The sequence below is a fragment of the Zingiber officinale genome, chromosome 9B, assembly GCF_018446385.1.
Source record: "Zingiber officinale cultivar Zhangliang chromosome 9B, Zo_v1.1, whole genome shotgun sequence".
Lineage (NCBI taxonomy): Eukaryota > Viridiplantae > Streptophyta > Magnoliopsida > Zingiberales > Zingiberaceae > Zingiber > Zingiber officinale.
Window position 1 is genome coordinate 95496362 of NC_056003.1, and position 72089 is coordinate 95568450.

A 72089-nucleotide genomic window follows, 5' to 3' on the forward strand; every position below is an offset into this window, starting at 1 on the left:
AACGATATGTTCTATTGTAGTGCACCTCTGATGAACAGACTCTACATTCTAGATTTAGAGAACCCCATCTATAACATAAGTACCAAAAGGTTCAAGTCAAATGAAATGAACCGAACCTATCTCTGGCATTGCCGCTTAGGTCATATAAATGAGAATCGCATATCCCAGCTCCATAAAGATGGTTTGCTGGACTCATTTGATTTTGAATCATATGAGACATGCGAGTCATGCCTACTGGGCAAGATGACCAAGACTCCCTTTAGTGGACACAGTGAAAGAGCAACTGACTTGTTAGGACTTATACATAGTGATGTATGTGGCCCTTTCAATGTCACTGCCAAAGGTGGTTATAAGTATTTTATTACATTTACTAATGACTTCAGTAGATATGGTTATGTGTATCTGATGGCACATAAGTCACAATCCTTTGAAAAGTTTAAAAAATTCAAAAATGAAGTACAAAACCAGCTAGGCAAGAGTATTAAAATACTTCGATCAGATCGAGGTGGTGAATACCTTAGCCATGAATTTCGTGACTATCTAACTGAGTGTGGGATTCTATCCCAACTCACTCCTCCTAGAACACCACAGTGGAATGGTGTATCCGAAAGGAGGAATCGTACCCTATTAGATATGGTACGATCTATGATGAGTCACACAGATCTTCTTAAAGGAGGAATTGTCCATCATATGAACCTAATCTCCATCTAATTGCCCTTTGTGTGTGACCCTATAGGTTCTTGTAACGTTGGCAATACTCCTAAACTTATTTAGAAACATAAGTAATGAGCGGTATCTAGCAACACATCATTACTACCCAAGTTACAAGAATATTGAGATCCAACATCACCTTTGTGACTACTAATTGTGACTCTCACAATATATGATAATGTCCTTCTATCATTGACATCTAAATTGATCAACTGAGGCATAGACCGTGTCATCCTCTAATCAATTTATATCTTGAACTCCAAGTAGACTCACCATAATCAAATGAACTCAATATCTCATATTGACTCATTTGGGCATGGTCATGCACTTAGTGGACTCACTCTATCAAGAATCATGATGTCACTCCCATCATATAAGAGGGATAGATCTCATCTACATCACTCACATCCCTCCGCATAATTTGTTACATACCCAGTAGTCGCCTTTATAGTCCACCCATTTACGGGTGACGTTTGACGAAGCCAAAGTATGTAACTCTTTATGTAGGGAACCATGGTGACTTCAGGTCCAAGGACTGATAGTCATACTAATATTCACATGAGAAAGTATATGACACTCATATAGCGATCCATGATACTTTCTCATGGCGGATCATTTAGTATACATTCTCCAATGCATACTCATGTGTCAACTTGATATCTCTATATTAATGACTTATGAGATCAAGTCATCGAGTTGACCTACATGCTAGTCTCATCGTATTAACATTGTCCCTGAATGTTAATACTTGACTAGGAATGATTAAGAGTAGTGTTCTCTATATCATCTCATTATCGATTCAACCAATCGATTGATATAGATAAGAACCTTCTACTCAAGGACGTTATTATACTTAGTTATTTGGCACCAATACAAGTAAATATAATAACCATAAAAAAATGTCTTTATAAATATATAGAAATATGATACATCGAGTCCATACAACAATCATCACATGATTGGCTCTAGGGCTCTCACTAACACCGCCGATCTCATTTCTCCCGATTCCCTTCTCTCTTGGGTTTCCTTCGTCGCCCCTCTCGCTAATCGTCGATGCCAACCTCCATGACAAGACGACCATCGTCGGTGCTGCCAACCATCCCACAACCATCGACCACCTCTCCCATCTTCCGAGCTCACAGAGTCGCTCGATCGTTGGTCGCCGTCATCCGATCGTCGACGTCCCAGTACCCTAGCTGTTCTTCTACCCTGTCTCTGTTCGTGAAGACTCGATTGGAGACACCCTAGCTGCCACCATCACGAGGGGGTGACGTTGCCAGCCACCAATAGCGCTGCCACCGCCTCTTCCACTTCGCAGGATCTTGGATCAGGGAGGTACATCGCCACCACCTATTCACCCTTCGTCTGGTCTCTTTGTTGTGTTTTCGATCTCCCCTCTTCATCACCGGCGTAAATCAACACCGAGTCGTGCCTTTCGTCACTGATCTCCTTCAACTTGTGCCCAAACGCCGACCATTAGTTTCGACAACAGCTGCCTTATGCCACCTTGGAGGTAATCTATTGACCTAGTAGATGATTTGAGGGATTGATCTTAGATCAGTGTTGATGTAGGGCTATTTGATTTGGAGGGCAGCACCTTGACCTTGCTCCGGTTATCACTGGGTGCGGATGATCCACAAGTTCGGCCACAATTTTCCAACAACAAGATCTCTAGTTGTGAGCCACCATCTTCTAATAGTTTGAGTAATTACCTAGATCTTGTTTACATTTTTCAGTTATGGAGATTAACAAGGAATTGAATGTTCTTCTGTTTTGGGTATATTGCAGATTTGGGAAAATTGGATATGCTGTCATTTCTTTTTCAGCCAATAAATGGGAAAGAAAGGATGTAATTAAGGCTAGAGTGCATGTTTAAGAATTAATTTGAGTATAGTGCTAGGCGTTGATTTTTGGGGGCATTTGATTTGCTGGATAGAAGCTTTATCTAGAGCTCTAGCCATTTTCTCCGACCGTGCATCACCTCCGGTCGTAAGCCACCAGCAGCTACCATTGACTTGGTGAGAAGTAAGGATGCATTTTAGTTAAAATTGATCTAACTGGTAGAGTGGATTAATTAGAGTTAATTGATGATTCGGATGATTCAATTAGGGTTTCTAATTGGATTTGAATTTATCTTAGCTCTTTGGGTGCGTGATAGGATTTCTAATGTGTATTATGTTATAGGACTTTGGTTGGAGACAAGCATCTCGACGTGGGAATTATTTGACACGGACTACACAGATTAAGGCGGGTACTTCCTGTTTTATCTCTTTAGTACATATCGATCTTAGTGCATGAGCTATCTTTGGATAGAAACTGTTTTTACCTTGACTCCACTCTTATTTTTCCTGCGTTTGATACTTCCACTCAATCTTTAAGCTACTCGTTTCTGTATCTATACAGACTCTCGTTGCTATCTAAGATATTTAGCAGATACCGGACACCAAATACTAGATACTAGTTACAGAATATATAGATACCAGATACCATGTTTACTTGCTTTGACTGTTATTTTTTCATATTTCTTATTGAGCATGCTGGCTTCATGTAGCATACATGTTTCTGTTTATATATATATATATATATATATTGACTGCTGCATTTTTCGCATCATGTCATTGCATGCATGCCGGCAACCATGTCTCCCTTGTGGTTGAGAGGGTCGTTAGTCAGGGTCGCACGCTCGACTACTCATGGGTAGCGGTAGCTGGAGCGTGCCGCTTGTCCTGACGTGCTTCCACTCGCTCACTCATGGGTAGTGATAGCTGGAGTTGCGAGCAGTAGAGACCCCTGTCGCAGATGTAGCTAGTTAGCTACTATGCAACTGCCCCCTCGGCCACTCGAGAGTAGTGGTAGCTGGAGTGGTGTACAGTCTGTCATTGTCCCGACCTCTCGACCATACAAGGGTCATGGTACAGAGGGGTGGACGAAAATGGTCATCCGTGCATACGCTGTTATTATTATTATACCTGTTGTTGTTGCTTACTTATGTTGTTGTTACTTACATATACTGCTATTGCTTACTTATGCTGCTGTTGCTTATTTATGCTGATATGCTCTCATAGGTTGAGATATATACCTGAGGTATGAGTTTAGACACTGATTTATTTACTGGTAATATGTATATATCTCACATGTTACTCATGTAGTTATGAGCAGTACTGTAGCAGGTCTTTGCTACACCTGACCTTCTATTACTAGCCTAGCATATGATTTCAAAAATGGATACTTATTATGATATCACTGTAGTATATGCTATTTTTCCATGTGAGACTGTATACCTTTGTATCTCTAGTTCTTTATTATGTTCATGCACTATCTGTCAATTACCCGTTGAGTATTAATACTCACCATCCCGTAAACTGATTTATTTCGCCAAATAGCAAATACAGGACTTATGGAATCGCTTGAAGAACCTGTCCGCAAGTCTCACGCCACATCTAAGGACGATCTTCTGGTTTTGGTTTCTTTGCTATTTGTATTTTGGTTTTATGATCTTTGTATTCTAATAATTCGATGTCGACTTGGAGTTTTGTCTTGTGGTATCTGGTATTGGTTTAGTAATGTTGTGTCAAGCCGAGCCGACTCGCAGTAAGTTATTTTGTTCGTTTCATGTTCGTTATTTTGTGATTTCCGCTGTTCTATGTTTCAGTCGAGTGAGCTGTATTATTAACTATGTGGTTATGCTATGTTTCAACCGTATGGGCTATATTATTAACTACGTGGTTGTATGTATATTATAGCCGTATGTGATTAATATATTTTGCATATATGTATGTTTCAAATTGTCACCGGTAGAGAGAAGATGTTACCGAAATTTTTGATATGAACTCTTCTGGAGGCATGAAAATTACTCACCATAGCAAAAATTAATCCCCTTCCTCCTGCTTCTGTGAAAGCAAGCGGCAGGAATTAATAGTCTTTCTTCAAGAGTGATTGAACAAGGCTAAGAATTGAGAGAAAAGGGAAAAATTGAAGAAAAACAGGAATAGCAAAGCATAACAACTTAAGTTAGGAATCAAGAGGAAAAAACAAAGGAACGAAGCATACTTCGAGGCGCTACTTACGAACCTCACGGAGAACTCTGATAAGAGCAACGGGATACGAGGGTGTCCCCCCTGGCGTTCTCGGCCTTGGTTGTCGAAGCCGTGGGCCCGTGGAGGAGGGTATCGAGCAGGAGAAGCTGGAGGCGAGAGCGACGGATCTGCGCCGCTTCCAGCCGGGATTGTCGAAGCTTCAAAGGGGAGAGGGCGTTGGGCGGCCGGGCTCGAAGGGGAGAGGAGCCGGCGGCGACGAGATCCCGTCGAGCAATCAGGAGGAGACGCGTGAGGAGCTACAAATTAGGGATTTCCATTAATTAGGATTTTTATTCCTTTTGAATTTTTTCGATTCGGGATCCTTTACCCATTTTGAAATTTATTTGGTTAAGAAAAAAAGTTTGATTTAGTCGATAAATCAATTTTTAATTTCTAAAATCAAAATGTAACCAATTAAACTGATATAATTAATATTTTTTTGGAAATAAAATTAAATTTTTAATTAACTGAACTCAATTTTTAAATTTAATCAATTAATTTGATTTAATTAAATTTTCCCTTCAGTAAAATGAATGAAGAATATAAATCCTTAAATATCTAAACTTTTCTAAATTCTCGTGGTAGAAGTTACTTAATTCAATTTTATATCGGTGAAATTTAAATACTACGGACTGCGGTTGCATAAGAGCCATATAACCAACCATAAATAAGATTACTTGTAAGAGCGGTGGCAACGTGAGATGCACCGCACTGCACTTCATCCAAACGCCTCCAGCTGTCGCCATCTTATTTCTCATTAAACTTAAAAACAGGAAACAAAAAACAAAAAAAACAAATCAGAAGACGAAGCCCGTATCAACTAAGCAAGTTAATTCATGGCCTCCACGTCGAAATCCCCACTTTTCTTTGCTTTTTTTTTTTTTTCTTTTTCTTAAGAAAAAACGGCAATAACAAGCAATTTACTGGACTCACAACAACGCGTACGTATGATGAGCAAGTAGAGCATGTTCTTGCGTAGGCTCGAATTATGAGAATAGTCAGCAGCCAGGCTTGAGACAACAAGTAGCGTTCGGATTGCAGCTCAAAAAACGCCGGTTGCGACGGCGCCGGAGCGTTGCGTTAGTCAAAGTAAACTCCACGACCGACCTCGGGCGAGCTATATAAGCACCACCAGCCCCTCCCCCCTCTCTCGCCCTTCGTCCAACAGACCCAACCAACCATCCGATATGAATTCTCCGGCGACTTCGAAGGCGGCGGCAATGGCTTCGGCCCTCATCCTTCTCTCGCAGTTTCTCGTCCTCGTCCCCTCCGCTCAAGGTTCGTTCGACGTAGTTATCATGATCTTGTTCTGTTCTTGAATTGATGGATATATAAGCTAAGCGATATATATGTGTCTGTGTGGGTGTGACGGTGTGCAGGAGGCGTCGTATGCGAGAATCTGCCGCAAGATTTGTGTGCCTTCGCTGTCTCGTCGGAGTCGAAGCGGTGCGTGCTGGAGAGCAGCCAGCGGGGGGATGGACTGACGGAGTATCAGTGCCGGACATCGGAGGTGGAGGTGGAGGTGGAGCGGGAGATGAAGGACTGGATCGAGACGGACGAGTGCGTGGGGGCCTGCGGCGTCAGCCGTGGCGCCGTCGGGATTTCCTCCGACGCCCTGCTGGAGCCCGACTTCGCCGGCAAGCTCTGCTCCGCCGCCTGCTACCAGAACTGCCCCAACATCGTCGACCTCTACTTCAATCTCGCCGCCGGCGAAGGTAAATAAAGACGGATTCCAAAAAAAATAAAATAAAATAATAATAATAATAATAATAAACTGTGAGAAATTATCTAAAATCTTGAGTAAGGCATCCATCTCGTTACGAGCCAAATCGTACAAGATAAAAATATAAAAATCGATTTATCCACACAATTGTTTCCTGATTAATTGTAACGATTCCTTTACTTTAAATCTTTGGTTACAGGTGTCTTCCTACCTGAGCTTTGCAAGGTGCAAAAGGAGAACCCCCGGCGTGTCATGGCGGAGCTTCTCAGCTCCGGCGCAGCGCTGGGCGCTTCTTCTGCTCCTGTTCCTGCTCCTGCCCCGTACTACACTTAATTACTACTTGTAATTTATTTTGGATATTGTTTCTCCGCTCCTCTTAGTTTCTATGCGTACGTATACCATTTGGTGTTTTTATTACAGTTGTTTTTGTATGTGATTTCATGTGATTCTAAATCAATTCACAGTTGCGTATACCTCGTATTATACAGGTTTCTTTCTCAAACAATTATCTTTTACAGATATCGTACAATTTCATTCTAACAACATATTAAAAACCATACAGATTAGAGGGGTATTTTATAATTTCACCAATCCGGGGGGAAAATTGGAGAGGACTCGAGAGCTCAATTGTTCTACAAGCTGAGGTGAAAAATTTGGCAGCTTGGTTTGTAAGAACTCTCGCTGGAAGCTTGCTCAAACTTCTTTATAGCCATTTCATTCTCTTCTAAACCAGTCTGGATAAAATATCGTACCCACCAGGATGAACTCCTTAGTTTGGCCTATACATAAAAGTGAATATCTCAGAAGAGTATAAACAAGTTGTAATGGAACAACTATCCGCGGCCAGCTCTTTAGCTAGAACATTTTCTTATCTGAGAGAAGTGGAAATGATAAGCAAAGCATTGACTGATGCCTGAGATATCATACTGTTTAATCAGAAAACAAATTTGAGATTTGAATCTGTCATGGTTTGGCCAAAGAAGTCATTTCAGATGAATCATAACAAAGTTAAAACATCAAACTCTGAAACAAAAAAAAGGATAATACTAATAAAGCAATCCAAAATTATTTCATCCTATTACATAGAAAGTATAGAATAAAAAACAGCAATGGAGACAAAACCATTTTTCACTCTTTATTAATACTCTGTTATTGGCACCAAATAAAATAATATAACCCATCGATCAAGGAAAATAAATGGTCTAGCATCTATTAAGAACGATAACGTTAGCCGTGGGGGAAAACTAATGGTTGCATGCAGTATATAAGCACATTACTAGATTGACAGCAGAATGTCAAGGAAAGATGCCAATATGTGGAAGACGACCTCCTACAAAGAAAGAATGGCAACAAAAATGCATAATTAATTGCAGAACATACTAGTTTTCCAAATTTTGCTGGCTCTGAAACCTTGGCTCTCTGCTGACCAGGGAAACCTACAGAATTTATGAGCAGAAATGACAAAAAGAAGATAATTTTGAATGTTAAAGAAGCATACAAATATTGCAAAGCCTGAGAAGTTGACTTAGTTTATATTCATAAGATTAGCTGTATAAACTCATGGTGTAAGAAAAATGAAGTATATAAAATGATTTATAAGTATTTTCTGTAGTGAGATAACTGAGATCTTTATATAGTAATCCATAAATAATGGATCATTTCAGCTACACATCTGTTCCATTTTAGCAGTAAGGCATCTCATTTTATCATAGAAGAGTCAGAAAAGTCATGGGCACAATAAAAAATGTTTGGCCAAAAAATAAAAAACAAATCTAAGACAATTTCATGCAGATTTCAGGTCGCAGTTACCCATAAAAGGCAATAATCCTGGTTCTTCCTGAAAATGCATCTATTTCTTGAATGAAATAAAAAATAATTATAAAAAAAAAGATAGTCCGGTGCACGAAGCTCCCGTCATGCGGGGTCCCGGGGAAGGATCCATTGTACGCAGCCTTACCCTGCTTTTTGCAAGAGACTGTTTCCAGGATTCGAACCCGTGACCTTTTGGTAACATGGCAACAACTTTACCATTGCACCAAGGCTCCCCTTCAAATAAAAAATAATTATAATAATAAAAAAATAAATAAGGTACTGAAAAAATTGTAACATGAATATCACTAGAAACATAATGTCCAAATGTCAAATTAGTTGTTTATTGTAGTAGTTACTGGTCTGAATATGACTACAGCTCATGTGAATGGAAGACCAGACTCTCTATAACTATAGTTAATGGCAATGGTCAACTCTTCCAAAGAATGCATTCTAAAAAACATTGCGGCTATACGATGCAATTAACTTCTTACTAATAGTCAGAATTGTTGTTTATTACTCTTGTAGTTAGATGCTCAAAATAACTAATTAGTAGTCTGTTTCTACAGTGAAACAATATGAAAACCATGTTTCCAATGAATAGGAAGTCATGAAAAAGAATTATTACCAGCAAATATAACAAGACCATCTGATGACACTCTTGCAATATCTGGTAGAGTTTTGTTAAGGTACTTGAGGGACAAGTAATCCAATGAATCAGAGACAACGACAAGGGAAAATGATTTAGGTCTGTATGGTAGGGGAAACTTGATGTCAACCGAGCGGACAAAACCTTTGCGCACAAGGCTTTTGCAACTACTGTCGGCATCTTCCAAATCAAATGGTTCCACGCCCCAAGCTTCAGTATCTTTTTCTTTTAACAAATTTGAAACGACTGCACAAGAGTCAAGGCCTACATGCAAAACCTTCCTCAAGCTATCTCCATAAGCTTTCTTTAGAATAGGTATAGCTCGTATTGCATCTGCTGAGCAGGAAACACCTATCAAAATGGAAGAAGAAATATTAAACAATATAATGAGCAATCAAATAGATCTGTATGCTTCCCTAAAAATTAGATATATAACAAGCACCTGTATACCATCACAAATGGACTAAAAAATTCCAAAAGGATTAATTGATAAATTACACAATATTTATTTACATAAAACAGTCAAACAATACTACAATTAAATATAATAATTAATAACTAGTGGAAGTCATCATAATTCACCAATGTTTTCCAGAATGATATTTAGACATTCCTGTTTCCCATTGGCATACTCATTACATGATCATTAGTCCAGTAATAGGATATGCCACATCTTCAAAAAGTTATGAGAACTAGAAAGTTTCCCTTTGGTTAATTGAGTGCCCTTTTAATTATTTTCTATCAATTACTTCTTTATTAGACATAACTACATAACTTGCATTATTTACAAATCTGTGTCCAACTTTAGGGGGCGTTTGGTTCTTTCCTAGAAATAGGAATCGGAATGGGAATCATTGTATTGTGGAATGAGAATGGGTATGAGCATGGATATCACTCTTAAAAGCAATGTTTGGTTAGTTGTATATCTTCTATCGGAATAAATCGAAGTTTCCTTTTTTACCCTTAAAGGAAAATAAGAGAAAAAATTAGATGTGAGAGAAAGATGAATGTGAGAGAAAAATATGATGAAAGCGAATTATGAGAGAGAAAGTGTGATAAGAAAGAATGAAGAGAGAGAAAGTGTGATGAGAGAAAATGAAAAAAGAGAGTGTGATTGGAGAGAGCATGATGAGAGACAATATGATGTGAGAGAAAGTATGATAGGAGAGGATGAAGAGAGAGAAAATATAGTGAGAAAAAATGAGAGAGTGTGATGAGAGAGATTGAGGAGAGAGAAAGTATGGTGAGAGAAAAAAGAACAGTGAATATGATGGGAGAGATTGAGGAGAGAGAAAGTATGATGAGAGAGAAAGTGTGTTCAGGGAAAAAGGAGGAAGTGTGATAAGAGAGATTGAGGAGAGAGAAAGTATGATGAGAGAGAAAGTGTGATGAGAAAAAAGAGAAAAGAGAGTGTGATGGGAGAGATTGAGGAGAGAGAAAGTGTGATGAGAGAGAAAGTGTGATGAGGAACAAAAGAAGGAAGAAAGTGCGATGGAAGAGATTGAGAAGAGAGAAAGTATGATGAGAGAGAAAATGTAATGAGAAAAAAAGAGGAAAGAGAGTGTGATAGGAGAGATTAAGGAGAGAGAAAGTGTGTGATAAAATGATGAGAGAGAAACTATGATGAGAGAGAAAATATAATGAGAGAGAATAAGGAGAGATAAGTGATATGAAAGAAAAAATAAATAAATATATTTTGATATTTGATATTAATGGAGAAAATTTTAGTTTTAAGTCAAGGGTATTTTTGGAATAAGTGAATATTTTGATTGATGAAAATAGGGTAATGACTCATTGAAGGGGAGGTACATGGGAATGAGTCATTACCCAATTTCAAGGATTCATTCCCTTATTTGTATTCCTCTTCCTATAATCCAAACATTAACAATGGGAATCAATGATTCTCATTCTCATTCCCCACTCCTATTACCCTAAACCAAACGCCCCCTTAGTATGTTGATGTCAGATCCATTTATGTTTAATTGAAATTAATTTTTTTTCCAAAGGAAGTTTTCAATCTTTTGTGGTCTCGTCAGCCTTTTATAAGACACTTGAATAAATATTTCATACTCAATTCAACTCTGCATGCTTACTGTGAGAATTATAGATATAAATAATCAATAAAAAAGAGAGAACTCATTCAACAAGGTTATCCACATTCAAGGGTCCACATATATTGGATCCAACACCCCTTCAAACTGAAGATGTAACATGTATCTAAAGTTTACACAAATCACGATGAAAGGAGACACAAGATGTCCAAGTGATGTAACTTCTGTAAGGTTATCGGGATTAATACGTAATGCTAGATTGGATGGCTTACTTGTCGATCAAAATGTTCTTATGGGAGTACAGCATTGCCACAATTCCAGGTACCTAGTGCTCAATTGGATTATTCGTCTAGATCAAAGGATGATTTTTTTGGTATGAAATTATGGATATATAATAGGTTTTCCAACAAAAAGGTAGCCAACCAATGCCAGCTTGAACGAGCCACCTGAACCTGCAGATTATTTCTATTACAATTACGACAGGTTGCTTGCAATAGCTGAAGATCGATGTGTTTAAACATGATGCATTGGACGGGGACTAGAGCACAATGATCATGACATTAGAGGATGAAGATCACAATCAAGGTTTTGTAAGCCTTGATGACAAAAGAAGTAGACACTTTCAAAGAGAAAATTTAGGAGATGGATTATATTGGATTTCGTCCATGCCGACCGAGACAAAGCAAGTGCCATCGGCACTATTTCAACACAAGTGACACTTGTGTCAGCCTATGCCATGTCTTGACCCTCCACAAGAACGACACCTGTCAGATACAATTGGTACTTAGATATTTTGACCATCTCATCCTCATAATGATACTGATTTTGACAACCAAGGTCATGAGAATGAGACTTAAGGAAGAAGAGACTTGGTGTACCATACTGGACAATAGCTTAGTGAATATTTCATATTCAATTCAGCTGGTCATGCTCTTCATTAACAAAATCATAGATAGAAAAAATCACATAAAAGAGAGAGTTCATGGGAATGATATTCAAGGATTCACATCTATGATTGTAACATGATGTAGACTGTCATATCTCTATTGAAAAGGCTTTGGTAAAAACTTGAATGATGTTATGGCATATGAACTTAAGTAGCATAAGATCTTGAAAAAAACACTTATCTCAGTAGAACATATGATACCTACCTTGCCCGATGGTCATGGATTCGTTTACACCAGGAAAACCACCTGATTAATTACAATAGTTTAGCTGACAAACCAAAGAATAAAAAATTCCAAAGGATTTGATATTTAATTAAAAAAATTATTGTTCACTCAAGATCAACTATTTGATTTTATCCAAAGTTAAGTAGGAGATTCCTATGTACCTGAACCTCTTAATGAGTAACCAATGAGAAGAAAAGCAGCCTACAAGAAGGAGACGAAGTCCGTGACTATACAGAACAAAATCGCAACGTAACATGAACAACTACGAAGAACAATTGCACGTAATAATCTAAATAAAACGCATACCACAGCAACCAATCCAATGGGTAAAAGAGACGAAGTCCGTGACTTCTGATGTAAGGAACTGCCGAGTGGAATGCTTCCGCTATCTGCCACGCGTCGAGATGGATTAATAGCTCGTCTCGACGCCATAACTTCAGTCCCCAAATCCACCAGGTCAGCAAGCCCTATGAACGAAATAACAAACACGAAAAAGAATCGTCAGATCAACCTCACACAACATGTAGTTCTAGATCCAAGGAGCCCCATTATATAAATGAGCATAAATTAAAAAATCAGAATGATTTCGTCCACAAACAATAATCTAAAACTTTCGCAGAGCTAAGTGGGATCCAAACCAGCGAAAAAGCACGAAATCAATTGAACATCGGCAGTGCGTGATGGCGAAATGAGAGATATACAGAAGGGTAGGAGACTTGAGGAAGGAGAAGAGAGAGAGAGCAACCTGCAGATAGGCGAGCGTGAGGCCTTCGTTGCCGGATCCAAATCCTCCGCTTCGATTCTTATTCTGAAGGAGAGGAAAGTGAGGCGCATAAAGGTTTCACTGTGTGTCACCGACGCGGTGGAGGAAGATCTACCGCCATACAACAATCTCATCAATGTTTTCGATTAAGGTATATATATTAGAGTAATTTATGAATTGATCCACAAGTTTATTTAGAAAATTATATTTGGCTCCCAATTGCCTCTTTTTATTGATATCACTGGAGTTTGTTTTACCATTTTACCACTATAATTTTAGGGCAAAAATAAAAATTGCTCCCTTTATTTTTTTTTTCCTAGAAGGAATGTCGCAATTTTTTAAAATAACAAACTAGTTTTTATTTCAAAAATGCCTTTCTTCCAATATACCTACTTCGGTAAAAAAAAAATTACAATATGAAATAAAATTATTATATATCAAATGTTGGGACACTTCAGAGCTAAAAAGGGAGTGAATAGCTTGCTCACATCGTCAATGAAAATCTTTTGCAACGAAATACTTGAAGCAAGCTCTCAATGCTAACACGTAGATTTATTTGGTATTCACCTCAAGAAGAGATGATTAATCCAAGGATCCAGATATTGAACACACTCTCCACTATGTAAAATCTTCTTCTCAGAACAACCGATGGTAGAGAAATCTCGTACAACACTCACACAGGTATACAACTCAAAATAAGAAGTAAATGTACACAAATACAAATAAAACCTCTTCTTGCTTGGTCTCGTGTAGCTTGAGGATGCTCCGGGGCTATGGTGTAGCGGAAGGGCATTCAGGTTGTTACCCAAACACCCGCGGTTTAAGCTCCAGCTATGACGAATTTGTAGAAATTTTTCCTCCAAATGGGGCACACAACTAAAGGATGTTGGACTCCTGGGTTGCCCGCTACGAACGCTTCCCGATTTACCCTGGTGGCCGGTGGGAAACTTCCGCGGGGTCGGGCCGGTCACCCAGGCTCGATGTTACCTAGCCTGGTTAATCTTTTTTTTTCCCGTGTAGCTTGAGGATGCCTCTTGACTCTTGGAAGTACAACAACACTTGTCCCTAAGATGCTTTAAGAACCAGTGATGTTAAGCGTGAAGAAGCGGAGAGAATTGTGTGTCAGCTTTGCGTTTGAACCTAGCAATCTCCTTTATACTCCGCGACTACTCCCAATCGATTGCCATGTAAGATCCGAGTCATCCGAGTCGTCCAAAAATTACAACCTGTGAAATAGTCATATCCCAATCGATCGGCTGATCGATTGGGAGCAGCTGGATCGATCGGCTAATCGATTCAGCAGCCTTCTGTGTTAACAATCGATTCCGGCATCTTCACGTCCATCGCGAGAAAAATAACCCCAATCGATCGATCGATTGATTGGAGTATCCCAATCGATTGACTAATCAATTAGAGTATCCCAATCTATCTGTTGATTGATTGGGGAGCACATTGTGCTCTTCGCATGAGTGGCCTCCAATCGATCAACTGACGTAGCCTCAATCGATCAACTGACGTAGCCTCAATCGATCGGCCGATCGATTGGACTATCATTGCTCGCGAAACTCTCTCAATCTGGTTCAATCGATCGACCGATTAATTGACCAACTCTAACTTGACTAACTCATGTTTAGAGTTCCAATCCCAATATCCGGTCAACCGTGACCTGTTAGAACTTCCCTATACCTAGCATCTAGTCAACATTGATATGTTGGGACTTCGTCACTAAGTATCCAGTCAATCCTTTGATCCACTTGGACTTTTCTTTTAGAATCAAATGTCCGGTCAATCTTAACCCACTTGGACTTACCGTCTCGTGCCAAGTGTTCGACCCTCCATGACCCACTTGGACTTCCAAACACCAGGTGTCCGGTCAACCTTGACCCACCTAGATTTTCTCATGTCTGACTTCATTCATCAGAGCTTTTATTTGCTTAGTTTCACACACTAGGGCTTTCCAATTGTTTGGCTCCACTCATCAGGACTTTCCATCACCTAGCTTCGCTCACTAAGATTTTCCAACTGTCTAGCTTCACTTATTATAACTTTTCATCACCCTAGCTTTACTCACTAGGGCTTTTCAAACTACCCGGCTTCACTCACCAAAGTTTATCACTTGACTTTACTCATCAGGACTTTCCAGTCAAGTATCCGGTCAACATTGACATACTCGACTCTTCTTCTGCGAACCCTCTTGTTGGATTTGCCCTTGCCTAATGATAACCATGATTTTGCTACATTATCTTGATTCATAATATATGTTTTTAATGATCTTTTCATAGCTTAAACTCATATTTACTTTACATTTCGCAAATTACATTTGATCTTGGACTTAATTGCAAATTAGTTTATTATCATGGTATTTGATGCTAATATTTGATTATTATTTTGTAGGCATTAAAAGGGGCATGGACCCGATCAGATCAGACCACATTTTGGCTCAAATATAGGGCTTAACAACTCAATCAAGCCTTAGAGCGATTGAGACCGTTCATTGAAGATCGGAGAGATCTGAGCCCTTCGTCGAGGATCTGGTCCATCCAACCTAATGAGGAGCAGATCTCGTCCGTTGATGAAGATCCAGAGATTTTGATCCAGATCCAAGATGTTCTAGCCGTTGATCAAGACCTGAATTAATCTGGACGTCCGATCAGATTTGAGAAGGGTTTAAAAGCCGTGAGAAGCTATAGTGCCCTTTGAGCTCAGCATCCTTGCGATTTTAGCACTGTTCATCCTTCTTCTTCAGCGACGCCGAAGTCTCCCATTCCACTTCCAGATCTGAGAATCAAATCTTTCCATCTCCGTTGAGCTTACAACGATCCGGCGATTAGCAATCAAAGGATAGAGCATGAATTGAGGGCGTTCCCCATTCGTGGTCATGATTTCAACGAGCGACAACCAAGCACAGTTTTGAGGGTGTTCCCCATTCGTGGTCATGATTTCAGCAAGCGACAACCAAGCACAGTTTTGAGGGTGTTCCCCGATCTGGTGCTGCCATCATCCAACGGAGGTGTCAGAGGGCGTTCCCCAACACTTTCGATTCCATTCCATCATCGATTTCACCTTGTGTTCCCAGAATCAAGCGAATCTAAAAAGAAATCCTCTGTTCTTCGGCGGCTGGTGAATTCAAGCAATTCCGAGCTAATTAGGGCATTCTCAGTAGCTTTGGATTTCTCCTGAATGAGCTGTGAGTTTAGATCTTCATTGCTAATGCTTGAAGGGCGTTCCCAGAAGCAGATCAGTGATATGGTAGAGAAGAGAGGTTTTGTTCCGGGATTTAGGTGTGGAATGCATTTGTTTTGTTAGTTTTTCTTTACATTACTTATATCTGCTCAGATCTTATGATCTAATTCTTAGCTTTGCCATTCCGTTTCTGATTTCTTACTTGCAACTCTGATTTATGTGAATTTCTACAATTCCAACCATGTTTAGCTACTAACTTAGTTTTGCAATCTATTTCCTATTTTGAATTCCTTATTTCAGTTTATACTAGCTAGTGTTTAGTTTAAATTCTTGAATGTGTGATGAAACTCTTGCTTTAGATATCAGATCTTAATGACTATGAACTAGTTTGAATGTTGAATGAATCACTTAACCTTATCATTGTTTACCTCAGTTAACATTCTTGATTGAGGTTGTGAATTGAAGTTTTGATAGTTGATGAATTAGCTTCAATGGTGCAAGTTTGAGATGTAAATAAATTATTTGATTTATGAGTGTGATTCAGAGTTGAATGTTATTTCGGTTCATGCAAGATTGAGTTTAGTTTCAAGCCTTAAATGTTGAACTCTTATTTTAGTTATTGTATCTGAAGTTATTGTGGTTGTAGATTGAAGATAGAGTAATCGATTCATTTGATTCAATAATGCATAAAAATCTGAATCTAATTGATGCATCATTTGGGATGAAATGAAGATGAACATGTTTTGAGGAGAACAACCTTTCTTTGACTCTATTCTTGAATTTATTAGACGAATTTAATTGAATTGTGAGTTAAATGGAAGCGCTAAGTTGAATTTGTTGATGTAAGAATACAATTTGAAACAATTCTAGAATTATCACACACACTAATTAGTTATCCTTGGAAAAAGACAACTCGGGACTCGTTGCTACATCTCTTTTATTGAGTTTACTTTGGTTCCCAATCTTTATTAATTTGGAGCGCCTAGTGACATGCAAAATAGCGATTGCCAAATTTTGGCGCTGTTGCTAGGGAACATCATAACTAGTAGTGTGTGTATTTTGAATTGTGCATTGATTGGTTTATTTTGTTAGCATCTCTATAGATTTGATTGCTTATCTTTTGTATTTTCATGTTGGCTTATTTTTGAATTGTTAATTTCTTTAATGTTCATGTATTTGTGTGTTTGAAACTTTATGCTCTTGAGTCTTCTAATTTTGAGTGTTAGTGTTGTAGTGTAAGAATAAGAGATTTCTTTAGCATGGATCCATATTTTCAGAATTTCAGAGGTGGAATAGAGAATCAGTATTTTCAGCCTGAGCATCAATTTTACCCAACCATGGATCAACAAAATAGGTATGAATCATTTTCTAATGCTTATAATGCTAATTGGATGGATCATTCACATTTCAGGTATGAAAGTGCACAAGGATAATTTATTGAGCCATATCCAGCCTACCATAATTCATATGAGTTTCAAGAGGTTTCAACATCTTTTATGTCACATCCTTTTCAACATAACGATTCTCAAATTGATGAGCCAACATGAAAATTTAAGGAGATTATGCAACAAATGAGAGAGTATCAAGAGCAACTATTCTCAAGGATACAGAATCTACAGAACCAGTTAGATCAAATTGCATCATACATCAATCAGTTAGAAGTACAAAATTCTAGTAGAGAGATAGAAAGTAGAGATTCTGTCAGGCCTGATCCTACTTCCATTACTCCACAATATTTTTCTAGTATTATTTGTGATGATGATATAATTGTTCAAATTTCTGATTCTGCTAATGTTGTTGCTTTAGATGTTATGAATAATGTAGATACAGATGTAGAAGATGATTTAAGTGTAGGGGATTGCTTACTGGAATCATTACCTCAAGAATCACCAAAAATAGAGGATGTAAGTGTAGGGACTTGTGCTTTGGATGCAAGAACCCAAGAATCACTACATGAGGTTGAACATTCACTCGAACCAGAGCCTGAGCCATTACTTGATGAAAAGGGGGTAACAATCACCACTCTAGGTACCTTTCAACTTGACAAGGTCAGTATTTCTTGTGATACATCAGAAAAATTCATAAAGGTACAATTCATTGATTTTATTAGATGTGATTCATTATTTGATACATTTTCTACCAAGACTAATATTCTCCTATTTTCTTTTTATCCCATACGTGAATGGGAGGGATTGTCTTTTATTGATGTTGTAGGAGAATATAAGCTCCCGGAGTGGATACTTGAACTGAACTGTCTTCGACCTCCAGAAAGACCGTGCGACCAAACAAAGATGGATCTATGCATGGCCGTGCAAACTTGCACGACCGTGCCCCCCACGACCAGCAGCCAAGCAATGCACGTTCGTGCAATCCTACACGATCGTGTCCTAGGAGAAAAGCCTCAGATCCACACAGCCGTGCAGCGCGACCAGAGGCAAAAGGAGGCACAACTGTGTCACATCGGCACGGCCATGCCGCGACACCGTGCCCTAGCCTATAAAAAGGGTTCTAACCCTTCTCCTCGGGGGGGGGGGGGGGGGGGGCGAGTTGTCAAAGGGAGAATTGCATTGGTACCGTTCCACGCCGTCCAGGACCTCCATCCAACGATCCTTCATCACCACATCAACTCCAGAAGCAAAGGATTGGATCCGAAGATCACTCGTCGTCATTGGATAAGCGTCCTTTCTCTTTCTCTCTTCTTGTTTGAGGATTGTATGTTTAATTACATTATGTCTTCGGATTTTTCTCCGGTGTCTATGGAGTAGATTCCTTGTTTTAGGATTAGGGAGTAGTTGTGGATTGGTTTTGATGTAAGACTCGTATTTATGCCTTTATTCATTGGATGATTTCGCTTGCTTTGTTTCAACTACTTGATTTCCATATCGTATTAATTGATTGTGTAGGAATTGCTAACCTCGTAGAGAGAATATCTTAGATCGTATACCTAAGGGGCCCTAGTAACAGGGGTAACCCGTTCACGAACATTTAGGGTATTTCCTCGAAAGGAGAGGCAACTTCTTCACAAGGAAGTAAGAGACCAAACCAAGCCCTTATTTCTATCCTTAATGACACCAATTAGGGTTGCATTCTTGCGATCTATCGAGGCGCTCTAGTGACAAGGGTTAACCATAACAGGATTTCACAGAGATCTTCTCTATTTAGTGCTTAAGGATAGTTGCTTTAGCTTCCGACGAATGCATATTGATGGACAGTGAGTAAAGGATAGAACGTAATACATCAATACCACCACAATGAAACCAAACTCCTAGAACTCTTCATAAACCAAGTTAATTACTTTCTCTTTATTAGTTCTTGTTTCTGCTTCCCAATCTCTTTTCTTTAGATAACTTACAACCATCAGTAGTTTAGCTAATCCTAAGTGAACCATTGCTAGTGCTTATAACCAGTCCTCGTGGGATCGATAATCTTTATTACTGACGATGAATCCGTGCACTTGCGGAATTGTAACATTATTCTCTCATAATTTCCAAATTCTTTCCCCTCAATTTTCTTTAATTCTCATCTAGCATTTTAACCTTTGATTATCTTTGCTTGTCATTCTTTTATTTAGAGTTTTGGTTGAATCATTGATGAGTTAGATTTTGTAAGATGACAAAAGATTAAGTATGGGGGAGGTGTATAGTGTTTTTGAATGTTTGGATTCATTTGTAATGGTCGGGATTCAAATTCAAGCCAATGATGGAATGCAATGGAGTTAAATGTTAAAGATTCTAAGGTTGGGGTGCTACTGTTCTAGAAAAGAAAATGCTGGAAATACTGTGATAAATGAAGTGCTCTTAAGATTGAATGCTTAATGTATCCATTTTTTTTTTTGAGTTTTATCATGTCAAGAGCAAGCTACAATTGCTTTGGAATTTTGAGACTTGATACTATGTTGATACATTCAAAACTCTAGGAGACATATGTTGGAAGAAAATGTTGATGTGCTAAATCCTGCAGAGATGAGAATGAAGCTGAAATTCTGCACTTGAAGATCAGATACAAGGGTTGTATCAGGGTTGTGGGTGTGCCAAATTGTAGTATCATCTGATGTTACAATTTTTCCTTAAAGGGCAACATCAAAATTTTCAACATTTGGTTGACAATAAAAAGTGAATGATGAACTTGTTGAGGGTTGTAAGTTGTTGTATTGCTGTATTTCTAGATTCAGAAACAATTGACTAAGTTTATGTATCAATTCTTATTAAAGTTGGTTACCAAAAGTAACCTTAATTGTTCATAAATCAGTGTTACTTTTGAAGTCTGAATTTGATTTCTTGGTGCTAGAAGGAGGGTTTTTGAAATTTTGAATTGGAGAAGCTTAGATTCTGTAACAACCCGGCCCTCTTGGCCCATTTGGCGGCCCATTTGGCGACCCTCGGGTCGTCGACCGTCGGCCCTTATGTCGTCGGCCCATTTGGCGACCTCTCATGTCGTCGACCGACAACCCTTGGCCGTGCAGTTACTCACTAGGACTTTCCACCCCTGGCAGTGGATTTTTGCCTCCCCCAGGATTCGAACTCTAAATCTCCAGGCTAAAGTATTAGAGTTTATGAATCCTGGTAACCAAGTGAGATCAGTGGATTTTTGCCTCCCCCAGGATTCGAACTCTAAACCTCCAGGCTAAAGTATTCGAGTTTATGAATCCTGGTAACCAAGTGAGATGATCTCACTTGGTTACCAGGATTCATAAACTCTAATACTTTAGCCTGGAGATTTAGAATTCGAATCCTGGGGGAGGCAAAAATCCACTGCCAGGGGTGGAGACGACATAAGGGTCGACGGTCGACAACCCGAGGGTCGCCAAATGGGCCACCAAATGGGCCAAGAGGGCCGGGTTGTTACAATAAAAGGCGCCTTTTTATTGTAACGACCCTGCCCTCTTGGCCCATTTGGCGCCCCATTTGGCGACCCCCGGGTCGTCGACCGTCGGCCCTTATGTCGTCGGCCCATTTGACGACCTCTCATGTCGTCGACCGACGACCCTTGGCCGTGCCGTTACTCACTAGGACTTTCCACCCCTGGCCAGTGGATTTTTGCCTTCCCCAGGATTCGAACTCTAAACCTCCAGGCTTAAGTATTAGAGTTTATGAATCCTGGTAACGTTTTTTATTATAACGACCCGACCCTCTTGGCCCATTTGGCGGCCCATTTGGCGACCTCTCATGTCTTCAACCGTCGGCCCTTATGTCTTCGGCCCATTTGGCGACCTCTCATGTCGTCGACCGACGACCCTTGGCCGTGCCGTTACTCACTAGGACTTTCCACCCCTGGCAGTGGATTTTTGCCTCCCCCAGGATTCGAACTCTAAACCTCCAGGCTAAAGTATTAGAGTTTATGAATCCATCTCACTTGGTTACCAGGATTCATAAACTCTAATACTTAAACCTAGAGGTTTAGAGTTCGAATCCTGGGGGAGGCAAAAATCCACTGCCAGGGGTGGAAAGTCCTAGTGAGTAACGACACGGCCAAGGGTCGTCGGTCGACGACATGAGAGGTCACCAAATGGGCCGACGACATAAGGGCCGACGGTCGCCAAATGGGCCGCCAAATGGGCCAAGAGGGTCGGGTCGTTACAATAAAATCATCTCACTTGGTTACCAGGATTCATAAACTCTAATACTTAAGCCTGGAGGTTTAGAGTTTGAATCCTGGGGGAGGCAAAAATCCACTGGCCAGGGGTGGAAAGTCCTAGTGAGTAACGGCACGGCCAAGGGTCATCGGTCGACGACATGAGAGGTCGCCAAATGGGCCGACGACATAAGGGCCGACGGTCGACGACATGAGAGGTCGCCAAATGGGCCGCCAAATGGGCCAAGAGGGTCGGGTCGTTACAATAAAATCATCTCACTTGGTTACCAGGATTCATAAACTCTAATACTTAAGCCTGGAGGTTTAGAGTTCGAATCCTGGGGGAGGCAAAAATCCACTGCCAGAGGTGGAAAGTCCTAGTGAGTAACGGCACGGCCAAGGGTCGTCGGTCGACGACATGAGAGGTCGCCAAATGGGTCGACGACATAAGGGCCGACGGTCGACGACCCGAGGATCGCCAAATGGGCCGCCAAATGGGCTAAGAGGGTCGGGTCGTTACAATAAAAGGCGCCTTTTATTGTAACAACCCGGCCCTCTTTGCCTCCCCCAGGATTCGAACTCTAAACCTTCAGGTTTAAGTATTAGAGTTTATGAATCCTGGTAACCAAGTGAGATCATCTCACTTGGTTACCAGGATTCATAAACTCTAATACTTAAACCTGGAGATTTAGAGTTCGAATCCTGGGAGAGGAAAAAATCCACTGCCAGGGGTGGAAAGTCCTAGTGAGTAACGGCACGGCCAAGGGTCGTTGGTCGACGACATGAGAGGTCGCCAAATGGGCCGACGACATAAGGGCCGACGGTCGACGACTCGAGGGTCGCCAAATGGGCCGCCAAATGGGCCAAGAGGGCCGGGTTGTTGCAGATTCGAAATTAACATCCAAATAAATTGCTTCCTGGAAAAGGGAAACAGCAGAAATAGAGAAGAGAAGAATTTGTTTATGTGTGCTAAATTTATATGCTACCTTTCAGTGAATCCACTAAATTCCAGCACCTTGAAACTAAGATTAAGGTAACAAAGATTCAAAAGTAGCATCAAGAGAAGGAGAAGCTTAGCAGTGATCATTGATAGCAAACAAAGGCTAATATTACATGTAGAAGCAGAAATTCAGGAAATTGCTGCCAACTAAAGTCTTGAATATTTGTTGCTGCAATTGTGTGAATTCTACGGAGAATAACTTGAATTTGATTATGAGCATGTTCAATTGCTGAACTTGAATCCTTAGATCTTTGAATTTGTTTGCTGCAATTCCAGAAGTGGTTCCTGAAATTCAATCCAAGGATTTGAAATTTGTTGCTGCTGAAAACTTTAATTACTTATTTCTCAGCAGTGCCAAATCCATGTGGCAATTGAAACGTCTTAGCAGAAACAACTTTGAATTAAGTTCTTATTAGCCTAATATTGAATGTTATTCTTTGATAAACTGAATTCCTAATGAATTGAGCTAAAGTTACATGGAAATTCTAAGTCTGAAACTAAATACTAAGGCTGTAGATTTCTGATAAGTGAGAAGTTTAAAAAAAAATCAGATGCAGAACCTAGAATTGTCTAGCTGCACTGCAGTGCTAGAAATCAGTAGAATGAGTTTGACAATGTGAAGGAACGAATGGTAATCTTGCATCATTAACCTCTATAAATTATAATTCGAATTACTGAAAAGATGAAAAAGTGATTGCTTTAGATTAAATGAAAATGAGGAACATGTTTGCTGATTGTAGCTGAATTCCAGAATCCGGAATTTAGCCTTGTTGAATCTGATGTTGGATATGTTTGACTGGATCCAATGCTTTGTGTTGAAACTGGTGTGGCTGCTGGGATACATTGTTGTGGCCAGGGAATGTTCTAATTTCTGAAATCTATTGGATTATTTTTGCTTGCCCTATTAGTGCAGTTTTATCAAATACATTTGCATCAAATAGTTCATTCCTTTATGCTGCCTAACCACTAAAACCTTGAACTTTTCTGCTGCAATTGTTAGAAACCTGTAACTGAGAAAACCACAAAATAGAGAGAAAGGTATCAAGAACCTACATAAATGGAATTTGCAAGGGATGTATCAATTTCATCAAGATGAGCTAAGCTGTTAATTTTGGTTTTTGATCACTTAAAACCTTGGAAGGAGAAGTCACTCTTCTAGTAACCTATGTTGAACTTCCATTGAATCAAAATTCTGAAACTGCAATGTAGAAAGAAAGTTACAAACTGAAGCTGAAATCTTAAAATGCAGAATTAGAAACCAGTGGCTAGAAGAGTATCAAGTTTTTGGAATGCATGTTGTGTTTCATTGTCCGAGACGCCCAATGTTTTAAGTGTGGGGGATTAGGGAATTCTTCTCCATAAGTTGATTTGAAATTATTTGAGTTTTCAAGAGATGGAATTTAAGTGGAAAAAAATTTAAGTGGAAAAACAGTAAGAAGAAAAAATAGTGGCTTGATATTTTGAATTGGTAACGATAAATGGTATTCATCTCTTTTCACATCAAATTGGTCAACTCATCAAGTGTATTCCTCCAATACTCTCATCTTCTCATTTTCTTCATTAAATTCTTTTCTTTTGCCTATTTCATCCACTTTAATTGTTCTCCTTGATATCATCACAATTCTTGATGATAAAATTCTTTTGATTCGTGTATGCTATGCTTTATAGTAATGGAGAATTAGAAAATAAGCAAGCTTATGGTAGTGAAATGTTGTGAGTTGCATTAAGTGAGCTCCATTTATACATGTTTGAGGGTGAGAGATAGAATAGGTGAATACCTTGTGAGATTGCAACTTGCTAAAATTTTCAATTGGGTTGAAACTACCATACCTACTGATTATTGTTTGGATTGTATTCATGATTGTTTGTGATCTTCAGATGACCTTAGTTAATTACCTTTTACCATCTTCTAGGTATTGCTAAGGAATTGTATGGAGATGATTTTTCTGCCAACCCTCTTGTTGGATTTGCCCTTGCCTAACCTTCAGTTAGGACTTTCTAGTCAAACATCTAATTAACCTTAACCTATTCAACTATTTTTCACATCAAACTGGTCAAACCTTGACCAAAGAGGAATTACACCAACAATCTCCCCAAACAGACAATTGCACCTGCAATCTTCATTCATTGTCAAACATCAAAACTCAAATATCAAATTCAAGTTTGAGTAAACTCAGGTTTAATCATACTAGTCAACCTAGACCTAGGGAAATTGCACCTTTGTATTTGTTCCTTGCTCCAATGATTTTTCCTTTGCTATCCATTGGAGCCTCAAATCCCTCCATTAGCGCAAACTATTACTCTATTGGTGTAAGTTGCACTAATAGTCTAGGTTTTGATGTATGATAAATAGGTTAAACTTAGATGTGTTGTGTGTCTAACCTTTTCTACCAAGTGTGCAGGAGTTGACTGGTCTGAAGAACTCGACACTAGGTTAAAATCCAGCTAGGTCTACGGGGCCCTATAGCTAGTGGGAAATCTAGCTAGGTCCGCGGAGCTCGATAGTTGGTGTGAAGTCTAGATAGGTCTGCGTGGTCTGATATATGGCGGGAAGTCCGGTTGGGTCTGCAGGACCTGACAATTGGCCGAAGTCCAGTTAGGTCTGTAGACCTGAAAACTAGCAGGAAGACCTAGTGAGTCAGAGGCAAGTCAAGTGACAGCAAATGGTAAGTGAAGGTAAGCAACTGGAGGAGAGTTCTAGTGAGGACGCGTTCCCCGTTGAGGGAAATGTAGGTGTCGGTCCAGGTTAGACACATTTAGGAAACTTAAGTTAAGACCTTGACTAGATCTTGGTCTCGAGGAGACAGGATCTAATTACTACTCATATTTTATTATATTGCACCAACTTTGTTTTACAGGGAAAAATCTATTTTTGGTTGCATAGGACTAACCTTTTCTGCAGGGCAAAGCTGCTGAAGAAAAGGGGTATGGGCGCTCGGAGCTGGTCCAGGTGCTCGGACCAAGCTCGCTCGGGCGGGCCACAGGTGCCCAGGAGATCTGTGCTCTCAGAGTCGGTCCAGGCGCTTGGATCCAAAAACTCATCCACAAGCTGACGTGGAGCACGTCGATTGGTCGAGCCACGTGGTCCAGGCGCCCGGAATGGACCTATTTAAAGGCCTTCGACCCGGAGCTTCAAAAGAACAATCACTATAAGTTTTCTTCTTGTTCGGTACTCCAAAAAGGCTCCCGCAACACTACTACGCTCCACTGACAACCGACGACCAAAACTTTTTCATTTTATTGTTGTTGTTGGTAACTTTTTCCAGTTCTTGTACTTAACTCTTGTAATCTTTTGCGAATTGTTAGTGGATTGCCCAACAAAAGCACTCGATGAGTACATGCCTTGAAGTAGGAGTCATCGAAGGCTCCGAACCAAGTAAAACTCGGTTTATTAGCATTGGTTCATTTTTTCTTCCATTGTGTACTTCGATTAATTCACTATCAATTTTTGACTATCGCTATTCACCCCTCCCCCCTCTAGCGTTATTTTCGATCCTACAAGTAGTATCAGAGCAGCTACCGCTCTGAATTGGTGCAACCACCAATCAGGAAAAGGGGGTGATTTTTTTTCTTTCTTCTTTTTTTCTTTCTCTTTTTTGTCTTTGAGCTTTTTCGATATAATCCAAATTGGTACAATTACCTCTTTGGATATTTTTTTTGTTTTCCCGTTGCAAACTACTCTAAATTAGTGCAACACCAATTCAGTCTTAATATTTTCATTTCACTCCCACATTGCTAATCCAAGATCTAGTCTCGGGACCTCTTATTTTTTCTATTTGTGTGCAAGATTCATGGCCCAAAATGAGGGATACAACACCGTATGTTCTCCCCTCTTCAACGGTGATGACTTCCCGTACTGGAAGAAGCGGATGGAAGTATACCTGAAGACCGACTTCGACCAATGGTTCTGTGTCACTAAAGGCTACAAGGCTCCCGTCGACAACGCCGAAATTTCAATGGACCCGAAAATTGGAATCCAGAAATGAAGAAGAAGACTCATATCGACTTCAAGGCTCTCAATACAATCCAGTGCGGATTAACAAAGGAAGAGCTAAACCACGTAAGCCCACATGAAAGTGCAAAGGAGTTGTGGGACAAACTTATCGAACTATACGAGGGAACCAACGATGCAGTGGTAACAAAAAAGAACCTTTATTTAAATAAATTAGTTAACACTGAAATGCAAGAGGAAGACAAGATGACTTGGGATGACGAAGATGGGAAACACTACAACTACCTAGCATTAATGGAAACAGAATGGGAATCAGACAGCGAGACAGATCAAGATGACGAGTCCGAAGATGAATCAAGTCACGAGTCCACACTTGTTTCCGAAGGCTTAAATGAGATATCTTCTATCTTAACTTCCATTTTTTTAAAAATAATTACCTACCTAAATAAAAAATTAATAAAATTTGAAACACAAAATAATTCTATCACACCCCCAGAGGAGTCCCTATTGTTGGTTAGTCCTAGGAAAACGTACCGGTTCCACTGTACAAAAATTTTTGTACAAGTGTCGAACCTTTCCTTAAATAACCTATTGTGTTCTTTAGAAGTTAAATTAGGAATCACAGAAGGAACTTAACATCATTGATTCCAAATTTAACTTATCTGTTCTTAATGGTTTAGATTTGAATCGCAAGCGGAATTTAACACTATTGATTCAAATCTATCTAAATTATTAATTCCATAAATATTAATTTCCAAAATTGGCTTCCAGGACTGTATGGCGAGGCACATGGCCTTCTTGGATATGGGAGCAACCACCACCGCCTAGGCAAAGCCTTTTAAGGAAAGCTAATATTTATTTCCTTAAATAACTCTAGGTTAACCAAAAGGAACAATCAAATCACAAGTTCGAAAAAGAAGAAAACACAAACTCGAAAAACTATTTCGAAAAACTAGATCTAATTGCCTCTTATATTTAGAATTCTTACAAAGAGAAAAACTAGCATGATGCGGAAAACAATTGCTAATTATACATTCTCTTTGTATGCTAATGACCTCGAGATCTTCTGCCGTATTCCTCGCCTCGCCTTGGACGTCGTGTGGGCGATGATCCTCCAAGATGAACATCACCCAAAAGCTTCCTCCTTCTTCTAAAATACGGCCACCACCACTACCAAGGAGAAGAGAGCAAAGGGAGAGGAAGAAGGGAGAGGGCCGGCCACACCAAGAGATCACCCAAGCAAAAGAATAAGAGTTGTGTCTCATGAAGCCCCCTCACCCCTTCTTTTATATTACTTGCCCAAGGAAAATAAGGAAAAACCTTTTACAAAAAATAAAATCATCCAAGAGTTTTTCTTTTTCCCTTTTTATTTTTCCTTTTCTTTCCTCTTGATTGAATCAATCACCAATCAATGGTTGAGATCAATCCTATTTGGTTTAGGATTGGGATTGGCCGACCCCTTGCTTGGACACCAAGCAAGGTGGCCGACCACCATATTTAGGAAAGAAAAATAATAATTTTTATAAAATTTTACAAGAAGAAAACTCTTATAAAATTTTACAAGCTCTCTTTCCTAGAGTTAAAAAAGGAAAGTTTCTAAAAATTAAAACCATGTTTTAAAATTTAAAAACTCTCTTATAAAATTTCCTTTTTTTAACATGATGATAGAAAATTTTAATTTTAAAACTTATCTCCCCTTTTATCCTTAAACCATGAGGATAGTTAAAAAAAGAAAGTTTTAAAACTTTTAAAACTCTCTATTAAAATATGTGGCCTAATTTAAAATAAGGAAAGTTTTAAAAATTAAAATCTCTCTTTTAAAACTTATAGTTTTCTATAAAGAGAAGATTTTAAAAATTCAAAACAACCCTCCTATTTGAATTAATGTTGGTCGGCTCCTACAAGCTTGGTCACCAAGCTATAGGGTCGGCCCCTATAAGAGGATGTGGCTGGCCATTGCTTGGTCACCAAGCAATGGTCCGGCCCCCTTCTTGGACACCAAGAAGAGCCTTACATTTGGATGGACTTGAGGCTATAATGAGGCTACGACAGGGACCTAGAGGAGAAACTGGTTTTGGCCTTCCGATGAGCTTGAGTATCCCATGCTCGCCCCGAACACACAACTCAAGTTCATCGATAACAACTCATTCCACTAAAAAGTTATTACCGCACTACCGCACTAATCCCAAATTACATTATGGGCTCCTTCTTATCATGAGTGTGTTAGTCTCCCTGTATTTAAGATTACGAATGTCCACTAATTAAATAAGTTACTGACAACTCACTTAATTAATATCTAGCTCCAAGAGTAATACCACTAAACTTTATTGTCATGCAGACTATGTCCACCTGTAGGGTTTAACATGGCAATCCTTATGAGCTCCTCTTGGGGACATTCTCAACCTAGATAACTAGGATACAGATTCCTTCTATAATCAACAACACACACTATAAGTAATATCATTTTCCAACTTATCGAGCATATTGATTTATCGAGCTAAACCTCACCCTTTGATAAGTCAAAGAAATAAATATTAAATATATGTGCTTGTTATTATATTAGGATTAAGAGTACACACTTCCATAATATCTAAAGTCTAGTTCTTTTATGAAGTCAGTACAAAAAGAACTTACCTAAATGATCCTACTCAATACATTTAAAGTGTATCAGTGTAATTTATTAATCAAGATAAACTAATACTTAATTACACTACGACTATTCTGATGGTTTGTTCCTTTCCATTTTAGTCGTGAGCAACTTGTTTATAATTTATAGAGAACCGACAACATGATCTTCTGAGTGTGACACCACACTCCATGTTGTCTACTATATAAATTAATTGAACAATTGCATTTAGCAAATAAATACAGATATTGACCAATGTGATTCTTTTATTTCAACAAATAAATGTTTACAAAAGCTAGGCTTTTAGTATACACTCTAACACCTATCTTACAAACAGACAGCATCTCCCCTGTAACTGTGACAATATGAATCATGAATACAACCATAAGCTACTCACAAGCTATATTCATCAGCCCACACGGTTGAAACATACATAACCACGTAATTATATACATAACTCACTCGTCTAGAACAAAATGATCATAACCACACAATTATATAATAAATAGCCCACACGGCTATACTAAAAACACAGTGGAAAAATGAAAGGAAAGTCCAAACAAACAAAAATGATACAATGCATGCCAGCACGTCTTAAATATAACAAAAATACCAATAACAGTAAAGAAGCCACATGGACAAACACTAATACAATGTCAATACCATAAAGAAAACATGTAAGAAAACATGAACGAAGTAAAGACCATCTTTTGATGTGACGTGGGATCGGCAGATAAAATACTCCAAGCGCTCCACAACATCTACCTGCTACCTAAGGAAAAAGACAATACACAAATGCGGTGGTGAATGTGGTCACTCAGCGGGTAATAGACAGGATAGTGCATGGTCTAAATAAAACATGGAGATTAAAGTATGTGTTCTCATTAGGGAAGTAAGCACATGATCATAAACTGACATAATGAATGCACATACTGAATTTAGATCTAACACATAATATCATGATCAAAAAGGTCATAGTAAATGAACCTACCCAATCTGGTACTAACATATAATGTCAAGAACATAAATGACATAATAAATACACATACTTGAACCGGCTAAATACACATGGTGTAATAAACAGTAAACTCACCAGAGATCATCAATAAACCTGCTTGTAACACCTGAGCAATATAACCAACAACATATACATGTATAATAAATAACATGTATGAAACATGACAACCAAATGCAACAATCATAGCTCATACAAGTGCAACATATCACAATCACTTGTAGCTAGTATCTACTAGACATGTATGCAAATATATCTCCACAGATACACCACGCATCATATGTAAATACGCATGCATGCTCCATGGTCGCCTCCGCCACCTCTCTAGACACCACAACCCCTGTATGACTGAGAGGCTTGGGTCCATGATAACTGTACTACCCTTTAGTCACTATATAGCGACCGAGGCAAACAGTTCCCTAAGTAGTTATCTAACTACATAGCATCAGGGTCCCTGACTGCTCACAACGTGGGATATCACTCCAACCGCTGAGTGGTCGGATGCCACGACAGGACTAGCTCCACTCCAAACTTCCACTCTCCCACAGTGGCCGAATGACAGCTAACATGACTAATAACTAGCTCATATTGAAAGGAAGCAATGACCGAAGGACCATCCCATAGCACATGGGAGCAATGGTTATCAACATGCATATGTATATATGACTATCAACTAGCTCATACCACAAGAGAGAAATGGTCATCAATGTGCATATTTTATGCAATAATACACATGATATAAATAATCATGATACAAATACCGTCATCATCAATGCAACCTCCCAATCATCATAAACACCTCCAATACAATGATCCATCTAACACCTATATTCATAGGTATAGGTAAATCCAACAAGTGTCTACTAAATATCAAATACAGTAAATAACAACACCAAACACATACACACCCTACAACGTAGGTATAATCAATATGAAATCTCCAATAGTCATACCAGCCACGTATGCACATGACCACATAGGTATAATCAGTAAAAAAACCTCCAATAGTCATACTAGCCACATAAGATCATCAAAATAAGCATTATCAACATGATTCCTCTAATAGTACACATCATACACATGTACACACAACCTAGATATAATCAACATTGTTCCACCAATAACAAACACCAGACATGTATACACACAACATGCAATAAACAATCAACCAAGTGATTCTTACAACACATACCAATCATGTGTACACTCAATGTCAATTGCATAATCAGCATGTTAACTCAGTCATCAAGATTTCCCCTACAATATGCTCCCTGCATGTGTATACACAATAGAGTCTATATATTCAAAAGTCAAGATTGTATGTGATATAAATAGATCATCCCAAAGGTCAAGCATAAGTATCAAGTATGATAACAATATGGATAGATTTAAGATAAAGCAACCTAATCCATCAAATAAAAGAAACCATGCACTAAGTTCAAAGAAGTAAAGAGGTCAAGGAAGAAATACTCGCCTTTATTATGTAGATCATGCCAAATTAATCCCACTTTGAGATGCTCATCCCAAATCCAAGTCCTGTGATCACATAATGTATTTAACTCACTTAAAGTAAATAGCTAAATAACTCCCCCACCTAATCAGAGTCACCCTAATCGAATATGATTATGGATTAATCTCCTAATTAACCTTAACCATACTAGAACCTAATTAGATTAGATTTATACATGAATCATCAATCAACCCATCATTTAATCTATGGAGTAAATCAACTTCATAACTCACCCAAATTCGGATGATCCATTGTTGACCCATAGCTGAAGATGGTGCTGGAAACTCATGGTCTAAACTACAATAAAGTCGCTACCCCTTCCTTTCCAACATACCAATTCACAATCCAGATATCAAATCCAATATCTGATTCGTGTACTCAACTCATCCTAAAAAGGATTAGCTAGTTAAATCAAGTGATCAACCAAGTGATACACTTATGCTTAATTCAAGACATCTACCTCAAATCTGTGTCAACAAATCCAACTCCTGTGGAAACCAATTTCTGGCAGCTAGATGGTAGGCTATGCCACCGAGGCTAAAGGCAGCATCGGTGAGCAGAAGGATCGATAATCTGCTCGGGAAGAAATGGAGGATGTAGAAAGTGCTTCGGTGGTGGCACATGTCAGGGCTACAGTTAACAATGGCTGCTGTGGTGCCGAGTAGAGGTAGAGAAGAGTGGTGACAACTCTAGGGCACCGGCTCGAAGGAGCTCGGGAGAAGAAAAGAAATGATTGGCGATCCAGTGGTGTCAATTGGGTAGGGGGAGCACAACATGCTCTCGTGAGAGAGACTCGACGATTGGAATCAGAAGATGAAGAGTGGCTGGCCAACTGTAATAACCATGGCCTTAACCCCCAGGACTACTCCGACGAAGGGTAGAGTAGTGCGGACATCGGTCGGAGCAAGGAGGATGGCGCGATCGAAATCTAGGGAGAGGGCAGCGCGTGTTGGTGATCGAGAGGCGCAACAGAACTGTGAGGCCAAGGTGATCGATGCACCGAGGCGGTAGCGCGATCGACATGAGGAAGAGGAGGTGTTAGGGCTCGATGGTCTATGGCGATGGATAAAGGAGAAGGGAGAGTGCAATAGCAACTAGCAACAGTGGCTCTCTCACCACCGATGGCTAGATCTTCGAATATGCATAGGCGACGACGACTGAGGAGAGCTTTGGGGAAGAGGAAGAGGAGAATCGGCGAATGAGGAGAAATAAATGGGAATAAAACTTAGGTTATTAGATATATATCTAGGTTTATATATATTATACTTAGATTAATTGATTACAACTTAATGTTAATTGAAATAAATCAACTCCTACTTTAAATGGGTATTCTAAATAGATTTTTCCCTATCCAACTAATTCATCCCCTTAAATCATGCCATCCGAACTTTGTTTAATTCTCAAAAAATTTCTAAAAATTCCTAAAAAAATCCAATAAGATTATTTCTCAAATAACCTTATTATTTAATTATTATTCGCGTGCCGTATTTTACAAATTCACTCCTTAAGAAAAAGCAAGATCTTAAGAAATAATTAAACTCCCAAACAAAAAATACTAACTCAACTCAAGTTGAAAAACTTGAAAAAGAAAACTTTAAATTAAAAACTGAAATAACTAATTTAAAAGATTTACTAGAAAAATTCACCACTAGATCAATAAATTTAGACTTAATTCTCAAAACCCATAAAGGTGTATACAATAAATCCGGGTTCGGATACAAGTCCAGCTCAACAAATAAAACTTTTATATCACTGATAAGTCAAAATAAAAATCTGACTAAAGCTTAGGTTCTAAAAGCATGTCTAACCACGCAAGTAGGACTCAATAAATTCTATGTACCAAAAACTGAAATTTATTTTTAAAACTAAATCCAACTAAAGTCATTAACTCAAAACTAAAGAATCAAATAAAATCAAATAAAACAAATAATAAAATAAAGTCGAACAAGTTAAACTCAAATAAATCTAATAATAAAATAAAGTCAAACAAGTCAAACTCAAATAAATCAAATAATAAAATAAAGTCAAACAAGTCAAACTCAAATAAATTAAATAATTATCATCAAGTTTATTATAACTATAAAAATAAACGACATGAACCTAAAATATAAAAACTCAATAATTCAGAAGGAGGCTCTAAATTAGTTGGCATCTCCAAAATATTAGTTTACCTAGTTGGGTAATTAGAATTAGATCAAATAGGGACAAAAGTTTATTTTGAAAAATAGCACTGGAGATGTTTTGGATGATAGTAAGTTAGGAAAGCACTGTCTATGCATGTCTAAGAAGATATGGCTTTGACCTGGTGTATTTAGCTTAGTAGAACTAACTGAAGCTACTCTCTACTAATCTTAGCTAGTTAGACCAAAGTTTTATGATTAAGTTCAGTGGATAGGATTATTTGGAAAACCTCGAAGGCATGGTTATTCTAATGATGTCCAGGTGACTCACCATAGCCCAGAAGTTTATCCAAAGAATGCTTGTTTGTTGAACCCAAAGCTAAACTTGAATCTAACATAAAGTTAAACTAAACCCTGAAATTCAATTTAACTCATCTCATAAAATTATAGGATCCTTTTGTTTGAAAACTTAGACTGAGTGAGATGAATAAGGATAAAAATTAAAATCAAAAAACAAAAATTAAAATAAAAAAATTAATATCATAATCAAATTCACACTTGACTAAAACATTGTTTCTCCAAATTTTTAGGAATCTAAATGGATATTGGACAGTGATTGCTCTCGACACATGACTGAGGATCAAACAATGTTCACAAAGCTAACCTTCAAAAGACTAGGAATAGTTGTCTTTGTTGATGCGTGAAGCATCTGATGATCGAACCTAAGTTTTGATAATGGAAAAGGGTTCAAAGTTAAGGTTATGTGTGATCTAATGGGTTTGAATGAGCTTGTAGAAAAATCCTAAGTGTACTTAGGCAAAAGTCCTAGCTGCGGTTAGGCAGGTGGAAAACCCTAGGGGGAGGTAACCCTAGGTCCTAGGCGGTGGTAACCCTAGGCAGAAAGTCTCAGTGGGTTGAGGGCTTCTGGCAAAAGTCCTAGAGTCGAGGACTCTAGGTGGAAAGTCCTGGTGTCGCGAACTATGTGAAAGACTAGGTGGGTTGTGGAGCGACTTCCAGCGGAAAGTCCTGGAGTCTCGGGTGCTGAGCAAAAGTCCAGTTGGTCTGGAGGATCAATTGACAACAAGTCTATTCTCCTGAGAGGAGTAGGTGAGAACGCGTTCCCCAATGAGGGAACAGTAAGCGTCGGTTTGACTTAGGATTTTAGGTCGAAAATCTGAAGTTAGAATCGGACAGTCCGACGACTGTCAAATTCTATGTCTTTTTATACCTTAACTCTGTTTTTGCAGGGTATGTTGTACTAACGTATTTTGCAGGAAGTGAATTGGAGTGTTTTTCCTCAAGTAACCTAGAGAAGACCCTCTCGCAGCAAGGCTTGAGGGCGCCCTCATGGAGCTTGAGGGCACCCTGGATGCTGATTAGAGGGCGCCCTCATGGAGGTTGAGGGCACCCTCAGGCGAATAGACTGTGACCGGGTCGAAGCTCATCCACGCTGTGGATTTGGCAGGGTTGAGGGTGTTAGTGTAGGACCGTGATCGTTCGATAGAGGGGGGGTGAATATCGATTCGAAAACTCGAGTGTAAAAGTACGCAGCGGAAAAGTAAATGAACATAGTTGATTTTACTTCGTTCGGAGCCTGTGACGACTCCTACTCGAAGGCCCGTGGTCCTTGACCACTTTCGTTGGGCAATCACTAACAATTCGAATATGATTACAAAAAGTGTACAAGAAATGCTAATGAAACAAAGTGATACCGACAAGGAAATTAACCAAAGAAGAAGGAGCACTTTGTCGGAGCTTTGTTAGCGTCGTAGGAGCGTAGAGCAGCAGGACTAGCAGTCGAAGAGTTCTCAGTTGTGTTTGAAGCTCCACCCCTGGGGCTTCATTTATATGCTGCTCCGGGCGCCTGGATCCCTTCCGGGCTCCCTAGTGCGACGTGGCAAGTCCAGTCAGGATGCTCCACGTAGTGAGGCGACGCAAAGGATAAAAGTTGCCTCCGGGCGCCCGGACCACCTTTTTCCAGAGATTCCTTCTCCTGCAAAAAAAGGTTAGTCCGAGGCAAAATATACCCTGCAGCATAGATTGTTAGGACAATTTATACAGTATGAATTAACAGAAAAAGTATGACTTAGATTCCGTCTTTCCGAGACCGGAATCTAGTCATGATCTCAACTTAGATATCCGAAATGGATCTAAGCCGGATCGACGCCTAATCTTCCCTTCCCGGGAACGCGTCCTCGCAGTCACTCCCTTCCAGTGACTTACCTTTACTCACCTGCCAGACGTCCGGCCCCTTCCGTCTGGACTTCTCCTGACTATCCGGTCACCCATCGACCTAGGACTTCTTGCGTCCGGTCAACCCGTCGACCTTGCTGGGTGCCACTATCCGGTCAGCCCGTCGACCTAGTGGGCTTCGCGTCCGGTCGGCCCGTCGACCCGTTTGGACTTCTCGCCAGCTATCCGTCGACCTAGCCGGGCTTCGTGCCGGACATCCGGTCAGCTCCACCTGTCTGGACTTCTCCTGCACACTCGATCAAAGTGTCAGACAACAACAAAACTAACTTAACCCATTTGTTATTCATCAAAACCTAGGTTAGACCGTTAGTGCTACCCGCACCAACAATCTCCCCCTTTTTGATGTAATGACAACCTGGTTAAGTTAGTGAAAAGATGCAAAAAAATAAATAAAACAGGTACATGGTTTTTTAGAGGTGTTTTCAATTTGGTTTAGCTAACTTAACCACCTAACCCTCCCCCTTTGGCATTCATCAAAAATAGGCAATGGTAAACAAGCATAGTGTAGAGTTACTGTAAAAATTTGTAAATTTAAGAGACAGCTAAAAAAGATACTGATAAAAGTACAATTTTTTAAAACCAAGTTAAAAATAGTTAAGTTGACTTGGGGGAGTCTAGATTAAAATAAATTTACTTTAAATTTTACTTTTTAGCCTTTGAAAAATAGCTAAGTTATGAAAAACTTAGATTGCAGAGTAGATTTTAAGCAACATATACTTTTCAAAAGGTAAAATCTAATTTTTAAATTCCAATTTTCAAACACTAAGTTGAATCTAGTTTTAAGAAAGTAAAATTTTAGCCAAAATAAATTTATTAAAGCTAATTTGATAAAAACTAAGTTTGGAAAGTTTAATTTTCAAGCATATGTTACAAAACTGAATAAGTTTAAATTTGTAACAAATTTCAACTTTAAAATCAAGTTTTAAAAATTAGGTGGGATTTTCAAACTTTCAATTTTTCAAACACTCAGTTAAATTTAACTTCTTGAAAACTAGTGTTCAAAAATAAGTTAGTTTTAAAATAGATGTATAAAAGCATTTTTTAACTAATTTCTCCCCCTGAATTTGACACTTAAAATTAAACAGCTGTCTAACTAATTAGGTACTAACTAACTATCAGAAGATAGTAGCTTTCACTTGGTTAGTCAGATTAAGTTGATTATAAGCAGCCAGTGTTTGACTTGACTGATGAACTTAATCTGATTAATGCCTGATTTGTATTTAACGTCCAGACTTATGCTGATGCACTGAAATAAGCATCTTAAGTCCAGACAGTTGGCCTATGCATCTCACCCCTTTCTATGTTTGTCAAACACAAGCAAGGTAAACCTAAGGTGTTGGTGAGATGCTCAAAAACTAGTCCTATGGGTACATGCTTTCTAGGGATTCTGAACTAGTCTAAGGCCAAAACTGTTTTTGAAAATCTAAAAATGGAAAGTTTTGAAAACAAACAAGTTTAACTTATAATTTGAAAACAATTATTTTTGAAAACAATTTTGAAAAATCCTAGTCTATTAAGCACATCCCTAATTTTCGACGTAAGTTGCTAAATTCACTTTCAGGGAGTGGTTTTGTGAAAATGTCAGCTAAATTTGATTTGGACTCAATGTATTTGAGTTCAATATCACCTTTAGTAACATGATCCCTGATAAAGTGGTGCCTAATTTCAATATGTTTGGTTCTTGAATGATGCACAGGGTTCTTGGTTAAGTTAATTGAACTTATATTGTCAATTAATACTTTTACATTTGTGATATTTAAGTTGAAATCTTTTAGAGTATGCATCATCCATAATAATTGTCCAACACATTTGCCTATAGCTATGTATTCTGACTCAGTTGTAGATAGAGCAACACAATGTTGCTTTCTACTAAACCAACTAACAAGTGATGAACCTAATAATTGACATCCACCACTTGTGCTTTTGCGGTCTAATTTACATCCAGCATAATCTGAGTCAGAATACCCTATTAGTTCAAAATTATTTGTCCTAGGATACCAAATTCCTACATTTGTTGTTCCCTTAAGATATCTAAAAATTCTTTTAACTTGTGTCAAATGGGATTCCTTAGCACAAGTTTAGTATCTAGCACACATACTAACTGCAAATAAAATATCAGGTCGGCTTGAAGTTAAGTACAGTAGGCTACCTATTGCACTCCTATAATATTTTAAATCAACTTGTTTTCCATTTGGGTCATTATCTAAGATTGTGTTTACTGCCATAGGTGTTTTTATTTCTTTTGTATTTTCCATTCCGAATTTTTTAAGTAATTCTTTAGTGTATTTGTGTTGATAAATATAATTTCCTTCATTTGTTTGTTTGATTTGTAATCCTCAGAAATAAGTTAATTTTCCTACTAAGCTCATTTCAAATTCTTTTTCCATTAGATTAATAAATTCTTCTAAAAAATCTGAATTTGTTGAACCAAATATTATATCATCTACATATATTTGTGCAATAAATATGTCTGTATTTAATGATTTAACAAACAAGGTTGGGTCAATTTGGCCTTGGTTGAATCCTTTAGATGTTAAGTAAGATGTTAGCCTTTCATACCATGCCCTGGGTGCTTGTTTAAGTCCATATAATGCTTTCTTTAACTTAAAAACATAATCAGGGTGTTCTAGACTTTCAAACACAGGAGGCTGACCTACATAAACTTCTTCTTTAATTAGTCCATTAAGAAAGGCAGACTTAACATCCATTTGGTATAGTTTGAATCCCTTATGGGCTGCATAACTTAGTAACATTCTAATGGATTCTAATCTGGCTACTGGGGCATAAGTCTCATCATAGTCAAGTCCTTCAACCTGACTAAACCCTTTGGCAACTAGCCTTATTTCTAGTCATTTCCCCAGTTTCACTTAATTTATTTCTGAATACCCATTTTGTTTCTATTATTTTCTTATTTTTAGGTGGTGGTACTAGGTCCCAAACGTCATTACGCTCAAATTGGGCTAGTTCTTCTTGCATAGCTATAATCTAGTCTGGGTCTAGTAGGGATTCATCCACAGTTTTGGGTTCAATTTTTGAAATTAGAGAAATTTGACTTAGGTTTCTAAAGGATGATCTGGTTTGAACTCTCAAGTCTGGGTCACCAATTATTTGATCAGTTGGGTGATTTGGGTTAACCCTTATTGTTCTAGGGGGTTGACTCTCTTGATGTTGTTCCTCTTCTTCATAGTCTAGGGTTTGATTGGTTTCTTCAGAATTATTAATTTCAGTAGGTTGAAGTTGAGTTTGTCCTTGGATTTCTTCAAATTTTACATTTGTGGTTTCCTCGATTTTTAGCGTAATTTTATTATATATTCTGTAACCCCTACTGTTTAGAGAATATCCTACAAAAATTCCATCTTCTATCTTAGAGGCGAATTTTCCTAAATGTTCTCTAGTATTTAGGATGAAGGCTGGACACCCAAATACTTTAAAATATTTTATGTTAGGTTGTTTATTATAAAATATTTCAAAGAAGGTTTTATTATGTCTTTTATTTAATGTTGTTCTATTTTGCACATAGCAGGCTGTGCTAACAGCTTCTGCCCAGAAATATTTAGGTAGGTTATATTCATTTAACATAGTTCTAGAGGCTTCTAGTAAGGTTCTATTTTTTCTTTCTACAATTCCATTTTATTGGGGGTTTTAGGACATGAGAATTCGTGATGGTAGCCATTTTTAAGACAGAATTTGTTAAAATTATGATTTTTAAATTCTTCCCCATTGTCACTCCTAATTCTTTTAATTTTAAGACCTTTTTCATTTTCAATTTGTTTGCAAAAGTTTGTAAAGATTTCAAAAGTTTCGTCTTTATGTTTTAAGAATTTTACCCAAGTGAACCTAGAATAATCATCTATTATGACTAAACAGTATAAGTTTCCATTTATGGATTTGACTCCATGGGAGTCAAAAAGATCTAAGTGTGGAAGTTCTAATATTGAGTTGGTTTGTGGCTGATTTATTGGTTTGTGGCTGATTTAGTTTGTTTACCTTGTTGACAAGCATTACATATGGTTGAGTCTATGTTAGGTAATTTTGGTAAGCCTCTCACTATTCCATTTAATTTGCTTATATTTCTAAAGTTGGTGTGAGACATTCTTCTATGCCATAACCATGTTTCTTCTTTTTGTGTTAAATAACACTTAATGGAAGAAGTGGTTAAGTTGATGGCATAGATGTTGTCTTTTCTAAAACCTTTTAGGCTTATGGTAGGATTATCTAGATGTTTAATTAAACACTCTGTGGATAGAAATTTGACCTTATACCTAGTATCACATAATTGACTTATACTCAGAAGATTATATTTAAAATTTTCAACAAGTAAAACATTTGTAATTATAAAGTCTATTTTTAATTCAATATTACCTATACCAATTACCTTGAGTTTGTCGTTGTTTCCAAAGGTAACTGTTCCTAAGCTTTTGTAAGTGAGTTGAGTGAACTTGGTGTGATCTCCAGTCATATGTTTGGAGCAACCACTGTCCAAAATCCACTTGGTTTCCTACAGTAAGTAGGATTTAAAATTAGTCTTTTTATTTTTTTAGCAGGCATTATTTAAGTTAATTTTAAGTTTTAAAAATTAAAGTTTTGACATTAATTTTTAAGTTTGAAATTAATATTTTGAAATTAATTTTTAAATTTGAAATTATTTTTTTTTTTAAATTAAAATTTTGAAATTAATTTTTAAGTTTGAAATTAAAATTTTGAAATTAATTTTTAAGTTTGAAATTAGAATTTTGAAATTAATTTTTAAGTTTGAAATTAAAATTTTGAAATTAATTTTTAAGTTTGAAATTAAAATTTTGAAATTAATTTTTAAGTTTGAAATTAAAATTAAGCCTTATTCATCTCACCCGATCTATATTATCAAACAGGGAATCCTATGATTTTGTGAGATGAAATTGGATTGTTAATTATGGGGTTTTGGTTTAACTTGTGTTAGATTCAGATTTAGCTTTGGTTTCCACAAATAGGCAATCTTCGGATAAACTTCTAAGCTTGGTGAGTCACATGGACGTCATTAGAAGTAACCAACCTTTCGAGGTTTTCCGAATAGTCCTATCCACGGAGCTTAGTACTAAATCTTGGTCTAATTGGTTAGGATTCATTTAAGGGTAGCTTCGGTCAGTTCCACTTGGCCAAATGCACCAGATCGAAACCATATCTTTCTAGACATGCGATGCCCAAGTTTCCCTAACGTACTATCATCCAAAAACTTCACCAGTACCATGATTCAAGTTAAACTTGGTCTCTAATCCTAATTACCCTGCCGGGTTAGTTTGTTTTAGGTTACCCTGTCGGGTAAGTTAGTTTTGGAGGTGCCAGCTATTCTGGAGCCTCCCCCTGAATTATTGGCCATTGATTTAAATTTTGGTTTTAGGTTTGTGTCGATTTGTTTTATAGTTATGGTTAACTTGGTGATAATTTTGTTGATTTTTAAAGTGTTTAGATTTTGAATTTGATTTAGGTTTGTATTTTGGATTTTGGTTTGGTTTATTCGATTTTATATAATGTATTTTTTCTTTAGGTATATAATATTGATTAAGTCCTATTTGCGTGGTTAAGCACGCTTTCGGAACCCAAGCTAGATTGGTTGATTTGTATTGGGTTATTAATGATTTGAAGGTTTTATTTGAATTCGACTTATATCCTAGTCCGGTTTTATTATAGCATGCTTTTTGATTATGTAGGATTAAGTCTAGATTTTTTGATCTTGTTGTGAATTTTTCTAACATTTCTTTTAAATTGTTAATCTCATTTTTTTAATGATAAATTCTCCTCCTCAAGTGTTAGATCTTGAGTTGGATTTGAATTTTTGATTTGTTCCTTGAGGTTTTGATTTTCCTCAAGAAGTGATTTGTTTTCATTTTGTATTTTAATTAATTTACTATTTAAACAGGAAATAATTCTAAAAATTTTTTTGTTTAAATTAAAATATACCTCATTCGGGCCTTCGGAAACGAGTACGGACTCGTGGCTTGTTTCGGGTTCAGACCCGTCTTCATCTTCCGACTCGTCTTCAGTTTCAGCTTCGTGGGCCATCAGTGCGAGGTGGCTCTGATGTTTCTGCTCTTCTTCCTCCGATTCGTCTGAGGAGTCGTCCCACGTTGCTTTGAGTGCCTTCTTTTTGGTTGGCTTCGGTTTGTCGAACTTCAGTTTTGGACATTCGTTCTTGTAGTGTCCCTTTTTATTGCAGCCGAAGTAAGTCACATTCCTTTGTTCTGAGGGAGAACTGATCTTTTGAAGGTCATTTTTGCTGAAGCTCCTTTTTCTCTTGGTGAACATTTTTCTTACCAAGTTCACCAGGTGTTCTTCGTCTTCGGAGTCTTGGTCGGAATCTTCTTCAAATTCAGGCTTGCTTTTCTTTTCTTTGGAGGAACCTGCAAATAAAGCTATACCTTTTTCGGTTCCAGCATTAGTTTGTTCATGTAATTCTAATTCACAGAAAAGCTCGTCTAATTTTAACTTAGAAAGATTTTTAAAAATTTTGTAGGCATCTACGATTGATGCCCACAAACTATTACATGGAAAAGCATTTAATGCGTACCTTATTAAGTCCCTATTTTCCATTTGGTGGCCTATCGCATGAAGCCCGTTGAGGATGTCCTTGATCCTCGCGTGGAGCTGATTCGCCGTTTCACCTTCCTGCATTTTTATATTAAGAATTTTATTCAAAAGCAGGTCTCGTTTTGTTACCTTGGCGTTGCTCGTTCCCTCGTGCAGCTCGATCAATTTGTCCCACAGCTCTTTAGCGTTTTTGTGTGGACCGACTCTGTTCAGTTCTTCTCTTGTTAATCCGCACTGTAGAGTGTTGATCGCTTTATTTTCTGTTGACGCCTTTTTCTTCAAATCTGCTGTCCAGTCTTCAGGATCCAGTATATTCCCGGAGTTGTCCGCTGGAATTTTATAGGGTCTCGTAAGGCTCATCCACTGGTCGAAGTCTGTTTTGAGGTAGACCTCCATGCGCTTCTTCCAGTACGGAAAATCATCCCCGTTGAAGAGTGGATGTCGTACTGTGCTGAATCCTTCTGTCTGAGACATTTTAGTCCTGCGCACAGAAGAAAGAAAAGAAAACCAAAAATCCCAAGACTTGGTCTTAGATTAGTAGTGCGGAAGGAAAAAAAATTATAGAAGTATCTAAATTGGTGTTGCACCAATTTAGATTTAATTGCAACGGGAAAAAAAATTTCGTAAAACTGAAAACCGAAAAAGAACTAGTTTTTCACCCCCTGTCTCATTGGTGGTTGCACTAAATCAGAGCGGTACCTGCTCTGATACCACTTGTAGGACCGTAATCGTTCGATAGAGGGGGGGTGAATATCGATTCGAAAACTCGAGTGTAAAAGTACGCAGCGGAAAAGTAAATGAACACAGTTGATTTTACTTCGTTCGGAGCCTGTGACGACTCCTACTCGAAGGCCCGTGGTCCTTGACCACTTTCGTTGGGCAATCACTAACAATTCGAATATGATTACAAAAAGCGTACAAGAAATGCTAATGAAACAAAGTGATACCGACAAGGAAATTAACCAAAGAAGAAGGAGCACTTTGTCGGAGCTTTGTTAGCGTCGTAGGAGCGTAGAGCAGCAGGACTAGCAGTCAAAGAGTTCTCAATTGTGTTTGAAGCTCCACCTCTGGGGCTTCTTTTATATGCTGCTCCGGGTGCCTGGATCCCTTCCGGGCGCCTTGGTGCGACGTGGCAAGTCCAGTCAGGATGCTCCACGTAGTGAGGCGACGCAAAGGATAAAAGTTGCCTCCGGGCGCCCGGACCTCCGAGCGCCCGGATCCCCTCCGGGCGCCCGGACCACCTTTTTCCAGAGATTCCTTCTCCTGCAAAACAAGGTTAGTCCGAGGCAAAATATACCCTGTAGCACAGATTGTTAGCACAATTTATACAGTATGAATTAACAGAAAAAGTATGACTTAGATTCCGTCTTTCCAAGACCGGAATCTAGTCACGATCTCGACTTAGATATCCGAAATGGATCTAAGCCGGATCGACGCCTAATCTTCCCTTCCCGGGAACGCGTCCTCGCAGTCACTCCCTTCCAGTGACTTACCTTTACTCACCTGCCAGACGTCCGGTCAGCCCTTCGACCCGTCTGGACTTCTCACCAGCTATCCGGTCAGCCCATCGACCTAGCTGGACTTCTTGCCAAGCGTCCGGTCAGCCCGTCGACCCGCTTGGACTTCTCGCTAGCTATCCGGTCAGCCCGTCAACCTAGCTGGGCTTCTCGCCAAGCGTCCGGTCAGCCCGTCGACCTAGCTGGGCTTCGTGCCAGACATCCGGTCAGCCCGTCGACCTGTCTGGACTTCTCCTGCACACTCGATCAAAGTGTCAGACAACAACAAAACTAACTTAACCCATTTGTCATTCATCAAAACCTAGGTTAGACCGTTAGTGCTACCCGCACCAACAGTTAGAGTGTATACTAAAAGCCTAGCTTTTTTTGTAAACATTTATTTTGAAATAAAGAATCACATTGGTCAAATATCTATATTTATATGCTAAGTGTAGTTATTCAATTAATTTATATTGTAGATAACATGGTGTGTGGTGTCACGTACAGAAGATCATGTTATCAGTTCCTTATAAATTATAAATAGTAGCTCATGACTAAGATGGATAGGAATAAACCATTGGAATAGTCGTAGTATAATTTGGTATTAGTTTTCTTAACTATAAAATTACACTAGTACACTTTACGTGTATTGAGCAGGACCATTTAAGGTAAGTTCTTTTTATACTGACTGCATAAAAGAATAAGACCTTTGTTATTATAGAAGTATGTGCTCTTAAACATGATATAATAACAAGCACATATACTCAATATTCATTTCTTTAATTTATCAAAGAGTGTGATTTAGTTCGATAAATCAATAAGCCCGATAAGTTGGGAAATGATATTATTTATATGGTGTGTTGTTAATTATAGAATGAAACTGTGTCCTAGTAATCTAGGTTGATAATGTCTATAAGAGGAGCTCATAAGGATTGTCATGTAAACCCTACAGGTGGACTTAGTCCGACATGTCAATAAGGTTGAGTGGTACTACTCTTGGAGTTAGATATTAATTAAGTGAGTTGTCAATAACTCATTTAATTAGTGGACATTCGATATCTTAAACACAGGGAGATTAACACACTCATGATAAGAAAGAGCTCATATAGTAATATGGGATTGGTGTGGTAATTCAATAATAACTCTTTAGTGGTATGAGTTATTATTGATGAACTCGAGTTGGGTGTTTGGGGCAAACACGGGAAGCTCAAGTTCATCGGGAGACCAAAACCAATTCCTCCTCTCGGTCCCTATCGTAGTCTCCTTTTTATAAAGTCTTATACCCACCTATAGCCAACTTCTTATCCACCTTAAGGTGGCTGGCCAAGCCTAGCTTGGAGCCCAAGCTAGGGCCGGCCAAACCAAGGCATGATGGGTCAAGTTGTGGCCGACCCTAGCTTGAACCCAAGCTTAGGTGGCCGGCCAAAATAAAATAAAAGGGGAGTTTAAATTTAAATCTTTCCTAATGTGGAAGACATGATTTTAAAAGAGAGTTTTAAAATTAAATCTTTCCTTTTATAGCTTTATACAAAGGATTAAGGAAAAGGTTGGATATCTTTCCTTATTTGTAGTTTAAAGGAAGATTTTAATTTTTGATAAAACTTTTCTTTTTGTAATCATCCACATGTTTTAAAAGAGAGATTTTAATTTATAAAACTTTCCTTTTATAACCAACCATGAAGGGAATTTTAAAAGAGAAATTTTTATTTTAAAAATTTCTAGAAACAAATTAGGAAGTTTTAATTTTATGTTTTAAACTTTCCTTGTTTGGAGGAGTTGTAGGGGTCGACCACATTAATAGAATAAAAGGAATTTTTAATTAAATTTTCCTTTCATTGGCAAGGAAATTAAGGAAGTTTTAATTAAAACATTTCTTATTTGCCAAGACCAAGGAATATAAAAGAGAGGGTAGAGGTGTCTCACCTTATAACACATCTATTATTTTTCTCCTCAATTCCTTGGTGGTGGCCGACCCTCATCTTCTTCCTCTCCTCCTTTTCTTCTTCTTTGGTGGCCGATGGCATCAACTCTCAAGGAGCTTGTTGGTGGCCGGACTTTACTTGGAGAAGAAGTAGAGAAATGAGGCTTTGTTTCTTAACATCCCTTGGAGCTTGGTTAGTGGCCGAAGTTCTTCATCTCTAGGAGATTGTTGGTGGCCGAAACTTGCTAGGAGAAGAAGGAGGCTTGGGTGGATTCTCGTCTCGGTAGATCGTCACCCACACGACGTCCGAGATAAGAAGAGGAATACGATAGAAGATCGTCAGGTTTATTAGCTACAAAGAAAGGTATAACTAGTTGTCTTGTTCCGCATCATACTAGTTTTCTTTGTACGGATTTTGAAATACCAAACACAAGAGGCTAACGATTCTAGGTTTTGAATTTATGATTCGAGTTTGTGTTTCTTTTGTTTTTCGATCTTATGGTTCGATTGTTCTTAATGGTTAAACCTAGGGTTACTATAAGGAGATTAAATATTGAATTTCGTTGAAAGGCTTTGTCTAGGAAGTGGTGGATGATCCCATACCCAAGAAGGCCTAGTGCCTTGCCATGTTTAACCTGGAAGCCGATCTCTGAAATAAATATTTAATCAAATTTGTAACATGGGTGGATTTGGATTAATAATGTTAAGCATCATTTGCGATCCAAGTCTAAACCTCTAAGAACAGATAAGTTGAGTTTGGAATCAATAATGTTAAGTTCTGTTTGCGATTCCAAATTTAATTTCTAAAGAACACAATAGGTTGTTAGGAAAGGTTCAGGACTTGTACAAAATTTTTGTATAGGGGAACCGATACGATATTCCGAGTAGCAACCAACAGAGAGCACCCTCCATGGTGTTGTAGGCACCCTCCATGAGCTTCATAAGCAGGTCTCAAGAAGAAGCAAGGTACATCATTAGAAATGCGATCCATCTTCCATGTGCTGCTTAAAGAACGTTCCGACAGAGCCGCAACTCGACCCGATGACCGAAACTTCAAGTTCACTATTCTCTTTTGTTGTTGGTATATTTTACTGCATTTAATTGTACTTTAAAGTTGTAAAGATTTATGAATTAATAGTGATTACCCACTGAAAGTAATCAACGATAGTGGGCCTTGGAGTAGGAGTCACCTAAGGCTCCGAACCAAGTAAATCTTGGTGTTTACGTTGTTTGTTCTGATTTCTAATGCGTTTACTCTTATTCTTCCGAAACAAAAAATGAAAGCCATGAGCGCTATTCATCCTCCCTCTAGCGCTTTCAATCCAACAATTGGTATCAGAGTGAGGCCACTTCAAATTGGTACAACCACCATTCAAGCAATATTTTTCGTGGTAATTTTTGATTTTTCAGAGTCGATCAGAATCGGTATAATTGCCGTCTTCTGATCTATTTTTGGCAATCAAAGTGTTTGCTCGAAGCTGGTGCAACATCACTCGATTTCAGGGTTTATTTTTTTTTTTTATCCTGCACTACTAATCCAAGATTAAGTCTTGGAACAAGTTTTTGCTTTTCCTTGTGTGTGAGATCTCCCTTTACTATAATGGCCCATCAAGAAGGCTACAGCACACCCCGCCCTTCGCTCTTCACCGTTGAGGACTTCAGCACTGGAAGGGCCGAATGGAGTCATACCTCCAAACTCAGTTCGAGACGTGGATGATCATCAAGACTGGGATCGCACTTCCACTCGACGGCTCGGGAAAACCGATAGCATGAGAGAACTGGGATGCAAGCATAATCATGAAAGTCGAGGTCAACGCCAAAGCAACCTGCACCCTCCAATGCAGCCTTACAAAGGAGGAGCTGAACCGAGTCGGCCCATTCTCAAGCGCAAAAGAATTGTGGGAGAAACTGATCGAGCTGCACAAGGGCACGCCCGACACAAAGGTAAGTAAGCGTGACTTACTTTTTAATAAATTGTATAACATCAAAATGTAGGAAGGAGAGACAGCTAGCCAACTTCATACGTGAATTCAAGATCTACTGAACAAACTTCACGCAATCTGACAGAAAGTGGTGAATCACGACGTTATAAGGTACGCGCTTAATGCCTTTCCAAGGAACACTTTGTGGGCGCCCATGGTTGATGCCTACAATATTTCTAAGGATTTGTCTTTAATTAAATTAGATGAGTTATTTTCTGAATTCGAATTACATGAAGAGACTAATGCTCAACCCGTCGAGAAAAGTGTTGCTTTGTTTGCAGGTACAAGCAAGACAAAGGAAGCAAGGAAGAAGAATCAGATCGAACCTGAGTCCGAAGAAGAACCAGACTCGGATAATGACGATGATGAGATAGAAGCTGAACTCGTCAACCTAGTATGCAAGCTCTACAGAAAGAAGAAGGGGTTCACGAAGAAGGATATCAAGAAGGTGGTTCAGTCCAAAAAGGTACAGACAAGTCCAAAGGTAAAATTTGAAGTAACCTGCTATAGGTGCAACCAAAAGGGACACGTCAAGGCCAATTGTCCCAACCTAAAAGAAGAAAAGAAGCAGAGAAAGAAGAAAGTACTACAAGCCATATGGGATGAGTCCTCTTCAAAAGATTCCGACGAAGAGCTCGAGCAGATGAGCTTCCTTGCACTGACTGCCCGGAAACACATCGACGAATCGGAGACCGAGAGCAAATCGGAAGCTGAGTCTGAGCGAAGCCACGAATCCGTATCCATTTCCGAATGGCCTAAACCCACTGTAAGTGCTTGTCAAATAGATAAATTATACATTTTAGTTAATTATTTGTTACGTAAGCTAGCTAAATCGAATGCCCGGGTCAAGTCACTTCAAAAGGAAGTAACATTCCTTAAAGATGTGACTAACCCTAGCTCCTTGACTAATCTTGATCAGACTTGAACCTCAACTCAAGTCCAAAAGCTTGAGGAAGAGAATTTTAGCCTGAAAAATCAAGTCAAGGAACTAAAGGATACGTTGGAACGGTTTACTCTGGGTTCCAAGAATCTTGATCTGATTCTTGGAAAACAGCGAGCCGTTTACAACCGATCCAGACTTGGATTCAAGGCTAAAAGAAAATACAAGTCATATTTATCTCTAGTAAATATAGATAATAGCAAATTAGTCCAAGCATGGGTCCCCAAGCCCAACTTAGTTAATCAAGTTATACTTGGACAATATTGGGTCTCCAAGGATCAAATCCATTACCTTGATAAACCATATCGAGGCTATGATCTAAGGGAAGCCAATAGGAAGACCATTTTTAGAATTGTTTGATGATTGCTTTTTACTGCTTTTATTATACATGCTTAGATTATGCTAGATAAGAACTTAGGCATAATTTACACTTGAGTAGTTAGACCTAGGGATTTCAAAAGAAAAATTAAATATCCAATTTCTTTGAGAGACTTTGTCTAGAAGTGGTGGATGATCCCATATCCAAGAAGGCCTAGTGCCTTGCCACAATCTGGAAGCTAATCTTTGAAATGTGTATTTAATTGACCAATTGAAAAACCTGAGTCTAACTCAAATGTAAATTAATCCTTAGATATAATTTAAATCAAAAGATAAAACTAACAATCTCACAAAATCCACAAGGTTCCCTGATAAATGGGTGAGATGGACCTAGATATAATTTAGAATGAATTAAAATCAATTAATCAAGTTTAATCAATTTCAACTTATCAATATTAACGGTTTCAAATAAAATCAATATAATCAATTTTAACTTAATTAATTAATCAATTTCAATTTATCAATATTAATAATTTCAAATAAAATCAATATAATCAATTTCAAATTAATTAATTAATATTAAATTAATAATTAAAATCAATATAATCAATTTTAACTTAAGTAATTAATCAATATTAAATTAATAATTAAAATAATCAATTTTAAATTAATTAATATTAAATTAATAACTAAAATCAATTAATCAATTTTAACTTAATCAATTTAACATGATTAAAATTACTAAATAAGTTAAAAATACTTAATCTGACCAATTCAGAACTTCAAACTGATTAACTCAATAAAACCATCTCACAATCACCCATAGGGATATCATGTTTGATAGCGTAGACTGGGTGAGATGGAACATTAAAAGTTAATTTCAATGAAACTATCTTTTTATCCGTCAAATTGAACCAAATCAAATACTTTATGTGTAGGAACATAAAGATTTGGATCAATAGATGTTAGATAGTGGATGCTCCAAGCACATGACTGGGGATAGATTAAAATTCACTAAGCTGAAATACAAGAACCTAGGGTCCGTTGCATTCAGCAACGACAAAACACTCAAGGTAATCGGAACAGGTAATATCCAACTGAGTTCCGACTTCTATATTCGAAAAGTTTTATTGGTTGATCGATTAAATTTTAACTTACTAAGTATTAGCCAATTATGTGACTCAGGGTACTTAGTCATATTTTCAAAATCTGAGTACTTAATTAAAAATGTCAAAAATCCTAAAATCACACTTAAAGGAATTAGAAAAAAAAATCTATTCAATTGATCTACCAACCTCCTTACTTAAGTGTTTATTGACACAACAAGAGGAAACTAAGCTGTGGTATATAAGACTGAGTCACACTCATACTAGAATCATTTCAAAAATGAGTCAAAATGACTTAGTTAGAGGCTTTCCCAAATTAAAATTTACGAAAAATTCAATTTGTAATGCATGTCAACAAGGTAAACAAACCAAGTCAACCCATAAGTCAACCAACTTAAGTAGAACTAACTCAATACTTGAGCTCCTGCACTTAGACCTGTTTGATTTACATGGGGCTAAGTCACTAAGCAAAAACCAGTATTGCTTAGTAATTGTCACGCCCCCAAAGGAGTCCCTATCAAAAAATTTTAGTAGTATCTCCCCTGTACCGGTGACAATCTGAGGCATATATACATACAAAATACATCAGCCACATACGACTGGAATATACACACAACCACGCATTTAATAATGCAGCCTACACAACTGAAACATAGCATAACTATGCAGTTAATAATGCAACCCACTCGACTGAAACATAGCTCAGTGAAAATCACAAAATAACGAACATGAAACGAACAAAACATCTAACTGTGAGCCGACTCGACTTGACACATCATCACCAAACCAAATACAAGATACCACAAAACAAGACTCCATACAACAGAATACACAAATACAAGAATAGGTACAAAACAATAATGTGAAAAAAAGCACTAACGGTAGAAGAAGCTCGATGTGACATGGGATTGGCGGGCAGGATCTCCAGGTGACTCCATAAATCCTTTACCTGCTACCTGGTGAAATAAACTAATTTATGGGGTGGTGAATACTAAGACTCAGTGGGTAATAGATAGATAGTGCATGAATATACTAAAGAACTAGAGATACAAAGGTATACAGTCTCGTAGGAAAAATAACATATACTAAAGTGATATCATAGTAAATGTCCATACCTGAAATCATATCCTAGGTTGGTAATAGAAGGTCCGGTGTAGCAAAGACCCGGTATAATACTACTCATAACTACATGGGTAACATGCGAGGTATATACTTATTAACAATAAGTAAGCCAGTGCCTAAACACATACCACGATATATAACTCAACATAAGTAAGCATATCTAACATATGTATATACTAATGCCACAACATAAGTAAGCAACAACAGTATAAGTAGGTAATAGCAGAATAAGTATGCAACAACAACATAAGTAAGCAACAGCAGTATAAGTATAATAACAACAGCGTATGCACGGATGGCCACCCCGCCCACCCCTCTACACCACGACCCCGTATGGTCGAGAGGCCAGATCGATAGCAACTGTACAACACTCCAACCGCCACTACTCTCGAGTGACCGAGTGGACAGTTTACATAGTAGCTATCTAGTTATGTCTGCGACGGAGGTCCCTGCTGCCCGCAACTCCAGCTAACACTACCCATGAGTGAGCGAGTGGGAGCACAACAGGACAAGCGGCGCGCTCCAGCTACCACTACCCATGAGTGGCCGAGAGTGCGGCCCTGGCCAAAGACCCTCTCAACCACAAGGGAGACATGGTCACCGGCATGCATGCAATGACATGATGCGTAAAATGTAACAGTCACACTACAACAAAAACCCTCATAGACATCGGTTTTCCACCGCTGTCTATTACATTTTCGACCGATGTCTATGAAGGTGATGTAAAAGGTCTTCCATTTTAGACATCGAGTTAAAACCGGTGTAGTATCACTTAACGACATCGGGTGTAAAATCGATGTAATATTATATGTTAATAACACCAGTTTTGGCAGCGGTATACGACCAATGTAATATTAGTTAATGACACCGGTTTTGCAACGGTGGAAAACCGATGTAATATCAATATTGTTTAATGACACAAATCCGATTTATGAAATAGTGAAAAACCAATATTATCACCAAGCAAATCATAAAATTAAGTTAATATTATTAATTCACTAACAAAATCACAAATAAAAATGCACCGATGTATCTAAACACACCAAGTCAATATCCATATAACCAACACATAAATATTCTTCTTACAACATAAAAAGATAATAGATATTGTGCACATCAAGAGGGAGGTAAATGCAGGTACACAGGTGGAAAGTGCATGGCGGAGATGTTAACCCCAGGCAGTGACACCCTGGGGATCGACCCCTGGACCTTTCAGCCACAGAACCATGCACTCCCCATCTGTGCTACGCCCTGGGGACTTCTTCTTACAACATAAAAAGATAATAGATATATTGCACATCAAGTCGGTATCCACAAATTACACATAACTATTCTTCTTACAACATCAAAAGGTAATAGATAGTACACAAATATGTTTCTTACTGGTGTCAACGTTATCCTTCTTGCTCTGTTCATAGTAGCTAAGTTTACCCGTGAAGCTAAACCGGGCATAGATAATCCTCCAAAACTGATGCTTCTTCCCATGTTACCACTGCCAACAATGTTGCCTATAGAGCTTGTAAGTCTTGACCCTACATTACCCAATACTAGAGAAACTCCCAAACCAGGAACAGAACTACGATTCCCAGAAGCTGAACTTGAGGAAATACCAGTTATTGACCCAGTGACTCCATTAATATTACTACTACTAAAAGCATGATTTCCAACAACATTAATACCCCCTTCTATTTGTGACACCAGAGCCATGAGGCATCTGCATGAAAAAAAATCCAAAATCAATACTATAAAACACATTCAAAGGACCATATGATGTAGTGAAGTAATGTGGAAATAAAGTCATGCCAGACCTGAGATAATGCAACCAAAAGATTGTTTGATGAGAACCGTCCACTAGGAATGCTTCCTCCTGGTTGCTGAACACCACCTGATGGTACAACACCCATTGCGACCTCTCTGGATGCAAGCGAACCAGGAACATTTGGCAGGTTGAAGCTTCCATGAATATTATGCAATCCTTGAAGACCACCTATTTTTTTACAAATTGTAATCAAAATTCCACATACAAGCAAAATTTCACATGAATATGTTAATAAAGTTTATGTAGGAATGTCTAACCAGAAGGATGGAACCTAGGCACTGCCGCAGACTGGCCAGAAAATAATGTGGTATAGGGTCGGCCTGAGGAGTCCGCAAGATTAGATGTTGAACCATTAAGAGTTGACTGTACCAAGAGACCCAGTAATTTGATCAGCAAAAGCAAGACTAGTAAAAGCACAGGGCATGGGCTAGGTGCTAACAAACTTGGTATGCTAACCAACAAGAAAGAAACAACCGCGTCAAGTTAGTATTTACATAAACTGTATTGAACATCTACACTAAACAACAAAAGCTACTCATCTCTAACAATTGAAACTCAGCTAAGAATAAGGGATTATATTATTAATACCAAGAGTAAAATTACATCAGATACAAATCCCATACATAAAATAATAGATAGGCAATTTGGGATGAATATTGAAGTCTATAACTATTTATTCTACTTCTCTCCATCAAGTAGAACATAATGGAGCATAGACATTGATGGTGCTTAGTTTGTCAAGTTGTACTCAATAAAGATTTGATTATCAATTTAGTAACCTTGTGATTTCTTAAACCATGCTCTAAAAATTTGTTTGACAGCATAGATAACTTTCTTAAATTGGAACATACCCTAGTGATTTCTCTGTATACACCCTAGTACGATGTTTATGAAATCTATCTGGTAATCATGAATAATACCAAGGAGAATCCAGTGATCATGAAAAATAGTTTTAAGTAAAATAAATTAATTTCATCAACAAGAGAAAATATCCCAAATAATCCTCACAAAATGTCTAGATGAAGCCTTTTGCAACTAAGTGTATTTTCTACTGATCAATGTTGTCAACCACAACTATATTTAACAATAAAAACTATAGTTGTTAAATCATACAATTCAAAAATCTCGGGGGCACTACTCAGTTCGTAGGCACAAGATCCAGTTCTGTTAACAAGAGTATTACATGTCAACTGAAAATGAGATGCAATTAAAAAAAAAAATCAAGTAGTATTTCATCAACTTGAAAATATCAGCAGTTATCTCATAAAATTGATTGGTCTAAAAGGAAAACTATGATTTTGTCTCACAAATTTTCCATAGAAAATATATGGAAAGGAGAGAATTAGAAAAACCTGAACATCGAGCATACAGGTTATACAGTCCTATGTCATGCGAATGAGACTAGAAAATGCAATTAATAAACTAAAAAACAGAAAAGCAAAAATTACATTTAGAAGCCAAGACATTATAACTTTGCCAAGTTACATTTAGACTTGGATAAAATGTTACCCATCAGTAATAAAATTATGAATAATGAAACAGGTATAAACATCTGTAAGCTATGAAACATCAACTGACAAGAAGATTACCAGCATATAAGTCAGTTGTTTGTTCTCCTCCTCTAGAAATTTTTCCTATTCAAGAGATGAAAACCATTAAGAGCAGAAACAAAATTAAGAGTGAAAAAACATTCAACAAATTAAAACTCGAGGGAATATGTATGCCAACATTCTTCTTATGCATCTTCCAGATTTCCATCTAGAATTGGCAAGAAATGAGAATCAATTCAACAGCACAAAGGTAATCTTAATTGAAATGACAAGCAAATATCATTAAACAAATTTCTCACTTGCTTTTCCCTTACGCTGGTGACCCAATCTGGAGTGCCTCCTCAATAGGAATCAATTCCTTTGGGTAAAGGGAGTTGAGATCCTCACCCTTAAGATGCCTAATTCACACAGAACAAAGCCATCATAAGAGAGCACAAACTTCACCAGATGAGTGATACATATGAACCATATGAATCAAACAATATATTAGCACACCAAACCTTAGTTCAATATGCATGTTGTCGTTTTCTTTCTTAACTCGCTCAATTTCAACGCTCAGACTCTGCAAAAGACAGCAATTTGCTTCACGGAAAATTGAAAATGATTCATTTGGTGTAGAGAGAAAAATTGATTTAAAAATGAGATGAATGGAATAAAAAAAATAGAATCTCCATGATTTTGCACAAGATATCAGAAATTTTCTTATTCACCATTTAGATTCATGGACGAAACTAGAGTCATCTAAAACAAAGGAAGAGAGAGAGAGAAAAAAGTGCATTTTTAATTTAGCAACGATACCTCATGCTTGGCATCCTAGAGCTTTTCGCCGGAGTTAGTCTGGTACCTCATGCTACTTTTTTTTTTCCTAATTTTGCGCCAAGGGAAAATGTTTTTATCTGAGATTATTATTCGCAGAGTTCGCATTAAGTGAGCAAACTAAAACGTAAAACGTGTAATATTTGAGAAATCTAAAATTAGGAAATAAGACCAAGAAGGAAGGGAAAGGGAGAACGGAGGTGAAGACAAAGAAGCAAAGATAAGCAACAAGAGAGTTGGGGATATTAAAAGCAAGAAGGGAAAAAGGGGGGAAAGAGAGCTTCATCTTGGGAGCCCAAAGGAATCGGGTTCTCAGATAAAGCACCGAAAAAGAAGAGGAAAGGAAGAAATTTTGGATCCAACATTTATGGGATCATTCAAAAAAAATACGAAGCAGGAAGATGAACACAAAACAAACCAAAAAACCACCGAACTCAGACCTAAACCTCGATCATTATCCTCGTAGCCGTATGTCTGGGTCAGAAAAAAAAATGAAGAGAGCATTCGCAGAGCTCCTAACCAAGTTCCCCTCAAGATTGCTCAAACCAAAATCAACTCCACCACCGAAGAAAGAAACAATAAAAAAGAAGACAGATGGATATTAGAAAGAATAAGAAAACCTCGAACATGCCTACCGAGACTCATTAGTCAAGATTCAGTCTCTCCATCCTCTCCACGCAGCAAAACTGGGACAAAAGAGGTGGAGCAAAATGCAAGAAAACTGAGAGAGGAGAGTACCGAACACGCTGTCTCGAATCCAACGCCGACCACAGGAAACGAAGACTCTTACTCGATTTCTCGATTCCGCTCTTCAATCGGATTCCATTGATCCTGGATGAAACTAGAGTCATCTTCATTTGGTGTGGTTGTCCTGATCGAGAGAGGAAGAGGCGTCGGGAAAGTGGTCGTGGTGTTGCGACAGTATACGGCGGACGACGTGATATAGATTTAGGTTTAGATAGAAGAGTGAAGTCTTACAAATTTTGGATAAGTATTAGTGGAAAAAATAAATTATTTTATTTTATCATTGATATGGGTTAGGTTTTGTGGGTCCCCCGATGAGGAAAGGAAAGGAAGTAAGAAAACCAAAGGGATAGGCTAATATCGGCCGGGACATACCTCAATGAGAGGTAAGTCTATATATCGACCGAGATATGCTTCCCAGGAGGAAGATCTACATACCTCAAAGGAGGTAGGCTAATATCGGCCGGGACATACCTCAATAAGAGGTAAGTCTATATATCGACCGAAATATGCTTCCCAGAAGGAAGATCTATAACGACCCACCTTCTACTGTCTAGGCTGTAAGGCTGGACCACTACAATATGCTGTGCTAAGCTATATCCATGACCATTACTAGTCTAGGTGCGGAAAGCTGTACCAATTAAAACTTTACTAAGCTAACACAAGTTCTGGGTTCTACATGTGCTAAGGGATGCAATCTAAGGTATACATGGCATATCCTACATCCCCTATGGTCAAGGAGCTGAAATACAAGGTCACTGGGTCAAAACCCAGCTTCCCAATCGATCCAGGTTGAACCCAATCGATTGCAAGCTGTTGGATCGATCTAGGGATCGATTCAGATGGCTACTGTGCTCGGGAAATATTCTGGATCGATCGGCTGATCGATCCAGACTGGCCAATCGATCCAACGATCGATTCCAGAGCTCTCTGTTCGCGAGAGCGATTTCCTGATCGATCGAACGATCGATCCCCAACTCCCTGTTCGCGACAGAATGCGACTGGATCGATCGGCTGATCGATCCAGAAGCCTACTGTTCGCGGAACCAGGCTCCCAATCGATCCGCTGATCGATTGAGGGCTCCCAATCGATCCGCTGAACGATTGGGGTTTCTGATTTCGCAACAAGGTTCTGATTTTAGCACTGTTTCGTGCCTAAATCACACATACAAGTTCTAAAATGGCTGAGAAACATTCTAACAATAATTATTCAATATTCTAAGCATAGCCTAATGCATAGTTCACTAGTTCATGGTATTTAAACATACTAAAGTGCGGAAATAACATTATATGAAATTTAAAGTCTTAGTTTGCTAGTTTCTCCAAGATCTTCATTCCAGGTTCCTTCCACACCCATCCTCCTTGCATTGACATCCAGCCTCCGCTAGTCCAACTTTCCTTTACCTTTATCTGCAGTATAAGAAAAAGAGTATCTGTAAGCTTTATGCTTAATAAGAAACCATCTACCTCACAAAACATGCATACGATGCAAATTATGCTTTGAAAACATGTTATTTGAAAAACGTATTGAATATGCTAAACATGCCATGACATACAACACATAGAATCAACACTAATCATGGCCATAAAGCTAATCATAACTATCACATCGCATCAATAGGAAAACTAGACTGATATAAAAAGCTGAGATAAGCTAATGCTGAAGCTGTACTGATTTCACATAACTATTTTGTGAGAGTTTGAAAACTATATATATATATATATATAAATAATAGATGAAAATACTAATCATGCTGCTGATGGGCCCGGTGACTGTACTTGTTGTGCGCGCATCCCTAACTAGACCCGGGTTTGCAAGTCCCGAATTTAGTAGGGTTTACTAGGTTATCTAAACCTAGGGACGATTGTGGGAACCCAACCCAATGGATATCTGATCTAGTACAGTGCCATTGCTAAAAGTAAAATACTGAGCGTAAGCTAATAATGCTTATCTTGCTTTTACTAGGTTGTCTAAACCTAGAACTAGGTTGTCTGAACCTAGAGGCGACTGTGGGAGCCCACCCATTGGACCGTAGTCCCATATAAGCTGTAGTAAAACTGCATATACTAAATAAATGCTTCTATCGCATTTAGCTAAACTATTAAAATGCCTAAGTCGCATTCTAATTGTATTGGACATACTATCGGGCACTTGGCGTGCGTGTTGCACACCCTATGTGCCACAAATCCATATACTACTAAACTAAAGCATGCAATCACACGAGAACTACTTATCTGCAGGTGAGGGGTTTCTTACCTCTTGCGCTAGTTTTCTTACGAATCTAGTCGCTAGTTTTCCGGTGGAGACGATCTTCTCGACGATTCTCTCGCGTCTACGTGCTCTTCTCACGAGAGGAACGCCTCGTGTCGGAGTCATCGTCGGAAGGTGCTCCCGGTAGCCTAGGGGCCGGAACCCTAGCCCTTTCTTGGTGCGCCAAGAGAAGGAGGAGGAGAGGGAGGGGCGGCGTGAGGTTAGGGTGAGGAGGAGGAAGGTCACGAATAAAATCTAATAACTCCTCTTTTAATTTCCTATTTATATTAAGTGGGTACTCAGCCCAACTCTAATATAAATTTAATTGCCTCCCTTTTCTTTCAGCACGACCCTGTTGGGTTCACCTGGTTACTAGAGTTCACCTTGAGTCATAGAACCCAATAGGTCTCGGGTTCAATTCCCACGTAGGCTATTTTACGGTTCTATTTGTTTTTGCTACTACCATTATTCTAAAAATTCCGTAAAAATATTCTATAATTCTAGAAAATTCATAGAATATTTCTAAAAAAATTTTGAGAATTTTCGGGCGTTACAAGATCTATATACTTCAAAGGAGGTAGGCTAATATCGGCCGGGACATACCTCAATAAGAGGTAAGTCTATACATCGACCGAAATATGCTTCCCAGGAGGAAGATCTATATACCTCAAAGGAGGTAGGCTAATATCGGCCGGGGCATACCTCAATAAAAGGTAAGTCTATACATCGACCGAAATATGCTTCCTAGGAGGAAGATCTACATACCTCAACGGAGGTAGGCTAATATCGGCCGGGACATACCTCAATAAGAGGTAAGTCTGTAAATCGACCAAAATATGCTTCCCAGGAGGAAGATCTACATACCTCAAAGGAGGTAGGCTAATATCGGCCGGGACATACCTCAATAAGAGGTAAGTCTATATATCGACCGAAATATGCTTCCCAGGAGGATGATCTACATACCTCAAAGGAGGTAGGCTAATATCGGCCGGGACATACCTCAATAAGAGGTAAGTCTATATATCAACCGAAATATGCTTCCCAGGAGGAAGATCTATATACCTCAAAGGAGGTAGGCTAATATCGGTCGGGACATAAGAAGTAAGGTTGATATCGGCCGGGAGATACTTTTGAAAGCATGTAGAATAGTATCGATTGCGACAGGCCCTGAAGAAAGAAGGTTAATACCAGCCAGGTCAACCAACACCTTAGAAAAAATATCTGATAAAATATGGCTTATTGCTAGGTAGGATAAATAACATAGAAGGGCGCAGACAGAAGCCTAATGAGGAAGAATAGAGATAAATATTTCAAATAAGATACTTAATCCACAATACATGACTCTATGACAGGTGTTATATATTTTTTTGGCGGGAAATGTGTTTTTATATTATTTTGCAGGTACTGAACGACAAAGAAGGTACATCTGGGGTACAAAAAAGATTCCTTAATAGTCATTTATTACAAGTACATAGCTGATGTCATCTCATAACAAACTCTAACAAACCGGGGTCCACTTCATGACTACGGAGGTTATATGAAGTGGTATAAAAAGGGGAATCCTCTCCGTTAGCAAGGCAAGTTCACATCATCGCGCACACTCATAAACCCTAATTTTCTCAACTATTGTGTATCTTCTTCTTCTTCCTTACACACGAGAGAGATCACTGACTTAAGCGTTGGAGGGCCTAGCCAGGGATTCTCACCCCGGTCTTAGGTCACTGACGATAGTGTTGATTGGTCTCTTGTGCACAGGAACTCTTGGAAGCTTCGTATCCGGGTTTCTTCTCTTCAGATTTGGATTTCTTCTTCATCATCGGGTCTTCGTGCGAGGAAAACCTTCGGTGACTCTATTTTTTCCCGATCCGCTTTGGATTTCTTGGACCGGTATTCTACGGACATTATTCTTCATCAGCACGGTGGGTTTCTTTCTTCTGGATCTCCGTCGTGTTCAGCTCCTTAGACAGGATCAAATTTGACGCCGTCTGTGGGAACTTCACCTGAATCTGAGACTACAGGATGGAAGAAGCCGGAAAATCAAACCTACTCACTATCAGTCATGAGGATTTGGATTTCCTCATTAATTCTCACGTTCAGAAAGCCTTACAACAGCAGCAACAATAACTTCAAGCCCACACTGGAGCTACTCTACCAACAGATCATCATCCAGCAATATCGACTACTGAGCATCGGAAAGGAAAGGAGCTGGAAGAAGAAGAACATGCGTATTTCCCTCCAGCTGCTTCTTCTTCGACAAGGCGTCCACGAGCCTTTCTTCGCACTCCCATAGATCAAGGGGGCAAGAGGCCCGTGTTCCAGGAGTCCTCTGGTGAAGCACCAGATAGGGAAAAGCGTAAGATCAAAATGATAACTAGTGATAGCTCACCAGAGAAGGTCATCTCCCCATTCTCTCAAAGTGTACTAGATGATCCGCTTCCTAAGCGGTATCAAAATCTTCAGATCGGGGAATACACTGGAACAACAGATCCAGAAGATCATCTATTGAAATTCGAGAATGTAGCATTGTTACAACAATTCTCTTACGGGGTGAAGTGTCGGATGTTTCTCACTACCCTTGGAGGAGCTGCACAGCGATGGTTCAAGAGATTGCCAGAGAAGTCTATTCGGAAATTTAAAGACTTCAAGAAAGTCTTTCTACACCATTTCTCCAGCAACAAAAGATATCATAAGACTCCTTGGAGCCTGTTTTCAATTAAGCAAGCATCTAAAGAGTCTATCCGAGCATACATCAAAAGGTTCAATCAGGTAGCTATTGATGTACCTAATGCTACCACTGAAATATTAGTTAGTGCCTTCTCTCAATGTTTGAATGATAATGATTTCTTTAAAGATTTAGTAAGAAATCCTCCTGTTAATTTTGATTCCCTGATTGAGCGTGCCACCGAGTTCATTAACGTGGAAGAAGCTCAAGCTTCTCGTAGAAAGGAGGGTGTTACCTCTTCTCCTACCCAGGTTAAGGAGAAAGCTCTGGCCCCTGTGCCTCCACCTAGAGGGCCTAGAATAACTCATCCACCTCATCGACAACCAGAGTATCATCCACAAGCTGTACAACATGTGGAGATATAACCAGAGGCACCAAGGAGATGGTGCACTTATCATAAAACTAGCAGTCATTATACTGAAGACTGTTTTGTTTTAAGAAATAAACGAGCTAATCGGGAGCGTTATCAGAGGCAGAACTATTATCGATAGCCGTACCCCAGGCAGCAAAGTCCACTCAAACTGGAATATTGCCTGGTCGAGCCTCGGCAGGAAGAAATACCAGTCCCGGCCGGTACCAGCCAAGTGTCAGAGAAAGCACCTTCTGAAGTTGTGACGAGTCAGCAGGAAGAAAACAGGAGCAATGCTGCTCAGGGCAATATCAATATGATTACGGGCGGACCCACTGATGGGGATTCTAATAGAGCTAGAAAGACACATGGCCGAAGACTAGAAATTCATGCTGTGGGATGTAGTAGGGAACGAGCGGCCGGTCCCGAAATAATTTTCGGGCCCAGAGATCTTGAGGGGGTAGAAATACCCCATGATGATGCCCTGATCATCAAAGCTGTGATAGCCAACTACGCCATTGCTCGTACCTTCATAGACACGGGCAGTTCTGTCAATATTATATTCAAGAAAGCTTTCGATCAACTGCAGATTGATCCGAGTGAACTTCAACAGATTGTTACTCTCCTATATGGATTCACAGGCAACGAAGTACAACCGTTAGGCCAAATAAAGTTGGTCATATCTCTGGGAGAAGAGCCTCTGATGAGAACAAGAAGATCTTATTTCATGGTAGTAGATGCTCCATCTTCTTATAACGTGATATTGGGTCGACCCGCCTTAAACGAGTTTAGGGCAGTCGTTTCTACTTTTTGTCAGAAGATTAAATTTCCTGTGGATGATCAAGTCGGGGAAGTGCGGGGTGATCAGAAGACAGCCCGAAAATGTTACGTAGAAATAATTCGAACTGAAGCTAACACTGCCCGAAAGATTCAAAGAATGGAGGTTAATGCCATTCGAGAGAAGCAGCCCGTCTTGGTTTATGAAGAGAAGGAAGAAGTGCAGATCCAGGTCGGTCGACCTGAAGCTACTACATATATTGCGGCTGATCTTGATCCTGCTCTGAAAGCCGAATTAGTGCAATGCCTGAAGAAGAATAATGATGTATTTGCCTGGACTCCCAAAGAAGTCTCGGGCGTTTCTCCTACAGTTATGGAGCATTCCTTGCATGTCTTCCCAGATGCCCGCCCGGTCATGCAAAGAAAAGGAGTTTTAGCGCGGAACAAAACCAGATCATCAAAGAAGAAATAACTAAACTCATGGAAGCCGGTTACATCAGAAGTACAATTTCCAAGCTGGCTAGTTAATGTGGTGTTAGTCTCCAAGCACAGAAACAAATGGCGAGTATGCATTGATTTCTGGATCTCAACAAAGCTTGCCCAAAAGACTATTATCCATTACCCAGGATCGATCAATTGATAGACTCCACGGCGGGATGTGAATACATCTCTATGCTGGACGCTTATCAAGGCTATCATCAGGTTCCCATAGCTAAAGAAGATCAAGAAAAGGTCGGTTTTATAACATCCGAAGGTACTTATTGTTATAATGTTATGCCCTTCGGACTAAAAAATGCAGGAGCAACCTATCAAAGGCTTATGAATAAGGTCTTCCGAAGCAGTTGGTAGAAATATGGAAGTATATGTTGATGACATCTTAATTAAGTCTCTTCAAGCTGCTGATCTATGCAGGGATGTAGAAGAGACCTGCAAAACATTGAGGCAATATGGGCTCAAATTAAATCCAAGCAAATGTTTATTCGGCGTGAAAGGGGGGAAGTTCCTGGGATATATGGTGTCCGAACGAGGGATAGAGGTCAACCCGAGCAAGGTCAAAGCACTGCAGAACATGGAGCCACCACGCAACATGAGAGAAGCTCAGAGACTGGCAGGCCGAATTACAGCCTTGTCTAGATTCATTTCTAGGTCGGCCGATCGTAGCTTCCATTTCTTTAAAATACTTAGAAAGGCCAATAAATTTCAGTGGAACGAGGAATGTGATAAGGCTTTCCAAGAATTGAAAGATTATTTGTCTACTCTCCCTGTATTGGCTAAACCTATAGTAGGAGAAAATCTTTGGGTATATTTGTCGGCTAATGAAAATGTTGTGGGCTCAGTATTAGTCGACAAGAAGGAAAAGAATAACAACCCGTATATTTTTCTAGTCATTTATTAAAAGGAGCTGAGTGTAGATACACTACACTAGAAAAATTAGCTTATGCCCTAGTGTTGACCGCTCAAAGGTTGCGCCCATATTTCTTAGCACATGAGATTATTATATTAACCAACAGTACTCTTGGACGGGTGTTGCTCAATCCAGAGGCGTCGGTGGTGATCAAATGGACAACTGAACTTAGGGAATATGACATTCAATATCAACCTCGTCGACTATCAAAGCACAAGCCCTAGCAGACTTCATCATAGAAGTTCAAAGCCTTGAGGAAGAAGACATTTGGAAAGTTTATGTAGATGGTTCTTCAACTAGACAAGGCAGCGGAATTGGTGTTCTTCTTATATCTCCAGGAAGACAGACTTCAACTCTCCATCGATTGAATTACAAAGCTACCAACAATGGGCAGAATATGAAGCCCTGATAGCAGGATTGTAGGCCGCTCGACATATAAGGCGGCTCGAGTCCTTATCTATTCGATTCTCGGTTAGCGACTCAACAATTATCAGGTAATTTTGAAATTAATAATGACAGGCTTAAGTTATCTGCTGAAGCATTTGATAAGTTGAAGTCAGTTTCAAGAAGTAAATATACAAAAGGTTCCTAGATCCGAGAATCAAGTAGCGGATGAATTGGCTAAATTGGCCTCTGCTATAGTGCCATGTAGTCTAGATCGGCCCGTAGAACAAACTCTGTTAATATCTTGTATTGAAAGACAGTGAAGCGAAATTCAAAGTGATTGGAGGGCTCAAATCATATTATATTTGCAGTAAGGTATTCTTCCCAGTGATATAGAGCGGCAAGGGTATTTAAGAAGAGAGCCGCTCAATACATTATGATAGGAGAACAGTTATATAAAAGAGATTTTTCTAGACCTTTGCTCAAGTGTATTGGCACGGAAGATATACAGTTTATTTTACGAGAAGTTCATCAAGGTTCATGTGGTAGTCATATAGGAGGGAGATCTTTGGCTCGTAAAATTCCGCTAGCAGGATATTTTTGGCCTACTTTACATGAAGATGCTAACAAGTTGGTGAGAACTTGTATTTCTTGTCAAAAACATCAAAATATCTTACATCATCCTATACAGTTATTGAGAACCTCTATAGTTGCATGTCCCTTCGATCAATGGGGCATGGACATAGTAGGTCCATTTCCTATGGCAGTTGCACAGAGAAGGTTTTTATTGGTAGCGGTGGATTATTTTTCTAAATGGGTGGAGGCAGAACCACTTGCTCGAATTACTAAAGATGCAGTTATTAAATTTTTATGGAAAAATATAATCTGCCGATTTGACATTTCTCATAAATTAGTCTCTGATAATGGAAGGCAATTCCAAGGGGATAGAATCTTAGACTGGTGCAACAGTTATGGCATTACTCAGGCCTTCACCTCTGTGGCTTATCCGCAAAGTAATGGTCAAGCAGAAGTAACCAATAGGGAAATCATAAGAGGTTTAAAGACCAAACTGGATCATGTCAGAGGTAGTTGGGTAGATGAATTACCCGGTGTTCTTTGGGCATATCGTACTACGCCTCGAGAGGCTACAAGAATCACTCCCTTTCAATTAGTTTATGGAGGAGAAGTAATAATTCCCATCGAGGTGAGAGTAGAATCTGACAGAAGACAATTATATGATGGGGACAATGAAGGTCGGCGACTCATGGAGCTAGATTTAATAGAGGAGGTTAGAGATAAAGCTGCTACTCGTCTGGCATCATATCGACAACGGATGAGACAAAACTATAACAAAAGAGTCATCCCCAGGTTTTTCCAAGTAGGAGATTTGGTATGGAAGCGAATTAAACCTGTCAGAGATGTTAGTAAGTTAGCACCGCAATGTGGAGGACCTTACAAAGTAATAGAAAACCTCACATCAGGTTCATATTATCTCCAAGATACTGAAGGAAGAATTCTAGAGCGTCCCTGGAGTGCAAATCACTTACAGCCTTATCGAACCTAATTGCATCATACTACTCAAGAATGTGTCTGGAGAAACAAATCATAATTATTTGAGGTCCTCGGTGACTGAGGACAAGTATCCCTACAGCTTATGTACTCTATTTCTTTTAATAAAAGTCAAGCGAGACAAATACCGCCACGGAAATAAGTATGATTCATACAGACTTACAAATATCAAGAGGACTTCATTATCTATTTCAAGCAATCTACAAGGGGAATCCTAAAGGCCTACGCAGCTCCCCTCAAGAACCTAGAAACTTTAAAAAACTGTCACAAGGTTAGTACAAACCTCATATTTTTACATAGAATGCAGTCGATCGGGAAATCTCATGAAGTAACTCGGACGGGTCTTTATGGGAAGAACCGGAGACTCTAAACCATCATAGAACACAGTCGATCGGGAAATCTCATGAAGTAACTCGGACGGGTCTTCATGGGAGGAACCGAAGACTCTAAACCATCACAGAACATAGTCGATCGGGAAATCTCATGAAGTAACTCGGACGGGTCTTCATGGAAGGAACCGGAGACTCTAAACCATCACAGAGCATAGTCGATTGAGAAATCTCATGAAGTAACTCGGACGGGTCTTCATGAGAGGAACCGGAGACTCTAAACCATCACAGAACATAGTCGATCGGGAAATCTCATGAAGTAACTCAGACGGGTCTTCATAGGAAGAACCGGAGACTTTAAACCATCACAGAACATAGTCGATCGGGAAATCTCATGAAGTAACTCGGACGGGTCTTCATGGGAGGAACCGGAGACTCTAAACCATCACAGAACATAATCGATCGGGAAATCTCATGAAGTAACTCAGACGGGTCTTCATGGGAAGAACCGGAGACTTTAAACTATCACAGAACATAGTCGATCGGGAAATCTCATGAAGTAACTCGGACGGGTCTTCATGGGAGGAACCGGAGACTTTAAACCATCATAGAACATAGTCGATCGGGAAATCTCATGAAGTAACTCGGACGGGTCTTCATGGGAGGAACCGGAGACTCTAAACCATCACAGAACATAGTCGATCGGGAAATCTCATGAAGTAACTCGGACGGGTCTTCATGGGAGGAACCGGAGACTCTAAACCATCACAGAGCATAGTCGATCGGGAAATCTCATGAAGTAACTCGGACGGGTCTTCATGGGAGGAACCGGAGACTCTAAACCATCACAGAACATAAGTCGATCGGGAAATCCCATGAAGTAACTCGGACGGGTCTTCATGGGAGGAACCGGAGACTCTAAACCATCACAAGACACAATTGATCAAGAAATCTCATAATTTCAAAGACTAATCGACCGGGGGTATGCAGACATGAGCCAGGATTCAAAAGGGGATTCTATACATATGATACACTATTCATCTGGAAGCCCATCTATCAGGAAGTCTTCACTTAAAAATCGCGGAGTAGTGTATTCAGCTCGAAGCTCAGGAATTTTATACAGTTCTTTATCTAGAAATCAATTGAGATTATGTATTCTTTTGGGAAATATGAAGCACACCAGATGTTATCTGCAGAAGGATTCATCAAGATGAGGCTTACCTTCACGAGATGAACAAGGAATTCTCGAATAAAGTTTATACTTAATGTTCGAAAGCATTTCAGAAGGAGTGTTCTTAAACAAACATCGTAAAGAAGCAAGTAAGTATCAAAAATTTTTTATACATCGCAAATACTTAATTACCAAGCTTTAATTACACTTCTTTTCATTACTAGTTTTTCTATTACAAGTCTTTTATGAACAAATCTCTTTAGACATTTGGAAAAGGACCTTTTAAATCGGCGGACAGTTCTTCGTTAAGCTTGCGGCGATTTATAAAAGAAAGGGGAGGTTCCTTGGGTAGATAGCCACTCTCTCTTAATTGTTGAAGAACTCCCGATACGGAATAATTCAAAGCACCCACTATCCTGCGGACAAATTCTTGGGCAATGGCTGAATACTTTAAATAAGTCAGTCGCCACTCCTCCCATCGACTCTTCTCTTGCTCCTTATAGCTTTGGAAATCAGCTTGCAGCTTTGTGTTTTGATCTTTCAAAGCATCCTTCTCTGATTTAAGCTGCTCCAATTCCTTCTGTAGCAGTGACAATTCGACATCTTGAGCTTTCCTTTGTTCTTGTTCCTGTAGGATAGTGAAATCATGAGAGGCTAGGTCTTGAGTTTGGTCATAAAGACAGGCATTATGAAGCTTCTCTACTTCTCTAAAAGGAGACTTTTATGAGAAGCATCCGAGAGAGCTTTCTCTTTTAAAGTCATCTCTAGTCGAAGACCAGAATGTAGCTGATCCACCTGTAATTCTAAAGTTCTTCTGGCAAGCTCTTTATCTTTCAATGATTGTTGACACTCCTCCAATTCTTGTTTCAAGGTCCTCAACTGTTGATTTTGTGAGGCCACTTTCTCTGCAACTGAGCTATATCCTGTTGGGAGAAGGTGAAGTAGCCTTCAACGTCTCCAGTTGAGCTTTTAATTAATTGTTCTCATGGTCCTTAGCTGTAAGTAGCTGGTCTATATGTAGACTCGAGGCAAGAAACTAAACAAAAGGATGATATAAGTTAAAATGAAAGTACAAAGTTGATAACATATAACTAGAAATACTTACACCATTGTCTGACGACTATGGCGATCAGCTCGATGTGGAAGACTAAGGCCTCTTAGTTGTTCGTAACCTGCGTCCAAGATTCAGCTAATAGACCTTGTAGTTGCAGAGAGCCATAGCTAGGTGGACTAGAGGGTTGTCCCAATTGAGAAGGTAAACCCACGCCTATTTAAATAAAGGACGAGGAAGGGAGGAGGAAGGAGGCGAAGAAGAAGAAGATGCAATAGAAGGGAAAGGAATAGTAGAAACAAGAGAAGCAGAGGAAGAGCTAGATGGAATAGAAGGCGATAGTGTAGGGGAGCTGATGCAGTTGTGGGAACACTAACAATCGAGGAATGGCACCAGGAGAAGATCTCCGGCACGGTGTCCGTTTTGCTCGAGGCCTAGAAGCCAAGGGAGGCAAGGCCAATGCCAAAGATGCAGAGGACACAGAAGGGATAACGGCCGTCTCAGAAGCAGAAGCAGAGGGAGCTGAAATAATAGAAGAAGAAGGGATAAGTAGACCGAGTCTCATCATCCTAAGAGTAAGATTAGAGATAATATGGGTTGGAGTTATCGGTGCCTTACCTCTCTCAAAAGAAATGGGCACCGGGACAAGAGGAGCTTACACAAAAGTACCAAAGAAATCACTAAAGGGAGAAGCCTCAGTAAGATTTGGCTTTTAACTAAGGTAACAAAGGGTTCTTCTTCTTCCTCTTTCATGGTCGCGACAGCCTCTGCTCGTCGTTCTTCTTCAGATAGTAAACCCAAGGTGGAAAAATTAGGACCCGATCGGCGGTCGCATAACCATTCTTCTCCAAGATTATTCACAAAAGACTTAGTCATGGCAGGATTCTTGTATATAAAGGCTGGAAGAAGAACATCAGCTGAAACACAGGGATTAAACATCGTTATAAAAGAGATGTATTAATCAATAAATATGGATTGAGATGTTTACATACCAAAGGATCCATCCAAAGGGGTGTCAATCTTGCCTATTCCGAAAGGAAACATTAAACCCTCCACAATTAGATGCGGTAGGCTGAATTTTGCTCCCCTCGGTTTAGGTAGAGCAGAAGCAACAGAGGGATCGTCAAGAAGATCATGGGTGCTAGGAAGTGGAGGTAAGTCATGTATCCATTAAATAGGAAACGGAGGGGGAGAAGGGAGACGCATATAAAAAAATTTATGATACCATTCCCCTTGAGGAGGAATGCGGTTGAACAAAATAGTCTTGGGGCGAGATTGGAATTTAAAACACCAACATCCACTCGACGAGGAATAAAGGAGTGATGAAAAAGACGTGGAGACAAGGGAAAATCTAACAGTTTAGATACCCCAATAAAACCCATAAGAATGGAAAAGGATTGAGGGACAAACTGGTTGAGTGGATATTAAAATAATGGCTGACATTACAGAAAAAAAGGTGAAGAGGAAAGCGAAAACCCTGAGGACTTGGCCTCGGAAGATAGATATACACCCTAAAGGAGGAAGATGCGGACCTTCATGAGGAGCGAGATGGATTATATAAGAAGGAAAATCATAGGTTGCTGTAAGTCCACTTCTTCGTATCTATGAGGTCGGAAGAGCATGAGAAAAACCACGCAGGAGGAGAAGCCACCATAAAGAGGAATCAAGGAAGAGGACGAGAGATGGAGGAAAGCGGAAGAAAACTTCGTAAACCCTTGTTTCTCTTACCCTGTGCTAAAACCCCAAGCAGAAACAACAGAAGGAAAAGGAGAGTAAAAGGTACTTAGAATGCCAATCGTCATAAATGAGTAATAATATTAAAAAATAAAATCAAGGGGAAGAAGTAAAGTTAAGTAATCTACCTCGGAAAATGTGTGAAGTTTCCCTAGAAGTAATTCTTAAGAGAGCCTGACAAGTACAGAGAAAAATTAGTCCGGTAATTATAAGTCTAGGGTATGGGCGTAATAAAATAAAAGTTGAGCACCATATATTAGTTAACAGTATTGTGACTTAGTTCAAGGATATTGGATGAGGGCTGGAGATATGAATCGGACGGTTCTGATAGATCGGCCGAGACAAAGAGCACCCAAAGGTATCAACCAAAGGCTTATCATAATGAGTCAAATAATATACACTATGATAAAACCATATGAGACCCGATTAATACGTAAAAAGGACATATGAAGACATAGGGGTAAACCAATCAAATGAAATAAATCGACCCATATTAGGGACATCATGATAAAACTGTGTCAAATTAGGCGAGACATAACTACGTTATGAAATATCGGGCGATATTTATCAAGCTTGATATATATCATCCGATCATACGGAAACGATCCAAGACGTGACAACCTGTTGGGAAGAGTTGCATGATGACAAACCGAGCAACATGGGACACATTTATATAAAACAGATAACTATCAGGAGAAAGAGTAAAATTAACAACAAAAAGAGAATAATTAACGTTACGTGAGATTGTCATTACATAGTTTCTGCCCTCCTCTTTACAAGGATTTGAATTTAGTTCTTTCAAAGTCAGCTTAGGGTACAAATCCGGGGGTTTGTTCTCAATAAGCCTGCAACGGTTTAGGAAATTAGGAGGAGGGGCACGAGCTAAGTAGCTCTCCTCTTGTAACTGGCGAACCGCCTCTTTTGTTCTTGCAGTAAAACCTGACAAGATGGACTTCACGATCGGCCTGTTGAATTCGGGAGATTCAATCATGGCCGTGGCCCGCTCCCTGTAACGAGTATCTTCATTGTCCCGGTAAACCACCAAAGCCATTTGGGAAGTCTTTAATTCATCTTCCTTGTCAGAAACCTCTGCCTTAACTGAGTTAAGGGAGGTATTCAAGGAAGATATTTCATCTTCTTTCAGCTGCAATGATTTGAGTTTCTCAGTCAATTCTGCCTCATAATTATCTTTTAGTTCGCCAAGTTTGGAAGTCAATTCTTGATTAAGGTCCGTAACTGATTTAAATTGTGCTTGAAGATTTTCAATTTGCACTTCGAGCTGTTTCTTGGCGGCAGCAGAAAATGCAGCAGAAGATAGCTCAGCAACCTCTTGCCTTAGCTTGTCATTTTCAGACTTCAACCTCTTGTTCTCAGTATATAAGTTGTGCAACAGTCGAGAAAAACTCATATTTTCTATCCATCGCTGGAAGCATAATAAAAAGCCATAAGATAATAGTTGAGAAATAGGAAGCAGGTGTTAGTAAGCACACCTGATTTTCCTTATGAGAGAAGCGATCAATTGCCTCTGGAATAGAGAGCTCCTCAAAAAGGGGACGAACTTTATCCCAATCGCTAGCAAAAGAGCCCCCTAGTAATATGGGAAGGACAGGAATGGTGGAAGGACCGGTGGAGAAGGAGGAAGTAGGAATGGATGGGGGGGCAAAGACTAAATAAGAAGAAGGTGAGGAAGGTAGAGACCGAGTCGGGATAGATAGGGGAAAAGTGAAAGATACATCGCCGGAAGCACCGGCATTAGCTAAAGGTGAGGCAGGAAAACTCGTGGAA

At 39.0% G+C, this 72089-nt stretch overlaps 3 protein-coding genes, 1 long non-coding RNA gene and 1 other non-coding gene across 10 annotated transcripts; 2 read left to right on the top strand and 3 right to left on the bottom strand.

Annotated features, from left to right (window-relative positions):
* Nucleotides 1-5829: 5829 nt before the first annotated feature.
* Nucleotides 5830-7203, top strand: LOC122024089. Its single transcript, XM_042582633.1, has 3 exons — nt 5830-6065; nt 6167-6502; nt 6710-7203. The coding sequence occupies exons 1-3, from the start codon at nt 5975-5977 to the stop codon at nt 6841-6843; spliced, it is 561 nt and encodes a 186-aa protein (XP_042438567.1). The 5' UTR covers nt 5830-5974; the 3' UTR covers nt 6844-7203.
* On the bottom strand, nt 6975-13080 carry LOC122024088 (probable pectin methylesterase CGR2). Its single transcript, XM_042582632.1, has 7 exons — nt 12937-13080; nt 12498-12658; nt 12353-12392; nt 12171-12212; nt 8948-9319; nt 7891-7946; nt 6975-7289 (listed from the first exon to the last, which is right to left on the bottom strand). The coding sequence occupies exons 2-7, from the start codon at nt 12621-12623 to the stop codon at nt 7143-7145; spliced, it is 783 nt and encodes a 260-aa protein (XP_042438566.1). The 5' UTR covers nt 12624-12658; nt 12937-13080; the 3' UTR covers nt 6975-7142.
* A 39818-nt stretch (nt 13081-52898) lies between these two features.
* On the bottom strand, nt 52899-55204 carry LOC122022349 (probable NOT transcription complex subunit VIP2). 3 transcript variants are annotated; one of them, XM_042580312.1, is made up of 5 exons: nt 55181-55204; nt 55042-55086; nt 53710-53815; nt 53442-53620; nt 52899-53347 (listed from the first exon to the last, which is right to left on the bottom strand). In XM_042580312.1, exons 1-5 carry the CDS (start codon nt 55193-55195, stop codon nt 53306-53308), a joined length of 387 nt encoding a protein of 128 aa, XP_042436246.1. In that variant the 5' UTR covers nt 55196-55204; the 3' UTR covers nt 52899-53305. The 3 variants fall into 3 exon arrangements, with proteins under 3 accessions (XP_042436246.1, XP_042436245.1, XP_042436247.1); XM_042580311.1 differs by lacking the exon at nt 55181-55204 and having other exon boundaries at nt 55042-55092; XM_042580313.1 differs by lacking the exons at nt 55042-55086; nt 55181-55204 and adding an exon at nt 54901-54928.
* Nucleotides 53710-53787, top strand: LOC122025993. Its single transcript, XR_006123980.1, has one exon. It is a non-coding gene; the product is annotated as a small nucleolar RNA snoR35 (small nucleolar RNA).
* A 113-nt stretch (nt 55205-55317) lies between the features above and the next one.
* Nucleotides 55318-56605, bottom strand: LOC122022350. 4 transcript variants are annotated; one of them, XR_006122958.1, is made up of 4 exons: nt 56557-56605; nt 55801-55867; nt 55503-55564; nt 55330-55400 (listed from the first exon to the last, which is right to left on the bottom strand). It is a non-coding gene; the product is annotated as an uncharacterized LOC122022350 (long non-coding RNA). The 4 variants fall into 4 exon arrangements; XR_006122957.1 differs by having other exon boundaries at nt 55801-55898; nt 56557-56602; XR_006122959.1 differs by lacking the exon at nt 56557-56605 and adding an exon at nt 56454-56512.
* Between the last annotated feature and the right edge of the window lie 15484 nt (nt 56606-72089).

Excerpts from the sequence above, each read along its gene's own strand:
- LOC122024089 (XM_042582633.1), top strand. The coding sequence starts at position 5,975 with ATGAATTCTCCGGCGACTTCGAAGGCGGCGGCAATGGCTTCGGCCCTC. Across the intron at positions 6,066-6,166 it reads CCTCGTCCCCTCCGCTCAAG|GAGGCGTCGTATGCGAGAAT; the intron begins GTTCGTTCGACG and ends GACGGTGTGCAG. Across the intron at positions 6,503-6,709 it reads CAATCTCGCCGCCGGCGAAG|GTGTCTTCCTACCTGAGCTT; the intron begins GTAAATAAAGAC and ends CTTTGGTTACAG.
- LOC122024088 (XM_042582632.1), bottom strand. The coding sequence starts at position 12,623 with ATGGCGTCGAGACGAGCTATTAATCCATCTCGACGCGTGGCAGATAGC. Across the intron at positions 7,947-8,947 it reads TGGTCTTGTTATATTTGCTG|GTTTCCCTGGTCAGCAGAGA; the intron begins GTAATAATTCTT and ends TAAATTCTGTAG. Across the intron at positions 7,290-7,890 it reads CAGCAAAATTTGGAAAACTA|GCCAAACTAAGGAGTTCATC; the intron begins GTATGTTCTGCA and ends TTTTATGTATAG.
- LOC122022349 (XM_042580311.1), bottom strand. The coding sequence starts at position 53,805 with ATGGTTCAACATCTAATCTTGCGGACTCCTCAGGCCGACCCTATACCA. Across the intron at positions 53,621-53,709 it reads GCCTAGGTTCCATCCTTCTG|GTGGTCTTCAAGGATTGCAT; the intron begins GTTAGACATTCC and ends GTAAAAAAATAG. Across the intron at positions 53,348-53,441 it reads TTTTGGTTGCATTATCTCAG|ATGCCTCATGGCTCTGGTGT; the intron begins GTCTGGCATGAC and ends TTTTTCATGCAG.